Source organism: Macaca fascicularis, chromosome 2, assembly GCF_037993035.2.
Source record: "Macaca fascicularis isolate 582-1 chromosome 2, T2T-MFA8v1.1".
Classification (NCBI taxonomy): Eukaryota; Metazoa; Chordata; class Mammalia; order Primates; family Cercopithecidae; genus Macaca; species Macaca fascicularis.
The window spans coordinates 1,881,023-1,948,091 of NC_088376.1; the positions used below are offsets into that span (position 1 = coordinate 1,881,023).

The 67,069-nt window shown below is 44.1% G+C and overlaps 2 protein-coding genes across 2 annotated transcripts; both read right to left on the reverse strand.

Annotated features, from left to right (window-relative positions):
- Nucleotides 1-684: 684 nt before the first annotated feature.
- On the reverse strand, nt 685-36,579 carry RNF168 (ring finger protein 168). The gene is made up of 6 exons (XM_005545277.5): nt 35,679-36,579; nt 20,015-20,091; nt 19,119-19,298; nt 14,652-14,773; nt 5,508-5,589; nt 685-2,423 (listed from the first exon to the last, which is right to left on the reverse strand). The coding sequence occupies exons 1-6, from the start codon at nt 35,977-35,979 to the stop codon at nt 1,485-1,487; spliced, it is 1,701 nt and encodes a 566-aa protein (XP_005545334.3). The 5' UTR covers nt 35,980-36,579; the 3' UTR covers nt 685-1,484.
- Nucleotides 36,580-42,825: 6,246 nt separating this feature from the next.
- Nucleotides 42,826-49,075, reverse strand: SMCO1 (single-pass membrane protein with coiled-coil domains 1). The gene is made up of 3 exons (XM_005545279.5): nt 48,890-49,075; nt 44,647-44,796; nt 42,826-43,776 (listed from the first exon to the last, which is right to left on the reverse strand). The coding sequence occupies exons 1-3, from the start codon at nt 48,937-48,939 to the stop codon at nt 43,332-43,334; spliced, it is 645 nt and encodes a 214-aa protein (XP_005545336.3). The 5' UTR covers nt 48,940-49,075; the 3' UTR covers nt 42,826-43,331.
- Nucleotides 49,076-67,069: the final 17,994 nt, after the last annotated feature.

Sequence of the window (67,069 nt, forward strand, 5' to 3'; positions counted from 1 at the left end):
TCTGACCACCCAATCAGTTTCAATGATCCGGACTGTCAGTCACCCCATCCAGCCTCATCCTCATCCGGACCAGATTCTGACCACCCAGTTTCAATGATCCGGACTGTCGGTCACCCCTTCCAGCCTCATCCCAGCTCTTAACTCCTTCTGCGTAGTCCAGTTTCCTTTCTGGCAACTAATTCCCAAAAACCGTGATTTTCTGATTTAACACTGATTCGAATCCACTTTCAACCAAAGGAAACAGGCCAGGTACGGTGGCTCATGCCTATAATCCCAGCACTCTGGGAGGCCGAAGCAGGCGAATCACCTGAGGTCAGGAGTTCAAGACCAGCCTGGCCAACATGGTGAAATCCCATCTCTACTAAAAATACAAAAAAAAAAAAAAAAAAGCTGGGCAGGGTGGCACATGCCTGTGATCCCAGCTACTAGGGAGGCTGAGATAGGCGAATCACTTGAACCCGGGAGGCAGAGGTTGCAGTAAGCTGAGATCACGCCACTGCACTCCAGCCTGGGCCACAGAGCAAGACTCTATCTCAAAAGAAAAAAAAAGGAAAAAAAAAAAAAGAAATATCTGGGATTTCCCACATATGAGTATGAATCCAAATTTTGAAACTCCGTCAAACAAAACAAACCAACAAAAAACACCAAAGGAAATGCTACAATGCCGAAAACTGAATTAAACTGGAGATGGAAATTAGATTACTTTAGGAAAATACCTTTTGAGTACTCTGTAAAACATGGGACAATAGCAAGAAAATACATTTTAAACCCTGAATGGGTTCCTTAATTACTTAGAATAGTATAATATTGCTTTGATTACCAGTCATGACGAAAAGGTGAGCAAAGGCTATAAAACATGCATTTTTTGGAAAGACAGTGGCACTGGGAGACTTATTGGAGTTGGCCAAAGCTTAAGCTATCTATAAGAATTGTAAAACTTAATACATATCCATTATTAAGGAAACGACAGGGGACCCCTGCTTACCGCTGAGCCGTGCAGAAGCACATGTGTCTATGCAGCCCTCACAACCACACAGACCTTTATTAAGGACAACGAGTGTGCCCCGAGAGCAGCATGAGTAACATGTGGATAAAGATTCCATGATAGAGGCCGGGCGCGGTGGCTCAAGCCTGTAATCCCAGCACTTTGGGAGGCCGAGATGGGCGGATCACGAGGTCAGGAGATCGAGACCATCCTGGCTGACACGGTGAAACCTCGTCTCTACTAAAAAAATACAAAAAACTAGCCAGGCGAGGTGGCGGGCGCCTGTAGTCCCAGCTACTCGGGAGGCTGAGGCAGGAGAATGGCGTGAACCCGGGAGGCGGAGCTTGCAGTGAGCTGAGATCCGGCCACTGCACTCCAGCCTGGGCGGCAGAGCGAGACTCCGTCTCAAAAAAAAAAAAAAAAAAAAAAAGATTCCATGATAGAAAAGAGCTTCACAGTCCAGCTTTACTAGATCACAAAGCACTCCCTTTACCAGGCATTACTTTGTGCACCTCTGAAACATCTGAAAAATACTTTTCTGTGAAATGCTAGGCTGTAGGGAATGAGCACTTTTGGATACATTACACTGATCTCTAGAAGAATTTGGCATCTTTCTTCCATTCACTGAATGCTTCAACTGCATCTTTAAAGACAGGTGCCTATTTTCGTCCCTGGAGCCTCTCTGCGGTTTTGGATGCTCTGTATGAGTTTGCCTTTTGGAGTTCCTGTCTTTGGGATTCTTCCTCTGTCCATTTGGCACTCTGTCTGGAGGGGAGGACGGAGCGCGGAGGTGATACCCATCTGGGGATCCTTTCTGTCGGTTTGGCACCATCTGCTCTTTATCCACCTCCTTCTGAAGTTGTAACGCCAATAACCTGTCCTGTTCTTCTTGTTTATGTCTCTCAAACAGCAGATGCTCCAGATCTATCAGTTTCTGGGTAAAGTTTATTTCTGTTTCCTCTTGATCTGGGGAACATTCGGGGGACGTTTTTCTTCTTTTTGCAGGAAAGCATGGATCCTCAACTGCTTCAAAGGAAGATTCTTGGTTTTTTCTTTTGGAAATATCCTTACTGATCAGTAGGCCCAGCTCTTCGTTTTCTGCCTCACCCGTGTTGTCTCCATTTGTCTGGGTCACCCCTGATGTGGGGGCACACCCACTCTCTGTTCTGCCACAAGGCGTGACTGCAGCTTCTTTAGGGTCGGGAACTCTGGTTTTAGGTCCCTCGTGACTTAAGACACAGAACTCTTTATCATGATTGCCTGCTCTTGTTTTGACATTTCCTTCGTGGTACCATTCGGCACCACAGGCACATAACCATGGCATAGGGGGCTCTGCTGAAGAATCTGCACCTTGTTCTCCAGTTCCAAGGGGTATCTGTGGAGAAAGTGTCGGCATATCTTCCATTTCTGTGTCTTGCCCTGTTGGGCTTTTAGTGACCTGGGGAAAAATGTCAAATCGGAAGATGTAAGTCCAATTACACCGATACTGTAGCGGAACTGTCACTATGCACTATTATTACTAATAAGGTATATTTCTTTCTTTTCTTTTTTTTCCAGACAGAGTCTTGCTCTGTTGCCCAGGCTGGAGTGCAGTGGCGCAATCTCAGCTCACTGCAACCTCCACCTCCCAGGTTCAAGTGATTCTCCTGCCTCAGTCTCCCAAGTAGGTGTATATTTATTCTTCATAGAATTTTTATTTCATGGGCAAATTTCGATTAAGCTATTACTTCATTTTTACTCCCATGAAAACCTACAGATTAAAACCCATAGACTAGATTCCTTTTTTTCTTTTGAGACAGAGTCTGGCTCTGTTGCCCAGGCTGGAGTGCAGTGGCCAGATCTCAGCTCACTGCAAGCTCCGCCTCCCGGGTTCACGCCATTCTCCTGCCTCAGCCTCCCGAGTAGCTGGGAGTACGGGCGCCCGCCACCTTGCCCAGCTATTTTTTTTTTTGCATTTAAGTAGAGACAGAGTTTCACCGTGTTAGCCAGGATGGTCTCGATCTCCTGACCTCGTGATCCGCCCGTCTCGGCCTCCCAAAGTGCTGGGATTACAGGCTTGAGCCACCGCGCCCGGCCGCATAGACTAGATTCCAAATATGGCCAATAGCTGGTATCAGGACCTGACCTCCTTTCACCTCACAAAGGTGCGCCAGCACAGGGGTTTTTAACCCTTTTCTGTACTGTGGACCCTCCTTTTGGCATTTAGGTGAAGCTTACAGACCACTTCTGAGAATAATGTTTTTAACTAAAAAAGTAAGATATATAGTAGCTTTACAAAAGGAACAATTTAATATTGTAACACAATCATTAAAAGGTTTAAAAAAATGTGATGTAATAATGTGCATTAATCCACTAAATAATAAGATCTACCAGCCAGTCTAGTAACTCATAATATCTAATTATCTGTGTCATCCCTGAGGTAGTACATCCACTCTCTGTTTTGCCACAAGGCGTAACTGCAGTCTAGTATCAACGTAGAGATATGTATAAATGATATTTAAAGATATCTGTAACATGGCCGGGCACGGTGGCTCACGCCTGTAATCCCACCACTTCGGGAGGCTGAGGCGGGCAGCTCACCTGAGGTCAGGAGTTTGAGACCAGCCTGGCCAACATGATGAAACCCCGTCTCTACTAAAAATCCAGAAATGAGCCGGGCATGGGGGTGGGCGCCTGTAGTCCCGGCTGCTGGGGAAGCTGAGGATGCACTGAGCATGCACCGCACTCCAGCCTGGGCGAGAGATTCTCTCAAAAAAAAAATAAACAAAACAAAACCAACAAGCAAAAAAAAAAAAAAAAAAAAAAACCACCTAGTGTTTGGAAGACAAAGCTTGGGACTTCTATAAGTTACTTCTATAAGTAACTTGACTGGGTGTGTTTCTTACCAAGACCCCGGAAGCTACATCCACTGTTAGAAGGAATAACTGACCCTCACAGGGCACGCGGCCTCCAAGTAGTTCATACACTCACTTGTGTGGCCTTCTTCCAGGCTGTCACCTTGGAGCTCTGCTGCTGAGGCCTCCTGCTGGACACATGTGCCTGATGCTGCCTTACTAGCACATTTTTCCTCATCTTGTAATATTCTTTTTTTTTTTTTTTTGAGGTGGAGTCTCGCTCTGTCAGCCAGGCTGGCGTGCAATGGCATGATCTCGGCTCACTGCAGCCTCTGCCTCCCAGGTTCAAGCAATACTCCTACCTCAGCCTCCTGAGTAGCAGGGACTACAGGTGTGTGCCATACCTGGCTAATTTTTTTTTTTTTTTGTATTTTTAGTAGAGATGGGATTTCACCACATGGGCCAGGCTGGTCTCGAACTCCCAACTTTCCACCCACCTCAGCCTCCAAAGTGCTGGGATTATAGGCATGAGCCACTGTGCTTGGCCTCCCATCTTGTAATATTCTTTTTTTTTTTGAAACGGAGTTTCGCTCTTGTTGCCCAGGCTGGAGTGCAATGGCACTATCTCGGCTCACTGCAACCTCCACTTCCTGGGTTCAAGCAATTCTCCTGCCTCAGCCTCCTGAGTAGCTGGGATTACAGGCATGCACCACCATGCCTGGCTAATTTTGTATTTTTAGTAGAGATGGAGTTTCTCCATATTGGTCAGGCTGGTCTTGAACTCCCGACCTCAGGTGATCCACCTGCCTGAGTCTCCTAAAATGCTGGGATTACGGGCGCGAGCCACTGCATTCTGGCTCCATCTTGTAATATTCTAAGTGAAGCTGGTGCCAGGTATAAGTTATTAAGTTTTGTGAGTCTGGATCACGTAGGTCAAGGATCAGTAGTCTATGGCTCATGGGCCAAATCCAGCCTCCTGTTTTTGTAAACAGTTTTACTGGAATGCATTCAAGCTAATGTGTTTACGTATTATTTGTAGATGCTTTCACACTATACCAGCATAGCTGAGAAGCTATGACACAGACCATACTAACTGCAAAGGCGAAATTATTTACTCTCTAGCCCATCAGAGAAAAACTTTGCTTTTTAAGGCAGATTTGCTTTTTATAGTATGTTTATTTTAAAAATCGTAGTTTCGGCCGGGCGCGGTGGCTCAAGCCTGTAATCCCAGCACTTTGGGAGGCCGAGACGGGCGGATCACGAGGTCAGGAGATCGAGACCATCCTGGCTAACACGGTGAAACCCCGTCTCTACTAAAAAATACAAAAAACTAGCCGGGCGCGGTGGCGGGCGCCTGTAGTCCCAACTACTTGGGAGGCTGAGGCAGGAGAATGGCGTGAACCCGGGAGGCGGAGCTTGCAGTGAGCTGAGATCCGGCCACTGCACTCCAGCCTGGGCGGCAGAGCGAGACTCCATCTCAAAAAAAAAAAAAAAAAAAAAAAAAAAAAAAAAAAAATCGTGGTTTCCTTTAGAGAAAAGGTGCTTTTTCTCTAGGTGAACCTAAGAGGACTCAGAAAGGGTGTCTGACTAACTTAGTGGCTTTTGTTAAAAGGTAGAAAACTATGGATATCATAATCTACAGCATTAATAAACTAGCACAACTCAGAACATCTTCACTATCAACATACCTTAGATACGGAGTTTTTCCTGGCTTCTTGTACAGCTTCAGAGTGTGAGGCCGACCCAAACGGAGATTTAGGTGTCAAATACCTGAAAGAAAAGTTTACCAAAGTTTGGACGCTTTGAAAGGCAGATGGTATGTACCCAACATAATAAAGCTATTTATACTGAAGGTTGTCTGGTTTGCTGCTTGACTGATTTATCACAGTGTATTTCATTTCCACGCTTCAGGTATTTTGGCCTAATGCCAGGACAAAATTTAATGGTTCAGTATTGATATTTTAGTGAAAAACAGAAGAGGAAGTAAAAGTCAAATCTAAATATTTCTTTTCTCTCTCTCTTTTTTTTGAGATGGAGTCTCCCTCTGTCACCCAAGCTGGAGTGCAGTGGCATGATATCAGCACACCGCAACCTCCACCTCCCGGGTTTAAGTGATTTTCCTGCCTCAGCCTCCTGAGTAGCAGGGATTAGAGGCACATGTCACCACCGCTGGCTAATTTTTGTATTTTTAGTAGAGACGGGGTTTCACCACGTTAGTCAGGCTGGTCTCGAACTCCTGACCCTCAGGTGATCCGTCCACCTCGGCCTCCCAAAGTGCTGGGATTACAGCCGTGAGCCACTGCGTCTGGCGTAAATATTTCTTAATTCTTGAAAAAACTGAAAAAGGCAAATAGTATCAAAACAATGCAAGACTCTGTAGTCTTCAAAAAAGTAATGAAAATGATGCTTTAAGCCAGGAGAAAGGATATGACAGCTGCTTCTTTATGCCAGAAACGTTGGCTGTTCACTACACTTTAAATCTCTACTATTGGGAAAAAGCCCACAGTTAAATTCCTTACTATTCTGGTATAGAGATGTTATCATATATACTTTTATATCAATTCTCTTCTTTTTTTTTTTTCTGAGATGGAGTCTCGCTCTGCCACCCAGGCTGGAGTGCAGTGGTGCAATCTCAGCTGACTGCAACCTCCGCCTCCCAGGTTCAAGTGATTCTCCTGCCTCAGCCTCCCAGGTAGCTGGGATTACAGGCATGTGCCAGCACGCCCAGCTAATTTTTATAACTTTTAGTAGAGACTGGGTTTCACCACATTGGCCAGGCTGGTCTCGGAGTCCTGACCTCAGGTGATCCACCGGCTTCGGCCTCCCAAAGTGCTGGGATAACATGCTTGAGCCACTGTGCCTGGCCCTCAACTCTCTTCTTAGAAACACGTATCTTTATGTTCTTTTTTCTTTTTTTTTTTTTTTGAGAAGGAGTCTCGCTCTGTCGCTAGGCTGGAGTGCAGTCGAGTGATCTCGGCTCACTGCAACCTCCGCCTCCCGGGTTCAAGCGATTCTCCTGCCTCAGCCTCCTGAATAGCTGGGACTACGGGCATGCGCCACCACACCCAGCTAATTTTTGTATTTCTAGTAGAGACAGGGTTTCACCATGTAGGCCAGGATGGTCTCGATCTCTTGACCTCAGGTGATCCACCCACCTCGGCCTCCCAAAGTGCTGGGATTGCAGGTGTGAGCCACCACGCCTGGTCATATCTTTACATTTCTAAGAATCTTCAATATAACAGGCTGTTTGCCACTGAAAACATTAAGTTTTTAATATAATGGAAAATGTTATAAAAGAAGGGGGAATAGAATAGAAAAGGCAGGCTACAAGATGGTAGGTATAGTTTAAAAACTGTAAAATATCAAAACACTCACATAACTATGTTTAAAAATGGCAGAAATTTCCCAAAATGTTGGTTGTCTCCAACTGGTGGTAACTTTGGGTGATTTTCAAAGAGCAGCTAGCTATTACTTTTAGAATTAAAGAAAAAAAAAGTGACTATAAATAATACACAAATCCATAAGTTACACGGTGTCAAAAGCACCAACAAGTAGCATATGGAACAATAAAACCTAAACAAAGATCTCATATAAAGAACATTCATTTATTCAATTCAATTATTCATATAAATGAATATTCCTTGCGGGCAAACAAGAGTACCTAACCCATGTATTTAGTTACATCAATCTATATATTTACTCTGTAAACTTTGAAGAACAAGAACCAAATTTTCAGTTGAAAAGAAGCTTAGTCTCATTTAGTTTCTCAAGGCAGAAAAATCGATTCCTTCTGCCAATGGTGATGCTGGACCACTAGTTACCGAGTATACTAGTACCAAAGCATCACTGTTCTAATTGTTGTTTTGAAGTTCATAAGCAAAGAACAAAATGTTATTACTTATCCAACAGAATCGCTGAACATTCATTAACTCTCTTGGATATTCCTTATTTATAATAACCAAGTAATGTATGAATACATGCTCATCCTAAAAAATTAGCGGAACTGGCCGTGGTGGTTCATGCCTGTAATTCTAACACTTTGGGCGGCTGAGGTGGGAGGCTCGTTTGAGGCCAGGAGTCCGAAAACTGGACAACACAGCAAGACCCATCTCTACAAAAAATTAAAAAGAAAAATTAGCTGGGCATAATGGTGTGTGCCTATAGTACAGCTACTCCGGAAGCCGAGGTGGGACGATCGCTTGAGCCCAAGAGTTTGAGGCTCCAGTGAGCTATTTTCTTGCCACTACGGCCTGGGTGACAGGGAGACCCTGTCTCTTAAAACAGAAATATGGGAAATATATGTCATCAGCCCTTTCCCTTCCCATGTTTTAAGAACTTTTTTTTTCTTTTTACTTTGAATCTGAATTTTTGGGATCCATTTCCATTTGCTTCCTTTAACGTTTTATATTAAGTTTCGCCTAAAGCTGCCTCCTTACATATTTTAGGTTCAGCCCAAAGGTTTCTCTGTACATAGTGAACTACAGCCTAAATGGAGGTGTAAACAGCCTGTAACATACTCTTGGGTCAGTCACCAAGTTTTGGCCAAAGGGGGCCAACTGTTCAAATTAGGCAAATGCCAAGCTGTAGCCGCTCTGGCTGTTTGTGCACCTCACTTCTGCTTTCCGTGTATCCCCTTCCTTCTTCTGTCCGTAAATCTTCTTCCAACATGTGGCTCCACTGGAGTCTCTCTCAGCCCACTGTGGCTCGAGAGGCTGCCCAATTTGTGAATTGTCATTTGCTCAATTAAACTGTTAATTTGTCTAAGGTTTTCCTTTTAACATATGTAATCAATTTTTAAAAAAATATGACTTCTACGAAATACACACTATCTTTTTTATTTATTTTATTTTTTGGGGGACACAGCCTCGCTATGTCGCCCAGGCTGAAGTACAATGGCACGAGCCTCCTGGGTTTAAGCAACTCTCCTGCCTCAGTCTCCCAAGTAGCTGGGATTATAGGCATGCACCACCAGCGAATTTTTGTATTTTTAGTAGAGACAGGCTGGTCTCGAACTCCTGACCTCAGGTGATCCGCCCACCTAGGCTTCCCAAAGTGTTGGGATTACAGGCATGAGCACCTGGCCATTGTTTTATTTATTTATTTTTTTGAGACGGAGTCTCACTCTATTGCCCAGGCTGGAGTGCAGTGGCGCAATCTCAGCTCACTGGGTTTTAAGCAATTCTCTCTGCCTCAGCCTCCTGAGTAGCTGGGATTACAGGCACTCGCCACCATGCCTGGCTAATTTTTGTATTTTTAGTAGAGACGGGGTTTCACCATGTTGGTCAGGCTGGTCTTGAACTCCTGACCTCAGGTGATCCACCCACCTCGACCTCCCAAAGAGCTGGGATTACAGGCATGAGCCACCACACCTGTAAGGCAGGGTCTCGCTCTGTCACCAAGGCTGAAGTACAGTAGCACCATCACAGTCCACTGCAGCCTTGACCTCCCAGGTTTAAGTGATCCTGCCACCTCAGCCTCCCAAACAGCTGAGACCACAGGCATGCCACGCCCGGCTAATTCTTGTTATTTTTTGTAGAGACAGGGTTTCCTTTCCGCATGTTGCCCAGGCTGGTCTCAAACTCCTGGGCTCAAGTGATCCACCTGCTTTGGCCTCCCGAAGTGCTGGGATTGCAGGTATGAGCCAGCACACCCAGCCTCACACTCTTTTTTTTTTGAGATGGAGGCTCGCTCTGTTGCCCAGGATGGAGTGCAGTGGTGTGACCTTGGCTCATGCAACCTCTGCCTCCTGGGCTCAAGCAATTCTCCTGGCTCAGCCTCCCCAGTAGCTGGGATTACAGGTGCCCGCCACCACGCCTGGCTAATTTTTTTGTATTTTTAGTAGAGACGGGGTTTCACCATGTTGGCCAGGCTGGTTTTGAACTCCTGACCTCAAGCGATCCACCTGCCTCAGCCTCCCAAAGTGCTAGGATTACGTGCGTGAGCTACTGCACCCGGCCCGTGATTTGCTTTTTTTCACTAATGTCTTAAGATCTTTCCAAGTCTGCCTTATGACAACAAACAGTTTATGAGAGAACGGTCATATAACGTATGTAAGAATCACAGTACAGCACGGATGGGGAGGGGGACACTGACTGGAAAGGGAAAGGGCACGAGCACAGCTTTGTAAATATTCCCTGTCTTCATCTGGAGGGTGGTTTATACATACACAAAAATTCACCAGAAAGTATACTTAGGATTGGTGCCCCGTCTTTTTAAATTTAAACTATCTTACTTTTTCTTTTGTACCCTGTCTTATGGTGCTGAAGACTGGTGCACTTTAAAATATGTGTTTGCTGCTCTGTGGTCCATTAAAAACAAAACAAAACAAAACAAAAAACATGTTGTTCTTCTAAAAAATTTAAACATTTCGATTACCATGAAAGCCTATATGCTTATTACATGGTTGAAGGGAAAATAAATCATTGGTTCTAAAGGCTCCTATGGGGCCTCCTCATCTCCCACCTCACACTATCCTGAGTTTCTTATATCTTACTTTTTAAAACAGATTTACCACACTTTTGCATCTCTAAACACTTTACTGATTAGCACTGTATGATTCTGAGTGAGACTCTGTCTCAAAAAAAAAAAAAAAGAAAATCTGAAAAGTTGGAATTCTGACTCGAATTGCACTAACTCTATTGATCAGTTTGAGGAGATCTGACCATTTTGTAGTATTAGGCATCATCTTCTAACCCATGAATATTGTATATTTAATATAGTACAATGTTCTCCATGGGTCTTACAGATTTTTAGTTTTTTGGAGACATGGTCTTGTCTGTTGCCCAGACTGGAGAGCAGTGGTAAAATCATAGCTCCCTACAGCCACAACCTCAGGCTCAAGTGATCTCCTGCCTCAGCCATCTGAGTAGCTGGGACGACAGGTGCGTCATCATGCCTGGTTAATTTTTTTTTTTTTTTTTTTTTGAGACGGAGTCTCGCTGTGTCGCCCAGGCTGGAGTGCAGTGGCCGGATCTCAGCTCACTGCAAGCTCCGCCTCCCGGGTTCCCGCCATTCTCCTGCCTCAGCCTCCGGAGTAGCTGGGACTACAGGCGCTGCCACCACGCCCGGCTAGTTTTTTTTTTTTTTTTTTTTAGTAGCGACGGGGTTTCACCGTGTTAGCCAGGATGGTCTCGAACTCCTGACCTCGTGATCCGCCCGTCTCGGCCTCCCAAAGTGCTGGGATTACAGGCTTGAGCCACCGCGCCCGGCCCTGGTTAATTTTTTAAAATTTTTTAAGAGATGGGGTCTCCCTCTGGTGCCCAGGTTCGTCTTGAACTCCTGGGCCCAAGCAATCCTCTCGCCCAGTCTCCCGAAGTGCTGGGATTACAGGCATGAGCCATCATGCTTGGGTCAGATTTTAATACATTGATTTCTAAGTACTTTTATTTTCTGATACTACTATCAACAGAGTATTTTTAAAGTTACATTTTATAACTGACTTTTTGTATAGATTTTATATCTGGCAACCTTGCTAAACTCTTCCTTCTAAAAATGCACCTCTGACTTTTTGGGTTTTCTACATAGTTACACCGCCTCTGAAGAATGATAGCTGCTTTTCCCCTCCTTTCCAGACTCATATGTTTTATCTCCTTTTATTGTGTTACTGTGCGAACTAAAATCTCCAACATGAGTCTGAAAACAGGTGGAGAGTAGCAGGCCACCTTTGTGTTTTCCTGACCTTAAAAGGGGAATGGCTGGGCACGGTGGCTCACTCCTGTAATCCAGGCACTTTGGGAGGCCCAGGCAGGAGGATCGCTTGTACCCAGGAGTTTGAGGTTGCAGTGGGCCATGATCACACCACTGCACTCCAGCCTGGGTGATAGAGCATGCAAGACTCTGTCTCAAAAAAAAAAAAAGAAGGAAATAATTTCCATGTTCCCCTATTAAGTATGATATGTGATGGAAGATTTTGGTAGATATCCTTCAACAGGTTAAAAAAGTTTCCGTTACCACTTCGTTAAGAATTATCATCTTGGCCGGGCGTGGTGGCTCAAGCCTGTAATCCCAGCACTTTGGGAGGCCGAGACGGGTGGATCACGAGGTCAGGAGATCGAGACCATCCTGGCTAACACGGTGAAACCTCGTCTCTACTAAAAAAATACAAAAAACTAGCCGGGCGAGGTGGCGGGCGACTGTAGTCCCAGCTACTCGGGAGGCTGAGGCAGGAGAATGGCGTGAACCCGGGAGGCGGAGCTTGCAGTGAGCTGAGATCCGGCCACTGCACTCCAGCCTGGGCGACAGAGCGAGACTCTGTCTCAAAAAAAAAAAAAAAAAAAAAAAAAAAAAATTATCATCTCATGTATTTCATATTCATACAGCTAATGGAATAACTTGCATTGATTCCTTTTCTACCATTAAACCAGCAATGTATTCCTGGAATTGTCTTTTTAAATACATTTTCAGCTGCTGTCTTCTTTTCTGAGACATGATCCTGGCTCACTGCAGCTTCGACCTCCTGGGCTCAAGCAATTCTCCCACCTCAGCCTCCCAAGTGGCTGGGGTTATAGGCATGTGCCACTGCGTTTGGCTAATTTTTTTATTTTGTGTAGAGACAGTGTCTTACTATGTTGCCCAGTCTGGTCTTGAACTCCTGGCGTCAAGCAATCCTACTACCTCAGACCTCAGCCTCCCAAAGTGCTGGGATTATAGGCATGAGGCACTGCCCGGCTTCTTTCTTTCTTTTTTTTTTAAAGAGACAGGATCTTGCTATGTTGTCCAAGCTGGTCCCAAAGTCAAAATCCCTGGGCTTAAGCAATCCTCCTGCCTCAGCCTCCCAAGTAGCTGGGACTACAGGTACGTGCCACAACACCTGGCTGCCCTTTCTTCTTTCTTGATATGGCATGTAAAGCCTTCTAAATACCACTTTAGCCACATAGCAGTTTTCACGCATATTTTCAGTTCTGTATTTCCAACAAAATTTACTCTTCAATCAACAAGTTGTTTAGAAATTTTTCTTAGTTTTAAAACTACATAATCCTGTTATTCATTTTTTTTTTTTTTTTTTTTTTTTTTGAGACGGAGTCTCACTCTGTCGCCCAGGCTGGAGTGCAGTGGCGTGATCTCGGCTCACTGCAAGCTCCGCCTCCCGGGTTCACGCCATTCTCCTGCCTCAGCCTCCCGAGTAGCTGGGACTACAGGCGCCCGCCACCTCGCCCGGCTAGTTTTTTTTTTTTTTTGTATTTTTAGTAGGGACGGGGTTTTACCATGTTAGCCAGGATGGTCTCAATCTCCTGACCTCGTGATCCGCCCGCCTCAGCCTCCCAAAGTGCTGGGATTACAGACGTGAGCCACCGCGCCCGGCCCTGTTATTCATTTTTAAACTTTTGAATTGCGGTGGAATTCACATAAAATTGAACACCACATTTTGTTTACCCATGCATTTGTTAATGGACATTTGGGTTGTTCTACCTTTTGGTTATTTGAAAGATGTTGACACAAATATTCATGTACTAGCATTTGTCTGAATACCTGCTTTCAGTTCTTTTGGGTACATACCTAGGAGTGGAATTGCTGGGTCATGTGCTAATTCTGTTTAACTTTTTGAGGAATCACCAACTGTTTCTGCAGCCACACCACTTTACACTCCTACCAAGCAATGCGCAAGGATTCCAGTTTCTCCACATCTTTGTCCACACTTACTCTTTTCCCTTTCTGTGGATTATAGACATTCTAATGGGTATGAAATGCTATCTCACCGTGGTTTTGATATGCATTTCCTTAATAACTAATGATGTTAAACATATTTTCGTGTACTTATTGGCCATTTGTACATCATGGGAAAAACGTCTACTCAAGTCCCTTTGTCCAGTTTTTAATTATTTGTCTTCTGTTGTTGAGTTAGAAGAGTTTTCATATATTCTAGGAAACAGACTTTATCTGTTTTTAATATTGTTACAACTTTAATCCGTCAGTTTCTCAATTTTTGCTTTTAAATCCTTAGTTTTTTCTTGTATTTCTGGTAATTTTTTATTTTTAAGTATTTCAAAGTATATATTTAGATACATAAAGATTCATGAGTTATATAGCCTTAAGCAGAATATTGTATCCATATGAAATACCTCTGCATTTTAGTGGTTTTCTCTTCATTTTACTTTGCACATCGAGAACTGGCGACCCTGATATTGTCACATCTTTTTTTTTTTTTTTTAAATAGTACCTCCCTCATTTAACATTCCCTTCTCCTAAGCTTCCTCCCACCCCAAATTCAAAATTCCAACAAATCTTGGAAGGAGGTGAGTTACCTGCACATACTTCCTCAGTTAAACCAGAAGTCCTGACATTATTTTTCAAGTCTACATGGTGGTTTTTAAACTTTTCCAACTACGAATCACACGGGAAAGCTGATGTTCGCACAAAGCCGCCAACCCCACCGAGTACTTGACCCTGGAGTGTGGTGAAGCTCAGTCTCGCCACCCGGGACTACCTGGCTCATGCATTCGGTGTAACAGAGAAGAAATACGAAGACAAATTGTAAACTCCTTCAATGAAGATAAGCCTATCCGGGACCAGTTTTATTCATCTGAATTTAAACCAAGAGGAAGAGGAATCCGATGGTTCACTTTGAGAAAAGTGGAAATCCTGAGCCAGTAAGATAAAGTATAAATCTGCGCAATAACTGGCTGACTGAAAAGCCTGCCACATTTCACCTCTCTCTTCATGCTAGCCACGAGGAAGCTGTGTGAGTAGCTCTCTCCTTTTCACTTTACCTCAACCTCAGACTATCTTTATACAAAGTTCATGGACCAAACTTCGAGAATCAGTAGTCTATATGAACAGAAAACGCTGGCATATAGTAGGAGGTCAATAAGTAATTCAGAGCCACACTCACTTACTTCTGAATATTTCCAGGGTTTCTTTGTTTGTTCTTACTTTTCTTTTCAGACTTGGGTGTAACTGGATCAGATTTTCTGGAATTCAACGGAGAAGCCGAGATACTTCCCTCACAGTAATTGTTCTTCAACAATAGAAAAAGCGTAACAGACATTATGAGAGAGAACTTTATGATAAAATAAGCTATTAATTTGACAAATTCAGAAATCCAAACAGCATTTTTCAGAAATTATAGTTCCATTTAAATTCTATACATCCCTTGAAGAATACTGGCTATGCAAAAATCAGAATAAACTATGTTCATCTAAGTTGGTCTAAATTAATTACATTTTTACTGTATATCATCAAGCACAAAATAAGGCATAATACTAATCTCATCAGCTGATAATTCCTGTTGATTTTTCTTTCCTTTCTTTTCTTTTTTCAGACAGAGTCTCGCTCTGTCGCCCAGGCTGGAGTGCAGTGGCGCGATCTCAGCTCACTGCAAGCTCCACCTCCCGGGTTCCCGCCATTCTCCTGCCTCAGCCTCCCGAGTAGCTGGGACTACAGGCGCCCGCCACCTTGCCCGGCTAATTTTTTTTAGTAGAGACAGGGTTTCACCGTGTTAGCCAGGATGGTCTCGATCTCCTGACGTTGTGATCTGCCCGCCTCGGCCTCCTAAAGTGCTAGGATTACAGGCGTGAGCCACCATGCCCAGCCTTTTTTTTTTTTTTTTTTTAAAGACAAGGTCTCACTCTGCTGCCGAGGCTAGAGCGCAGTGCAGCAATCACGGCTCCTTGCAACCTTGACCTCCCATGTTTAAGTGATCCTCCTGCCTTCACCTCCCATGTAGCTAGGACTATAGGCATGAGCCACCATGCTTGGCTAGGTGGGTTTTTTTGTTTTGTTTTGAGACAGTCTTACTCTGTCATCCAGGCTGGAGTGCAGTGGAGTGATCATAGCTCATGTAGCCTCAACCTCCTGGGCTCAGACAATCCTCCCATCTTAGCTTCTCGAGTAGCTAGGACACAGGCATGTGCCACCATGCCCAGCTACTTTTTAAAAAATGTTTTGTAGAGATGAAGTCTCACTATGTTACCCAGGCTGGTCTCCAACTATTAGAAGCAAGTGATTCCCCCACCTCAGCCTTCCAAAGTGTTGGGATTGTAGGTCTGAGCCACTGCGCCCAGCCTGTTGATTTTTCTAATAAATAATTTTACATAATTACTTTTATCTATATGGACATATTCAAAGAGCTGTGGATATACCCGAAAGAAGAGTTCTATGTAATAATATTTTAGTTCTGGACTTTAAGGGCATATCAATAAAAATCATAAACATTTACTTGCTGTACCAGTCTCATAAGTTTCTTACCACCCTAATGGAAAAGTTCATATATGGTGATGATGAATATTTGGCCTTAAACCACCAAACTTTCATAAATAAATAGAAAATTATTCTAGGCTGGGTATGGTGGTTCATGCCTGTAATCCCAACACTTTGGGAGGCCGAAGTGGGTGGATCACATGAGGCCAGGAGTTCAAGACCAGCCTGGCCAACATGGCGAAACCCCATCTCCACTAAAAATACAAAAATTAACAGGGTGGGGTGGTGCCTGTTATCCCAGATACTCGGAAGGCTGAGGCAGGAGAATTGCTTGAACCAGGAGCTGAGGCTGCACCACTGCACTCCAGCCTGGGTGACAGAGTGAGAGGCTGTCTCAAAAAAATTAGTTAAAAAGAAATTATTCTACAATATCAATAAATCTACTCATAAAAAATAAGTTAAAAAATTATTCTACAGTATCAATGAATCTACTCATAAAAAATAAGTTAAAAAATTATTCTACAATATCAATGAATCTACTCTTATAATACCATGGGAAAACTAGATATATTTCTTCCCTATTCCAATTATTATTCCATTGGTCAATGACTTTTATTTAGTTTCCTGATTGTGATTTCTAAAGTGATTCTACTCAAAAGACACATAAAAAGGTGCATATAACCCAAAATTTGGGTATATTATTATGAATGGTATGCCTCTCAAAAAAGAAAAATATTCCCAATTCTGAGTATACTCATTTTGGTAAGTGTGTGTGTGTATATATATAAAAATATATATGTACATATACACATATATAAATATATGTGTATATATAAATATACGTATATATGCATATAAATATATGTATATATAAAAAACACATATATATTTTATTCTATTGTACTGTATTTCCCAGAGTAAGACCTGTCTCAAAAAACAATACAATAGAATAAATACAATAGACAATAGTCCTATTGTATTTCTCATGATTCGATGGTAAGTGTATGTTAAGATATCTGTTATTTGAAAGCTGAGGAATTGTTTTCGGAGGCTCTCAAACCTGAACGTTTCACGCTTCCCTAGATGCCTCTGAAGATAGAATTCCCTAGGTCCCATCCCTAGAGACTCTGATTTAATAGATTTGGAGTAAATAGGAGAGTTCGTATGTCAACAGCACTCCCAGGTTACTCTCCCAGGCTCGTTCAAACCACTAGGCTCCACTGTACCCTCTGATCTTAAAGTATGTGTTTTATCACACGCCCTTTAATTCATTGTTTTACATGCAGCAATTTAACTACAGGAAGCATAACATCCAAGTTTAATACATTATCTAAAAATTTAATGTGCTTTACTTTCAAAATGTGATTTACATCCATAAAATGGAATATTGTTCTACTCTTTAAAAGAATTAGATTGACTACATGTAGTAATATGAAAAATCTCTAAGATGTATCAAGTGGAAAAAATGCAAGCAGCAAAACAGTGTGATTGCTTTTATATAATCCTTTTTAGGTGAACAAAGAAAAAAAGCTGGCCGGGCGCGGTGGCTCAAGCCTGTAATCCCAGCACTTTGGGAGGCCGAGGCGGGCGGATCACAAGGTCAGGAGATCGAGACCACAGTGAAACCCCGTCTCTACTAAAAATACAAAAAATTAGCCGGGCACGGTGGCGGGCACCTGTAGTCCTAGCTACTCAGGAGGCTGAGGCAGGAGAATGGCGTGAACCCAGGAGGCGGAGCTTGCAGTGAGCCGAGATCGCGCCACTGCACTCCAGCCTGGGCAACAGCGTGAGACTCCGTCTCAAAAAAAAAAAAAGCTTTTTTTTTGAGACGTTCTTCCAGGTTGAAGTGCAGTGGCGAGATCAGCTCACTGTAACCTCAAACTCCTGGGCTCAAGGGATCCTCCTGCCTCAGCCCCTCCCAGTAGGTGGAGCTACAGGCACGTACCACCACACTCGGCTAACTATTTTATTTTTCTGTAGAAACAGAGTCTCACTTTGTTGCCCAGGCTGGTCTCAAACTCCTGGGCTCGAGCAATCCTCTCGCCTCAGCTTGTCAAAGTACTGGGATTACAGGCCTGAGCCATTGCACCCTGGCAAGAAAAAAGTTGTAAGAAACTGTTAATAGTGGTTACCTTTGGGGAAAGAGACTGATATAATTGGAAAAGGAACGGGAGTGGAGAGGTGAAAGAAGGTTTAAAAGGAAGCTTTCATTCTTCACTGAATAGCTTTCCTACATATAAAAAAGTTTTTAAACAATCTGCAGTGACTCACGCCATAAACCCAGCATTTTGGGAGGCTGAGGCAGGTGAATGGCTTGAGCCCAGGAGCTTGACATCAGTTTGGGAAACATGGCAAAACCGTGTCTCCATAAAAGATCAGCTAGGCATGGTGGCGCAAGCCTGTAGTCCCAGCTACTCGGGAGGCTGGAAGGGTCACCAGAGCCCGGTGGTCGAGGCTGCAGTGAGTCGTGATTATGCCACTGCACTCCAACGTGCATGACAGAGTAAGACCTGTCTCAGAAAACCAGAAACCCCAAAACCTGGATTAGAGCAAACATGTAACAATATGCAAAACAATTTTACTTTAGGTAAAGCAAAAATGTCATCAATAGCTTCTAATTATGGCAACGCCATCTCTTCTGTTCTTTGAAAACCACAGTCAGGTTGGGCGCGGTGGCTCAAGCCTGTAATCCCAGCACTTTGGGAGGCCGAGACGGGCAGATCACGAGGTCAGGAGATCGAGACCATCCTGGCTAACACGGTGAAACCCTGTCTCTACTAAAAAATACAAAAAACTAGCCGGGCGAGTTGGTGGGCGCCTGTAGTCCCAGCTACTCGGGAGGCTGAGGCAGGGGAATGGCGTAAACCCGGGAGGCGGAGCTTGCAGTGAGCTGAGATCCGGCCACTGCACTCCAGCCTGGGTGACAGAGCGAGACTCCGTCTCAAAAATAAAAAGAAAACCACAGTCAAAGCAATAGGAATGCTAATAGTTAGCTTTCCGTATCAGCAGGCTCCGAACACTCAAATTCAACCAGCCTGGGGTGGAAAAGACAGTCTTTGTGGGATGCAGACCTGGGAACACAAGGAGCTGATTCTTCCTCTGAGTGGGTTCTGCAGTGGGTGCCAAGGGATGACGGTACCTCAACGTTCTCTCCTACAACTTACAATATCAATGCTCAGCTTTCTTGCCAGTTCTTCATCACTTCTCAGTTGTTCTTCCATCGCTCTTCGCCTTTTTTCCGCCTGTCTTTTTTCCTCCTCTTCCTCCTCTGCCAACAATCTCTGTATGTATTCTTCACTGGCTTTGTTCTCTTCTTCCTCGCTGGCCCGTCGCTCTGCCTCCACCTTAAAAGTGATTAATAAAGAGCAATCCTTTTCTGAACGCTTTGGTATACTTGCAATATTTCATAATAAGAATAAAGTAGAAAAAGAACAAATTGGCAGAGATTTAAATGATCTCAAATGAAGTACAAATCTGGAGTAGATTCCTGCAAGATAGCTGTCCCATCTCAGCCTCCCAAAGCACTGAAATTACAGGTGTGCACCTCCACACCCAGCCTGAGATGTATTACAAGTGAGAATTACACACAAAATTTTGAAGACTAACAAAAAAAGAGAAAAAGCTCTATTTATGTAAAACTTTACATGTAATTAAAACATAATGCTTCACTGTAAACACTGCTTTTTAGGTACTTTTCCTATTTAGGAACTTCACAGTTAGCCCTTTAACCTTTCCTCATCTAAACCCATAATCTACCACCCTTTTTCTTTAAGCTCAAAACTTTAGAGAAATAAAAAAATGTCCTGGTATGGATTAAATTAGGAAAAAAAAAGAATTAAAAAATTTCCTTCATATGTAAATGCTTAGGGAACACTATCACATAAGAGCATTAATCATGTAGAAGTAAATTATGGCAAAAAACAAAGCCCTTATAAAATATATTAAAATTATCCATATTTCAAGATATACTAGTTATATAAGCACACAAAACTAAATTAAAATCTGAAACTAAAAACACAGCAGAGAAATATTCCAAAAAAAGAGAATATTTAGCACCTACCTTACTTATTTCCTCTTCATATTCTCTTCTCAATTCCCCAGGTTTACTTAACAGACGAACTGGCTGACAGTCATCAGCTATTTCATATCAAAAAATAAAATAACATTATAAGCAACACAATTTTATGGTAACTTTGGTCTTCCATTAAAACTAATACTAAAATGAAAAATTAAAATATACAACTATTAACAACTACAGCAATATCTCCTTTTGGAATTCCATTTTTAAAAGTTATTTTTTTTTTCTAGATTTATTTATTTTTTTTGAGACAGAGCCTTGCTCTGTTGCCCAGGCTGGAGTGCAGTGGCGCAATCTCGGCTCACTGCAATCTCCATCTCCCAGGTTCAAGCAATTCTCCTGCCTCAGTCTCCTCCTGAGTAGCTGGGATTATAGGCATGCGCCACCACACCTGGCTAATTTTTTGTATTTTTGGTAGAGACGGAGTTTCACCATGTTGGCCAGGCTGGTCTCAGAACTCCTTACCTCAAGTGATCCACCCGCCTCGGCCTCCCAAAGTGTTGTGACTACGGGCGTGAGTCACTGCGCCTGGCCTGGAATTCCATTTTATAAGGCCAGAGGTTTAGGGTTTTGGGTTTGAAATGGCACATGAATGCATATACTTAACCCTTCCTCTAAACTCCATTAAAATGACAGTAAAAGAATTTTTAAAAACTGTAATCCTACAACAGCAGAGATTAGCAGAGGAAGTTAACCAATTAAAAAAAATCTTTTTTTTTTTGGAGACAAGAGTCTTGCTCTGTTGCCCAGGCTGTGCAGTGGTGCAATCTCAGCTCACTGCAACCTCCGTCTCCCGGGTTCAAACAATTCTGGTGCCTCAGCCTCCTGAGTAGCTGGGATTACAGGCATGCCCCACCATGCCCAGCTAATTTTTGTATTTTTAATACAGACCGGTTTTCGCCATGTTGGCCAGGCTGGTTTCAAACTCCTAACCTCAGGCAATCTGCTCACCTCAGCCTCCCAAAGTGCTGGGACCACAGGCGTGAGCCACTGTGCCCGGCCCTACTTAAAATAACAAATTTCTAGAAAATGGAAAGGCAACGAAATAGAGATAATTGATACAGGAGAAATGAAGGAAAAAAAATCCTTGGAAGGGAAGACTACAGCTGAGGTAGAACTAGAAGGGAATCTGCCTCCTATTTGCCTAGAGAGAGGCTCAATAGAATCCAGAGTGAGGAAGAGTGGGACCAAAAACAGAACTCGGGGTTTATAAACCGTTAAATCAGAATCCTTGACTTACTGGCATTTCTCCCTGAATATGGGTGCAGGTGCACACACGCATATTTCTTTAAAGGAACAGATCTAGAGAGAGCCAGAGCAGCTAACGTAAGAGGTGGTGACCCAGAGCAAAGTCCTCTGCAATCGGGCAGTTAGGGATGGCAAAGCACAAAGGCCAGGTTTCCATCGGCTGGAACTCAACATCTGCCCATCACCAATACCCTTCTACGTACACAGAGCTTTTGTCCTGGGCCTCATTCTCAAGCCTAAAAGCTAACCCAAGGATCATCAGACTTGTGAAATACATCTGCAGGACTAGAGAAACAGTAAGCTATACAAAGAGAAAATCATCGCCCTGGAGTTGAAAGATAATTCCGGGTCAGAAAATAACCTAAGTGCGTGTATGTGTCCTCAGCAAATCTGACAAGAATGTTATTCTATAAAACAAGACACTGTTTTGTAAAGTGTAAAACGGGAACACCCAAAAAAGAGAACCCATCTGCCTGTTTCAAGGGGCAGCTGCTACTCAGCTCCAGCTGACTACGACTAGCAGGAAACTCAGGCGGGAAACTCCGGCCTGTCCATGCCATACTTTCGCTTTCTCAAGAAAATCCAGAGATGGCAGGGGTGGATGTTGAGAGATGACTTAATGGGTACAATGTACATTATCTGTGTAGTAGATACCCTAAAAAGCCCTGACCTCGCCACTATGCAATCTATACATGTAACAAAATTACCCTTGCACCCCATAAATGTATCCAAGTAAAAAGAGAAAAAAAAAAAAAGGAAAATTCAGCAATCCAGATGTTAATAAGAAATCCTCCAACTTAAATATTGGCATTGGATGGACCACAAAAAAACATACGCACAGGATTCTTACGGCCTGCAGGCCAGCAGTCTGAAAAATCTGCAATAGAGAAACTAAAAAAACAGTGATGTGACTCCAAAACAATTAGGGATGCAGTATGCTGAATTCTCATTTGTTCTGGTCACTAAGGAGGATCTATTCAAGACAATACAATGGTATATACAGGGGAGACATATATAAGGCTCCTTAAAAAGCAGGATACTCAGCTGGCTTAAACTGAGACCTAGATCAGCAATCCTCAAAGTAGAATCTATGAAACTCTGGACTTTTTTCAGGGAAACTGCAGAGTCACACTATTTTCATTTAAAAAATTAAGGTAAGCTGGGAGCGGTGCCTCACGCCTGTAATCCCAGCACTTTGGGAGGCTGAAGGTTGAGACAGGTGGATCAGGAGGTCAGGGGTTCGAGACCTGCTTGGCCAATATGGTAAAACCCCGTCTCTACTAAGAACACAAAAATTAGCCAGGTGTGGTGGCACGCACCTGTAGTCTCAGCTACTCAGGAGGCTGAGGCAGAAGAATCGCTTGAACCTGGGAGGTGGAGGTTGCAGTGAGCCGAGACTGTGCCACTGCACTCCAGCCTGGGTGACAGAGGGAGATTCCATCTCCAAAAAAAAAAAAAAAACACCCAAATAAAACAACTGACGGTAGACTGGGCACAGTGGCTCATGTCTGTAATCACAGCACTTTGGGAGGCCAAGTCAAGTGGATCACTTGAGGTCAGGAGTTAGAGACCAGCCTGACCAACATGGTGAAACCCTGTCTCTACCAAAAAGTACAAAATTAGCCGGGAGTGGTGGCGAGCGCTTGTAATCCCAACTACTCGGGAGGCTGAGACAGAAGAATTGCTTGAACCTGGGAGGCGGAGGTTGCAGTGAGTTGTGACTGTGCCACGGCACTCCAGCCTGGGCAACAGAGCAAGACCCGGTCTCAAAAATTCAATAAATAAATAAAAGGTGGGGGTGCTGTGGGGGCAAAAGGCCAGGTGTGGTGGTTTATGCCTATCAGCCCAGCACCTTGCAAAGCCAAGGTGGGAGAGTCACTTGAGCCCAGCAGTTTGAGGCTGCAGTGGGCTGTGATTGTGCCCGTACACTTCAGCCTGGGCAACGTAGTAAGACCTGGTCTTTACAAAAAAAAAAAAAAAAAAAAAAAAAGACGGGGGGCAAAGGACTTACACGGACATTTCTCCAAAGATTATATACAAATGACCAATAAGCACATGAAAAGATGTTCAACATCGACAGTCATTAGAGAAATACGAATCCTAACTACAGAGATCCCGCTTCATAGGACGGCCAACACTTGGTTTTTATAACAGTCATCCATTAAGATATATACACACACAATGGAGTATACAGCCAAAAAAGGAAACGGGATCGACACATGCTAGAACTCGATGGACCCTCGAGACACGATGCTGTGCCAAACAGCCAGACACCACAGGCCAGATACTGTACGGTTCCCCTCGTACGAGATACCGGGAGTAATGAAACCCGCAGAGGCAGAAAGAATGGAGGCTGCCAGCGGCTAGGGGAGGGGCGAATGGGGAATTATTGTTTAATGGGCAGTTTCCAGTGTGGAAGATGAGAAAGTTCAGAGATGAATGGTGGTGACAGCTGCACAAAAACGTGAATGTACTTCATGTCACGCATCTGTACATTTAAAATGGTTAACACGGCAGATTTTATGTTACGTATGTTTTACAATAAAACCGGAAAAAAAGTAAATCATTTTACACATTAGATACAATAAAATAGTAGCTAAGAGGCTGGGCACAGTGGCTCATGCCTGTAATCCCAGCACTTTGGAAGGCTGAGGCAGGAGGAACACTTGAGCTCAGGATATCAAGACCAGCCTGGTCAACAGAGCAAGACCCTATCTTTGTTAAAAAAAAATTTTTTTTTAAGTAGCTAATTTAGAAAAACAATAATGGAGGCAGATGTATTACATTAGAAAGCAAAGCATATCATTAAGCAGAATTAAACTAAGCATGTGTGGTACTGACACAGCTATTGATAAAGAGATAGTTAAAAACCAAAAAGCCCGGGCCAGGTGCCGTGGCTTACGCCTCTAATCTCAACACTTTGGGAAGTGGAGGCAGGCGGATCACTTGAGGTCAGGAGTTCAAAAGCAGCCTGGCCAACAAGGCAAATAAACCTATCTTTACTAAAAATACAAAAATTAGCTGGGCGTGGTGGTACATAGCCCACTGCAGCCTCCAACTCCTGGGCTGAAGCAATTGTCCTGCCCTGGCCTCCTGAAGCACTGACGTAACAGGTGTGAGCCACTGCGCCCAGTCCATGTGCTGTGTAGCTGGTAATCCCAGCTACTCACGAGGCTGAGACAGGAGAATCGCTTAAACCCGAGAGGCGGAGGTTGCAGTGAGCCGAGATCACGCCACTGCACTCCAGCCTAGGTGACAGAGTGAGACTGCATCTCAAAAAAAAAAAAAAAAAAAAAAAAAAAAAAAAAAATTAAATACATAGCCCCAAATTGCTCTGGAAAATAAGCATACGATTAGTGAAACAGTACATACATCAGTGTTACTGGATTATTACCAAGTAGTGTGGCTATAAGTGGCAATCAAGGGCAGGGGGAGTTAAGATGCCTTACCTCATACAATACTCAAATTCAAGGTGGATTAAAAAGTTTTTAACGGAAAAAACAAACTATAAATGACTAAGAAGAACATATGAGATAAATTCCAAAACAATTAAAACTTCCATGTGATGAAAGACATCATGAAGTTAAAAACAAACTAGAAGTTACTTGCAAATACATGAATCACCAGAGAATCAGTGTCCAGAATATAACCAGAACTTCCACAGATCAATTAAAAACCACAACAGGCAAAGGAAAGGCACACGCAGTTTACGGAAGATGCCCAATTACAGCAAGTGGAGAACTGCACTTTTGTTAAACCACGAGTGACGGATGTTTAAAGTTTATTTATTTCTACACAAACTGAATCTAAATGAATCAGTAAGTTACTCAACTGCAGACACAAGTTAAAATTGTCTTCATTCACCTTTTTCTTTTTTTTTGGAAACAAGATCTCACTCCTGCCCAGGCTGGAGTTCAGTGGCACAATCACAGCTCACTGCAGCCTCCAACTCCCGGGCTGAAGCAATTCTCCTGCCCTGGCCTCCTGAAGCGCTGGCATAACAGGTGTGAGCCATTGCACCCAGTCCATTTACTATTTCTTTGTCGACGGAGTTTTGCTCTTGTTGCCCAGGCTGGAGTGCAATGGCGTGATCTCAGGTAACTGCAACCTCCACCTCCCAGGTTCAAGCGATTCTCCTGCCTCAGCCTCCCAAGTAGCTGGGATTACAGGCCTGTCCTACCACACCTGGCTAATTTTTTTGTATTTTTGGTAGAGACAGGATTTTACCACGTTGGCCAGGCTGGTCTCGAACTCCTGACCTCATGTGATCCACCTGCCTTCCAAAGTGCTGGGATTACAGGCCTGAGCCACTGCGCCCGGTCTTGCATTTGCTATTTGTTTTTTTTTTTTGAGACGAAATCTCGCTCTGTCGCCCAGGCTGGAGTGCAGTGAGGCAATCTCGGCTCCCTGCAAGCTCTGCCTCCCGGGTTTACGCCATTCTCCTGCCTCAGCCTCCCGAGTAGCTGGGACTACAGGGCCCGCCACCACGCCCGGCTAGTTTTTTGTATTTTTTAGTAGAGACGGGGTTTCACCATGTTAGTCAGGATGGCCTTGATCTCCTGACCTCGTGATCTGCCCGTCTACGGCCTCCCAAAGTGCTGGGATTACAGGCGTGAGCCACTGTGCCTGGCCCTTTTTTTTTTTTTTTTTTTTTTTTGAGACAAGAGTCTCACTCTGTCACCCAGGCTGGAGTGCAGTGGCGCAATCTCAGCTCTTTGCAGCATCCACCTCCCAGACTCGAACAATGCTATTGCCTGAGCCTCCCATGTAGCTGAGACTGCAGGCGCCGCCACCACACCCGGCTAATTCTTGTACTTTTTGTAGAGAGGGGTTTTGCCATATTGGCCAGGCTGGTCTCAAACTCCCAGGCTAAGCAATTTGCCTGCCTTGAACTCCCAAAGTACTGAGATTACAGGTGTGAGCCCCTGCAACTGGCCTGCTTGCTATTTCTTAAACAATTCTTATTTTATGAGGAATTTGAATATCTCAGTTTGATACAAAGTGACTAGACAATTTCTGCCATCTGTGGGAGACAACTCTCGACACTCTTCAGTTCTGGTTAACTCTAAAATTTCTGCTGAAACCCACTTCAGTTAAACGTTCCTACTACACTCGATATTTTGCTTCTTCACAGCAAGTGTTCTTCCGAGGCAGCCGGGACCCATTTAAGGAAATATGTCCCCATGCTTTTTATTTTATTTTGAAGGAAAAATCCAAGTTAGTTAAAGACCCGAATGTATAATAGTGGATGAAAAATAAAAATAAATAAATAATAAACCTTAACTTGAACAGTTGAGCTGTTCATAAAACTGTCCTCCCATCACTGAACTAGACTGCTTGCAGCACCACGTAAATGGCAGTTCCCTTCTCCCAATTAAATCTGCATTCCTGGGCTGGGCACAGGGTGCAAAACATAAAGAGATAGTTAAAAAATAAAAAGCCCAAAACTGCTCTGGAAAATAAGCATATGATTTGTGAAGCAGTATGTACATCAGTGTGGCTGGATCATCACCAAGTAGTGTGGCTATAAATGGCAATCGGGACAAAGTGCTGACTCACGCCTGTGATCCCAGCATTCTGCGAGGATGAGGCAGGAGCGTGAACTTCTGCAGGAGTTTCACCACGTTGGCCAGACTGGTCTTGAACTCTTGACCTCAGATGATCCGCCCGCCTCTACGCCCCGTCTCTACACAGAATAAATACGTGAAGGACGGGTACGATGGCTCACGCCTGTAATCCCAGCACTTTGGGAGGTCGAGGCGGGTGGATCATCTGAGGTCAAGAGTTTGAGACCAGCCTGGCCAACGTGGTGAAACTCCTGCAGGAGGATGAACTCCTGAGCTCAAGAGTTCAAGACCAGCCTGGGTAACATAGTGAGACCCTATGTCTACAAAAAAATAAAAAAAATTAGCCTGGCATAGTGGTGTGTGCCTGTGGTCCCTGCTACTCAGGAGGCTGAGGTGGGAGGATTGCTTGAGCCCAGGAGGTGGAGGGTACAGTGAGCCGAGTTCGCTCCTCAGCATTCCAGCCTCGGCAACTGAGTGAGACCCTGTCTCGAAAATAAAATAACATAAATTTGCACTTTCTGTCTCAATATTTATTTTGAAAATTTTCAAATCTACAGAAATTGCAAAAATAGTATGATAAACCCCCATTTAACTTGCATTTAGATTCATGAAGTTTTTAAATTGCCACATTGTCTTTCGTGTGTATGTATTTTCTGAACCATCTGAAAGTTTCATGATCACTTCACCAAATCCTTAAGTGTACACCTCATAAGAGATGCTGTCCTTATAAGAGATGCTGTCCTTATCTCCTGATCTTGATATACAATGATCAAGTTCAACAAAATTAACAATGATATATTACCTATCATATCAATGATAAAAATTTCACCCACTATCCCCATAATGTCTTTAATAGCAACCTTTGTCTTAATCCATGTTCTAATCCAGGGTCATGCACTGCATTTAGCTGTCATTGTCTTTTAACCTCCCTTTAAACTAGAATGATTCCTAAGGCTTTGCCTCCATGATAGACATTTTTGAGGTACTAACAACTACGTTTTGTAGAATTTCAACTTGGATTTTTGTTTTCTCACAATGAGATTCAGGCTATGCCTTACGCTCATCCTATCAGGAGGCCGCAATGTTTGTCTGTACCATGGATAATGTTAACTGTGATCACTCCGTTACCGTGATAACAGGCTTCTCAACTGTATCCTTTACCCTTTGCAATTAATAAGCAATCTGTAAGGTGATATTTTCAGACTATATGAGTCTTCAGTTCTCCATCAAACTTTCAAGGAGGGGTTTTGGCATCCATTTGTGATTCTTGCCTGCATCAGTTTTTACAATGATAGTCGCAAACAGAAAGGAAATTTAGACATTCTAAGGCTGATTCTTCCCTACTATAGGATTCTTTTTTGAGAAATCCAAATGTAAAACACACCTGTCTCCATCACACTAATTCACTTTCAAATACTTCATTTTTCAAAGCTATTTCATATATGTGCTTTCTTACAACCTTCCTTCTATAAATTAAGAATACATAAAGTAAATGAGTAGATTCACTTTATGTGTTATGTGTTAACAAAGTTAATTTTATAAATTATCAATGAATAATACTGAACATTTAAAAAATTTTACTTAAAACAGTCTCAAAAGCCATAATATAATCAGGGATAAATATTAGTTTCTTAGGGCTGCCATAGAAAAGTACCACAAATTGAGTGACTTGAAAATACAGAAATTTATTGTCTCACAGTTCTGGCTAGAAGTTCAAAATAAAGGTGTCAGCAGGGCCATGACACTTTTGAAACTTGTAGGGGATCCTTCCTTGCCTCTTCCTTGCTTCTGACGGTGTGCTGATAACCTCAGACGTTCCTTGGCTTGTAAACACATCACTCCAGTCCTCCGGCCTCGCGTGGTGCTCTGTGTCTTTACATCATCTTCCCTCTGTGCGTGTCTGTCTCTGTGTCCAAATTTCTCCTTTTTATAAGGAAACCAGTCATAATGGATTAGGGCCCATTCTAATGACCTTATTTTAACTTCATTACTGAAAAAAACTGAAGGTGACCTACACAAATGGAGAAATACACTATTTCCATGGATACAAGGACTCTATTGTTTGGATGTCAATTCTCCCCAAATTGTTCTATTAAGTTCAATGCAACCCCAATCAAACTCCTAACAGGCTGTTAGTAGAAACAGGTAAGTTGATTTAAAAATTTAAATAGGTGGCTCAGGCCTGTAATTCCAGCATTTTAGGAGGCTGAGACGGGAGGACTGCTTAAGGTGAGCTGTTCAAGATCAGCCTGGGCAACACAGCAAAACCCTGTCTCTACAAAGAATAAATATACAGAGGAAGGGCACCATGGCTCACGCCTGTAATGGGAGGTCGAGGTGGGCGGATCATCTGAGGTCAAGAGTTCGAGACCAGCCTGGCCAATGTGGTGAAACTCCTGTCTCTATCAAAAATACAAAAATCAGCCGGGCATGGTGGTACATGCCTGTATTCGCAGCTACTCAGGAGGCTGAGGAAGGAGAACTACTTGAACCTGGGACGCAGAGGACGCAGTGAGCTGAGATCACGCCACTGCGCTCCAGACTAGGTGACAGAGCAAGGTTCTGTCTCAAAAAGAAAAAAAAAAGATTTACTCTAAATTCACAGTAATCAAGACAGTGTGACACTAATATTAGAATCAACAGATCAATGAAACAGAATAGACCCACATTATATTTTTTAAAAAGTCTTTTCAACAAAGGTACAGGAATAACTGACACCCATATGGGAAAAAGTTAACCTCAACCTCCTCTTAGACAATATTCAAAATTAATTTGAAATGGATCAAAGACCTAAACATAAAAGCTAAAACTGGCCGGGCGTAGTGGCTCACACCTGTAATCCCAGCACTTTGGGAGGCTGAGGCAGGCGGATCATGAGGTCAGGACTTCAAGACCACCCTGGTCAACATGGCGAAACCCCATCTCTACTAAAAATACAAAAATTAGCCTGGCATGGTGGTGCATGCCTGTAGTCCCAGCTACTCGGGAGGCTGAGGGAAGAGAATTGCTTAAACCCGGGAGGTGGAGGTTGCAGTGAACCAAGATAGCACCACTGTGCTCCAGCCTGGGCAACACAACAAAATTCTGTCTCAAAAAAAAAAAAAAAAGGTAGAACTATAAATCTTTTAGAAAAAAACATAGCAATATCTTAGCCTGAGGGCAGCAAAAGGTTTCTTAGGCCATAAAAAGCAGTAAACTATAAAAGGAAAAGTTTAGGGGACTTCATGAAAATTAAGAATTTCAGCTCATCGGCCGGGCGCGGTGGCTCAAGCCTGTAATCCCAGCACTTTGGGAGGCCGAGATGGGCGGATCACGAGGTCAGGAGATCGAGACCATCCTGGCTAAAACGGTGAAACCCTGTCTCTACTAAAAACACAAAAAATGAGCCAGGCATGGTGGCGGGCGCCTGTAGTCCCAGCTACTCGGGAGGCTGAGGCAGGAGAATGGCGGGAACCGGGGAGGCGGAGCTTGCAGTGAGCTGAGATCCGGCCACTGCACTCTAGCCTGGGCGACAGAGCGCGACTCCATCTCAAAAAAAAAAAGGAATTTCAGCTCATCAAAACAATTAAGAATACCTGGCAAAGTACCAGTATTCAAAATATATAAAGAATGTCTGCGACTGAATAATATAAACAATTTAGGGGCAAAAGAATTAAACAGACACTTTACAATGGAAGAGAGCAAAACTGCCAATAAGCACATGAAAAAGAACACTATCATTAGTCACTTGGAAATTGAAACTAAAACAGGATACTACTATCAATAATAAAAAACAACTGGAATGGTTAAATTTTAAAAGACAGATAACATAAAAAGTTGGTAAGATGTACAGAAACCAGAACTTGTATGCTCTTGGTGGGATTACAAAATGACACAACCACTTTCAAAAAAGATCTGGTAGTTTCTTCTTTTTTTTTTTTTTTTTTTGAGATGGAGTCTCGTTCTGTCACCAAGGCTAGAGTGCAGTGGCGCGATCTCGGCTCACTGCAACCTCCACCTCCTGGGTTCAAGCAATTCTCCGCCTCAGCCTCCCGAGTAGCTGGTATTACAGGTGCCTACCACCATGCCCAACTAATTTTTGTATTTTGAGTAGAGATGGGGTTTCGGCATCTTGGCCAGGCTGGTCTTGAACTCCTGACCTCGTGATCCACCTGCCTTGGCCTCCCAAAGTGCTGGGATTACAGGTGTGAGCCACTGTGCCTGGCTGGTAGTTTGTTAGAAAATCAAATGTGTACCTGCTCTACGCTGCGTAATTCCAGCTCCTCAGTATTTACCGAAAAAAACCCTGAAAACATCAGGCCACACATACTCACAAAAAAACTTGTACAAGAATCTTCTCAGCAACTTTATTCATAATATCCAAAACTGCAAGCATCTGAGGCACTATCAGTGGAGAATGGCCAATAATACACAGCATCATCAACAGCGGAATAATACTTAAAAAACGACTACCTAGGCCGGGTGCGGTGGCTCACACCTGTAATCCCAGCACTTTGGGAGGCCGAAGAGGGCGGATCACCTGAGGTCAGGAGTTTGAACCCAGCCTGGGCAACATGATGAAATCTCATCTCTACTAAAAATACAAAAATTAGCTGGGCGTGGTGGTGCGTGCCTGTAATCCCAGCTACTCAGGAGGCTGAGGCAGGAGAATCACCTGAACCCAGGAGACGGAAGTTGCAGTGAGCCAAGATCCTATCACTGCATTCCAGACTGGGTGATGAAGTGAGAGTATGTCTAAGAAAAAAAAAAAAAAATTGAACCTTATGATGAATAACCCCCAAAAAGATATGCTGAAGTCCTAACTCCCAGTAACTAAGAATGTGCTCTTATTGGACACAGGTTGTTGCAGATATAATGGAGTTCATACAAAGAGTAGAGGGCCTTTAATCCAATATAACTAGTATCCCAGTAAGAAAACAGACACACAGAGGAGACGGCCATGTAAAGACAGACACACTGGGAAGCTCCATGTGCCAGTGGAGGCAGAGACCGGAGTGACTCAGCTGCAAACCAGGAACACCATGGATTGCAGCCACACTGGAAGCTAAGGAGAAGGGCACGGAACAGATTCTCTCCTAGAGCCTTCAATGTACACGTCCCTGCTCCCTGCTGGCATCTTGGGTTTGGAGTTCTAGTCTTCAGAACTGAAAGAGAATAAACTTCTGCTAAGTTTGTGGTACTTTGTTACGGTAGCCCTAGGAAATAAAAAGAATTCCATTGGCCGGGCGCGGTGGCTCAAGCCTGTAATCCCAGCACTTTGGGAGGCCGAGATGGGCGGATCACGAGGTCAGGAGATCGAGACCATCCTGGCTAATATGGTGAAACCCCGTCTCTACTAAAAAATACAAAAAACTAGCCGGGCGAGGTGGTGGGCGCCTGTAGTCCCAGCTACTCGGGAGGCTGAGGCAGGAGAATGGCGTAAACCCGGGAGGCGGAGCTTGCAGTGAGCTGAGATCCGGCCACTGCACTCCAGCCTGGGCGACAAAGCGAGACTCCGTCTCAAAAAAAAAAAAAAAAAGAATTCCATTTATATGAAGTTCCAGAACAGAAAACACTCATCTATGGTGGATAAAAACTAAAACAGGCCGGATGCGGTGGCTCACACTTGTAATCCCAGCACTTTTGGAGGCCGAGGCAGGCGGATCACGAGGTCAAGAGATTGAGACCATCCTGACCAACACAGTAAAACCCCGTCTCTACTAACAATACAAAAATTAGCTGGCCATGGTGGCACATGCCTGTAATTCCAGCTACTTGGGAGGCTGAGGCAGGAGAATGCCCACAACGCAAAAAAACAACCTGATTAAATGACAGGCAAAGTTGTGGCTTTTTCTAGGTTTTGGGAGAAAAACAGAAACAAAAAGAATGAGCAAAGGATTTGAATAGATATTTCATATTTCTCCAAAGATGATATACAAATGGCCAATAAATGCATGCAAAGATGCTCGCCATCCTTAGTCATTGGGGACATGCAAATAAAAACTACAATGGGATAGTATTTCATACCCATTAGGATGGCCACTATCAAAACCCAGAAAATAGCAAGTGTTGGCAAGGGTGCAGAGAAACTGGACACCCATGCACGGTTGGTGGGAATGTAAAACGGCACAGTCACTGTGGAAAACAGTATGGTGGTTTCCAAAACCAATTACACATAGAATTACAATATGATCTAGAAATTCCGCTTCGAGGTATACACCCAAAAGAATAGAAAACAGGCCCCTGAACAGACATTTGTACACCCAAGTTCACACCAGCATTATTTCTAATAGCCAACAGTGGAAGCAACCGAAGCGTTCACTCACAGATGAATAGGTTTCTTTTAACGTAGCATATACACACACTGGAATACTATTCAGCCTCAAAAGGAAGGGAATCCTGTCACATGCGATATGGATGAACCTAGAAAACATTATGCTAGGTAAAACAGGCCAGACACAAAAGGACAAATACCTATGAAAATTCCACTTATAGGAGGTACCTAGAGCAGGTGGGTTCACAGAAATGGAAAGGAGAACGGTGGTTGCCAGGGATAGGGGGAGGGAGGAACAGTGAGCTTAATGGGTATGGAAATTCAGTTTGGGAGGATTAAAAAGTTCTGGAGATGGGACAGTGGTGACGGATGCACAGCAGTGTGAATGGAGGTGATGCCACTGAACCATACCATTACAAATGGTTAAAATTTTCCTCCCTTCTTTCTAGTCAAAAATAAAAGCATTTTTAAGTGGTTAAAATGGTAGTCTGGTTATATTTTACCACCATTTTTTAAAACACAGAGTTAAGATACCAGTTCACATGTACTAGGATGGCACAGAAAATAACAAGTGTTGGTGAGGGAGTGAAGAAATTGGAAACTTCATACTCTGCTAATGGAAATGTAAAATGGTACAGCCACTGTAGAAAACAAATGTGGCAGTTCCTCAAAAAGCTAAACATGGAATTACCATAGCATCCAGCAATTCCGCTCTTAGATATGTAGACAAAAGAACTGAAAACAGGTATTCAAACAAATATTTGTACACAGATGTCCGTATTGCCAGTATTCAAATAACGAAAAGGTGACAAAAACCAACGTCCATCCAATGGATAAACAAAATGTAACAAGTATATCCATAAAACAAATTATTATTCAGCCCGAAAAATGAAGTACTGATCCATGCCACACTGTGCATGAACCTCAGAAACACGCTAAGAGAAATAAGCTAGACACACAAGATCCTATATTGTATAAGTCTCTTATATGAAATACCTAGAATTGCCAGATTCATAGAGACAGAAAGTGGAATAGGTGCCAGGGGCTAGGGGGAAAGGTGAAATGGGTGGTCAGTGCTTCACGATTAGAGTTTATCTGGGGTGATGAAAAAGTTTTGGAAACAGTGGTGATGATTACATTGTGAATGTAATTAATTCTATTGAATTGTACTTAAAAATGGTTAAAATGTCAGTTTGTTATATATATTTTGGACAGTATTTTAAAAATTAATAATGCAATATATAAAAAACCATTAAATTGCACTTTTAAAAATTTTATTGAATTTATGTTACCCAGACTGGTCTCAACTCCTCGGTTCAAGCGATCCTCCCACCTCCGCCTCCCAAAGCGCTAGGATTACAGCTGTGAGCCACTGCACCCGGCCAAACTGCACACGTTTAGTAGGTGAACTGTTCGGTATGTGAGTATTTCAATAAAGCTGTTTTTCTTAAACTATTGTTTAAAAATGGTTAAAATGGCATTTTGGTTTTTTTACCACAATAAAATACATAAACGTTTAAAAGGCAGGTACACATATAACTGTGACCAAAAAAAATTAAAAAAAAAAAAAAAAAAGACCCGTAGACGAGAGCGCACAGACAGGAACCACTGCACGGCTTATTGCTCACACTAGCGGAGGAAAGAGTCAAGGGTTCAGTCTGGGGCTCCTGAGTCCACCGGGTGTAGGGGTTAGTGATAAAAAAGCGATTTTAGACTTGTTGCATGATTTTTTTTTTGGAGACGGAGTCTCGCTCTGTCGCCCAGGCTGGAGTGCAGTGGCGCGATCTCGGCTCACTGCAAGCTCCGCCTCCCGGGTTCACGCCATTCTCCTGCCTCAGCCTCCCGAGTAGCTGGGACTTCAGGCGCCGTCACCTCGCCCGGCTAATTTTTGTATTTTTAGTAGAGACGGGGTTTCTCCGTGTTGGCCAGGCTGGTCACGATCGGCTCGTTGCATGACTAGGAGAATAAAGAATTACGTGAATGGAGATGTACAGATAAGTAAATCAGAGGCCGGGCGCGGTGGCTCACTCCTGTAATCCCAACGCTTTGGGAGGCTGAGGCGGGCGGATCACCGGAGGTCAGGAGTTCGAGACCAGCCTGACCAACATGATGAAAACCCGTCTCTGCGAAAATACAAAAATTCCGGGTGCGATGGTGCGCGCCTGTAGTCCCAGCTACTCGGCAGGCTGGGGCAGGAGAGTCGCTTGAACCCGGGAGGCGGAGGCTGCAGTGAGCCGAGATCGCGCCACTGCCCTGTAGCCTGGGCGAGAGCGAGACCCTGTCTCAAAAAAAAAAAAAAAAAAAAAAAAGAAGGCTCTAGACGGGCAATTCTTTAATTTTTAAAACAACAAACACCCATCGAACACATCGCGGGCATCGTGACAAGGGACAAAATCTTGTCCTTGACTTTACAATCCATCGACATTTGGGGACCCATAAACCCCCAAACCTGAGAACTATTTAGACAAACATCAGTGGGGCTTTTTGGTTTGTTTGTACTTTTTAAATGGAGAAGCGATGATTCACCTTTTCAAAGATTTGCGGCTTTCGGCCAATAATCAGGCCGGGGTTTACTCACCCACTTCCTCGGACTCCTGCCCCGACGCTCTGAGCTTGCACTCCCGGGGATAGTGTTTCTGAATGACCTTCCACAGGTCCAGGTTGACGAGAGAATTCCTTCGGGTGTGGTACCGAGTCCACGAAGACACGCGGCGGCGACAGAAGGGGCAGCACAGACTCGCCTTCTCCACGGTCGCCTGGAAGCACGGTCTGCACAGCGTGTGGCTGCACGGCAGGGTCACGGGCTCCACGAGGATGTCCATGCAGATCCCGCACTGGCACTCGGACCGCGAGGGGACGGCGCCTTTGGGTAGAGCCATTTTAACACGTTAATAAAGTCGACTAAACGACGACACCTGCGCGAAAAACAATCCTATTTTCGGCCAACCACAGAGAAAGCAAAAGCACAGTTTTGTGTTTCAATATTGTGCCCAGAAGCGTATCAGAACTCGGAGAACAGGGGCATCCAACCCGTCTCGAAGCAAAAAGGCGCTCTCAGGGTCAGGCAAACAGGAACGCCCCGGAGGGCGGCGTCTTTGTCCATTTTCAAGGCAAACGTCCGGCAAGCAAACGACTGCAGGCTTTCGTCGGAGGAGCCGGGCTGCTCCGCGGCGTGAACACTGCGGCTGCGGCTCCCGGTGCAGCGAGGGGAGCGCGCCAAGTCCCCTCCTCCCCTCATCCGGAGAGGATGCTCCGCTCAGCTCGGGGCAGCCCGGCCCCGGGACGCGGCTCCGGGAGGAATCCCGAGCTCCGGCTGCTGCAGAACTTCCGCTTTGGCGCTGCTGCGGGGGCGACGCGCGACTCCCGGGTTCAGCTTCCCGGCGCCCGGCGCAGTTTCCCAGAGCTCCGCGCCCGGGTCCCTCTTGCGCAGCCAGAAGCCCTATTCGTTGCAGCGGCGCAGCAGCCACCGGGCAAGCGCCAGCAACGTCACAACCGCCCGCCAAAACCGCGCTTCCCACCCAGAAACCCGCCCAAGGTCGGACGCTCCCGGGGCGGGACTTCCGGCGTCTGCGCCCCGCCCGCCCTCCCAGCCGGAGAGGCCCAGCCCAGGCGTCGCCGCTCCTGCTGGTGCAGCCTGGGTGGAGCCTGACTTTCCCCGGAGATTTCTACCAGGCCTCAGACACCCCGGGTTTCTTGGTTTCTGGGTAGAAAAAGGGAAACTGCAAAACAAATTCAACAGCCAAACACGGCCGGGCGCGGTGGCTCACGCCTGTAATCCCAGCACTTTGGGAGGCCGAGGCGGGCGGATCACCTGAGGTCGGGAGTTTGAGACCAGCCTGGCCAACATGGCCAAATCCCGTCTCTACTAAAAATACAAAATCAGCCGGGCCTGGTGGTGCGCGCCTGTAGTCCAGGTTACCTGGGAGGCTGAGGCAGAAGAATCGCTTTAACCCAGGAGGCGGAGGTTGCACTGAGCCGAGATCGCGCCGCTGCACTCCAGCCTGGTCGACAGCGAGACTCTGGCTTAAAAAAAAAAAAAAAAAAAGGCTGGGCGCGGTGGGTCACGCCTGTAATCCCAGCACTTTGGGAGGCCGAGGCAGGCGGATCACAAGGCCAGGAGATCGAGACCATCCTGGCTAACACGGTGAAACACCGTCTCTACTTTAAAAAAAAAAAAAAAATATATATATATACATACACACACACAAAATAAAATAGCCGGGCGAGGTACACACACACAAAATAAAATAGCCGGGCGAGGTGGCGGGCGCCTGTAGTCCCAGCTACTTGGGAGGCGGAGGCAGGAGAATGGCGTGAACCCGGGAGGCGGAGCTTGCAGTGAGCCGAGATCGCGCCACTGCACTCCAGCCTGGGAGACAGCGAGACTCTGGCTTAAAAAAAAAAAGGCTGGGCGAGGTGGGTCACGCCTGTAATCCCAGCACTTTGGGAGGCTGAGGCGGGAGGATCACAAGGTGAGGAGATCGAGACCATCCTGGCTCACAGGGTGAAACACCGTGTCTACTTAAAAAAAAATATATATATATACACACACACACACACACACACACACACACACACACACACACACACACACACACACACACACATATATACACACACACACAAAATAAAATAGCCGGGCGAGGTGGCGGGCGCCTGTAGTCCGAGCTACTCGGGAGGCTGAGGCAGGAGAATGGCGGGAACCCGGGAGGCGGAGCTTGCAGTGAGCCAAGATCGCGCCACTCACTCCAGCCTGGGCGACAGAGTGAGACTTCCTCTCAAAAAACTTTAAAAAATTTTAAAAAGCCGAACAGTAATACTTGCCTCAGTACCCTTGTGAGTACGTTTTTGTTTCTATTGATTTGTAAGGTAGCCGCTTAGGTCGCTTTCCAAAATTCTTTAAAAAGCATCTCCAAGAAATATTGTGGTCAGAGAATCCAGAAACCTGGGACAATTTAACACCCACTTACGCTTCCTTCTGTATGGCCCAGACACTTAAAGTCTGCAGCCGGAGTAGGTTGCTTTAGAATTGCCTTCCCTTCTGAAAGGGCCTGAGGCCCTTTGGCTTGGGCAACAAACCTCAAGGCTATCTCAGTCCCAGAGCTTAGATGTTGTTCATGGGCATCATTTAGATAATATATAGTTTTTTAAGTTTCAACAATCAAAATTCTACAAAGGAGATTAACAAGAATATAATTTCACATTTTATGCATGTTGAAGTAAGTAACCACGCTGGGCCGGCCTGAGGCTTTTATGATTTGTTTTAGAGTTGGTGTGCTGGGCCCCGAGGTTTTTTCTGTTTTGTTTTAGAATTAGGCTTTTACATCGTTTGAACCCAGGAGGCGGAGGTTGCAATGAGCCAAGATCACCCCGAGCCAAGATCACCCCGATGCACTCCAGCCTGGGGGACAGAATGAGACTCGTCTCAAAAAAAAAAAAAAAAAAAGGTGAGACTCGTTTTGAAAAAAAAAAAAAAGCCAGACACGGTGGCTCATGCCTGTACTCCCAGCACTTTGGGAGGCTGAGGCAGGCGGATCACTTGAGACCAGGAGTTCAAGACCAGCCTAGCCAACATAGTGAAACCCCCGTCCTTACCAAAACTACAAAAATTAGCTGGGCATTGTGGCAAGTGCCTGTAATTCCAGTTACTCAGGAGACTGAGACAGGAGAATCGCTAAACCTGGGAGGCAGAGGCTGCAATGAGCCGAGATTGTGCCACTGCACTCCAGCCTGGGGGACAGAGCAAAATTCCACCTCAAAAAATACAAATAAATAAATAAATAAAAGAATTGGGGACTCACTGTTTTGTCCAGGCTGGACTACAACTCCAGAGTTCCAGGGATTCTTTTGCCTCAGCCTCTGGAGTAGCTGGGTCTAGAGCTTGCAACGCCATATCCAGCTCCAGACCTGTATTTTTTGACGGAATATTCAATCGGTGTGAAGGAAGAGAAAAGAAAATCACTGTGCATGAAATCAGACTTTAAGTTGTTTTGAGACTGCTGAGAGCATTCAGGCTGGGTAGAGGAATGGTTTCCAGGTTGAGAAAAACAAGGAGACATGGGTCCTTGGTAGAAATCTTTGGGAGCTTTTATTTCAATGTGGGTTCAGAAGCCTGTTACTGTCTGTGATAGCTCACACCTGTAATCTCAGCACTTTGGAAGACCAAGGTGGGAAGATCACTGGAGCCCAGGAGTTCAGGTCCAGCCTGGGCAACATAGTGAGACCTGTCTCTACAAAAAAATTAAAAAAATCACTGGATGTGCTGGCTTACGCTTGTACTCTCAGCTACTCTGGTGGCTGAGGTGGGAGGATCACTTGAGCCCAGGGGGTCAAGGCTGCAGTGAGCGGTGATCATACCACTGCACTCCAGCCTGGGTGACAGAGCAAGACCCTGTCTCAAAAAAAAGAAAAAAAAAAGAAACCTGGGACTGTCATCCAGTTGTCTACAGTATCAGTCCCTTAGCTTGGAATTTCAGGCTCGTTTTCTGTTCATTTGTTTTTTTGAGACAGCTCCTCATTCTGTCGCCCAGGTTGGATTGCGGTGGTGTAATCTCAGCTCACTGCAACCTCCACCTCCTGGGTTCAAGCGATTCTCATGCCTCAGCCTCCCAAGTAGCTGCAATTACAGGCGCATGCCGTGTAATACCACGTGCATTGTAATACCATGCCTGGCAAATTTTTGTATTCTTAGTAGAGATGGGGTTTCACCATGTTGGCCATGCTGGTCTCAAACTCCTGACCTCAGGTGATCCACCCACTTTGGCCTTCCAAAGTGCTGGGATTACAGGAGTGAGCCACTGCACCCAGCCTTCAGGCTTCCTAATATGTCCACAACGTGCTTTTCCCATGGAATCTCCCATTATTCTTTTAAACATGCAACTGTGATTTATTCTCTGTCATCCATACGTTTTGCTTTCATGACATTGCTTTCTCGGTTCATCCTAAATGGGTTACTTTATGGCTGTGCCTACTTCAAACATCAATTTGGTGGCTCACACCTATAATCCCAGCACTTTGGGAGGCAAAGGCGGGCAGAACACGAGGTCAGGAGTTCCAGACCAGCCTGGCCAATATGGTGAGGCTCCATCTCTACTAAAAATACAAAAATTAGCTGGGCGTGGTAGCAGTTGCCTGTAATCCCAGCTACTCGGGAGGCTGAAGCAGAAGAATTGCTTGAACCCGGGAGGCAGAGGTTGCAGTGAGCCCAGATCACACCACTGCACTCCAGCCTGGGTTGACAGAGCACGACTCCATCTCAAAAAAAAAAAAAAATTCACTTCTTCCAGAGTGCACTTTTTTTTTTTTTGTTTTTTTTTTTTTTTTTGTTGAGACAGAGTCTTGCTTTGTCGCCCAGCCTGGAGTGCAGTGGCTGGATCTCAGCTCACTGCAAGCTCCGCCTCCCGGGTTCACGCCATTCTCCTGCCTCAGCCTCTTGAGTAGCTGGGACTACAGGCGCCCGCCACCTCGCCCGGCTAGGTTTTTGTATTTTTTAGTAGAGACAGGGTTTCACCATGTTAGCCAGGATGGTCTCGATCTCCTGACCTTGTGATCCGCCCGTCTCGGCCTCCCAAAGTGCTGGGATTACAGGCTTGAGCCACCGCGCCCGGCCCTCAGAGTGCACTTTTATGTACAATTTAATGCACTTCCCACCACCAGTGATGCCCCTTTTCTAAATTCACCCAATCATATATTGCCCAGTGATACTGATTTTTATTGCAGTTTTACTATTGAACTCCTAGATTTTGATTTCTATCTTCAGGTGCTTCTGTCTTGTGTAATGGATATATTTCATGTACTTCCTCAGATTTCCTTTGCCTTGTTTGTTTTCTGTACCCATAATCATTTGCTCTGCTTGTGGCTCACCAGTTGCATTTCTGGAATCTCTGGCTTCTCCTGCCACTTCTGAACAATGCAGGAGCTGACTTCTCAGTGGCTGCTAGGGCCTGGGTAATGCATGCTGGGAGTATGGGGGGGGTCACTCCCCATGGAGTAACTTTTGCCAGCTGAAACCAATGGACTGAGTAAGCACAATACTTAAATTCCCTTTTCTCCTTCCTTCCGAGGATGCGAGGATGGTTTCTCCAGTGTGTCTGGAGACAGGCAAGACTGAGTGAGTGTACCTGCTGACAAAGCTGCTGTGTCTCTTCTGGCTCATTTTCAAGGCGGGGCCAGCAAGGTAACACATCACCATGTATTACTTCACATCCTCCTCTACCTAACTTCCTTCCAGCTTTATTCACTCTGGCTGTCCTGAATTTGTGCCTCCCAAATAAAGCACTGGCACTTAATCTTTACCTCGAGGGCAGGATCCACATTTTTAATGTTTCTGTTATCCACAGCACCTAGTACATGGCATTTGGTATTCAATAAATATTATAAATAAATGGTCAAGATGTAAGAATCCCCTTTCTGGTATAAATAACTGTGGTACTTCATTAGAGAACAAATACACATTAAGATACAATTTATAGTATCTCATGATGTATATTTTAGGTGTTTTGTGTTTTGATTTATGAAAATAGAGATGAGGTCTCACTATTGTTACAGCTCTTTTACTCCTGAATTTGATGAGTTCTGAGTTCTTGTCCCATGACTGAGAAGAATGAGGTACACAGACACTGGAGAGTGAGTAAGGCAGAGTAGAATTTACTGAGTGACAGAAAGCCTCTTGACAGTGAGAGGGTACCCGATGGTGGGTTGCTGGCCACGAGCCTGAGTCTATGGGTTTTTGTGGGCTAGAAATGGACAAGTGCATGCTGATTGATCTGTGGCTATGCTTGAAAAAGCACCATTCAGAAATAGGCACGATAGTATAGAGGACCAATTGGGGAAGGGTAGGTATGTGTAAAATAGGTGAAGGATAAGGACCAATCAGAAGAGAGGGTACCAGATGAGAATGGGAGCTCTCAGTCTGGTTCATGGATCTATCCGGAACTCATAGCTTGGTTTTCAGGCTTTAAACTGTCCTTGGCTTGTGTGGGGAAAAGAAAGAGATCAGCCTGTTACTGTGTCTATATAGAAAGAAGTAGACATAAGAGACTCCATTTTGTTCTGTATTTGAGATGCTGTTAATCTGTGACCCTACCCCCAACCTTGTCCTTGCAAGAGACATGTGCTGTGGTAACTCAAGGTTTAATGGATTTTGGGCGTGCAGGGTGTGTCTTTGTTCCTAGAAAAGCTAGGTATTGTCCAAGGTTTATCCCCATGTGCTAGGATGAAACAATGTTGCTAAAAGGTTTATCTCAAGGCACAGGATTTTCCTTTAAACTTATTCATGTCACAGAGATCCTTGTTCTTATGTCTTACTGCTAATTTCCTCCCTAAAAACGATCCTATTGTCCTGCCACTCCCTTATCTTTAAGATGATAAAGATAATTATCTATAAATACTAAGGGAACTCAGAGGCCGGTGCCGGCGTGGGTCCTCTGTAAGCTGAGCGCCGGTCCCCTGGGCCCCCGCTTTTCTTTCTCTATACTTTGTCTCTGTGTCTTATTTCTTTTCTCAAGTCTCTCGTTCCACCTAACGAGAAACACCCACAGGTGTGGAGGGGCAGGCCACCCCTTCAGCTTGAAGGTTGAGTTTCACCAGGGACCCATCCCTGTCTGCCTAGGAATTTACCTGCCTCCTATTGCTATCACTATGTTTCCCAAGCTGGTTTCAAACCCCTGAGCTCAAGTGATCCTCCTACCTTGACCTCCTAAGATGCTTGGATTAGAGGCATGAGCCACCATGTCCAGCCTTATTTATTTTTTAAATAGGTAATACACATTCACATGGTTCAAAATTGAAAATGTACAAAATGGATTAACAGTGAAAAGACCTCCTCTTATCTTTGACCCCTAGCCTCTTAACTTTCTTTCCTGACAACTAATGTTATCACTTTCTTGTGTATCTCTGCAGAAGTTTATGGATATATAAACTAATATGCATTATATATATGCATATATATATATTTGATTTTGCACCTTTTTTCCACTTAGCAATATATATTGGAAATAAACATTTGAAAAGAACAATACATTTGGTGATAACTTCATATCATTACACAAAGAGCTTCTTCATTCTTTTGTATGGCTACACAGAAAGCATCTATTGTATCCATTTGCCATAATTTATTTCACATCCCCTCACTCTTTGCTATAAAAATAAGGCTGTAATACATTGTGCATACTTTTGGCCATTTCCAAGATGAATTACTGGAGGTGGAATCACCGGGTCATAGGGTAGCAGGTTAGGTTTTGACGGATGGTATCGACTCTTTGAGGGGCGACTTTTGCTCTTCAGGGGTCCTGACTGCTTTCCCCTTCTCAATTACCTGCACAGCCCTCAGCAAACTGTCCTGCAGAGCCTGGTTCTCTACCATGTGAGTGATCAGGAGCGTGATGTCCCTGAGGCACATCTGCCTCGCTTTGTCAGTATAGTGTTCTGCCTTGTTACCGTGTGCAATAAAGAAGGTACAAAGTGCTGTGACGTCTCCTTCTTGCAGCCCGCACTCCTCCAGAACGGAATCCCATACAACTCTAATGCGCTCGTTCTTAACTTTTCGTCTGAGTACAGAGGCTAAGGTTGGAAGACCTCTCACCAGGTCTGGCAGCTTCTCAAGCACACGAGTATGTAAGCAGGTAAGTACTTCAATGACGTAGCTGTATAAAATATTCAATTCCATTGAAGTGAACCTACAAAAAATATGGAGAGCTTCTTAAGCAGTCAAAAATATATAGAAACAGAAAATGAATTCTTTTAGGATTAACTCAATATGAACCCACTAGGAGAACCAGCTGTTGTAATTTAGAAAATATTTACTTTAGAATTTAAATTCAAATTCAAATACTTACCTTTTTTTTTTTTTGTTTTAAAGAGATGGGGTCTCACTTCGTTGCCCAGGCTGTTCTCGAACTCCTGAGCTCAAGTGATCCTGTTGCCTCGGCTTCCCAGAGTGCTGGGATTAAAGGCATGAGCCATCATGCCCTGCCAATACTTACTTTAGAATTAATGCAGATAGGCTGGGCACAGTGGCTCACTCCTGTAATCCCAGCACTTTGGGAGGCTGAGATGGGTGGATCACCTGAGGTCAGGAGTTTGAGACTAGCCTGGCCAACATGGTGAAATCCGTCTCTACTGAAAATACAAAACTTAGCTGAGTGTTGTGATGCACGCTTGTAATGGTAGCTAATCAGGAGGCTGAGGTAGGAGAATGGCTTGAACCCGGGAGGTGGAGGTTCCAGTGAGCTGAGATTGCCCCACTGCACTCCAACCTGGGTGACAGAGCAAGACTCCGTCTCAAAAAAAAAAAAAAGATAGAAAAAGAAAAAGAAATTAATGCAAATAAGGCTTTGGCAAGCAAGAGACCCTGTGATGAGATATGTACCATAGTTCCTGGCATATAAAGAGATGCGCAAATTAATCTTTTTTAAAAAACATAACCTAAGAAAATGTAATTGCTTTACAATCCATTGTGGGAAAGATACTAAAAAATTCAATTTTGGAATGACCACTGGAAGCTCTCAAAGCCACAGAATCCCACTGATTTCTCAACTGATACTCACTCGAGTGCCCGAACTGCTGTCCACATCTCATCTTGGGCTGCTTGGCTTGCCAGAGTCTTACTATGATGCTCGAATTTCTGCATCAGGTTATCCTTGGTGAAGTCTAGTTCTCTGAACTGTGCTTCTAACGCTTGGAGTTTGTGGTCTACTCTATAGGATAACAGAATCAAGGGTTAGTTTAGGTTACAGGACAAAACTAAGGTTTTGCTTTAAGCTGAGGCTCTAGTACATTATTTACAACCACTACCAAATTTGGATAACTTTTTTTTAACTTTTACTTTAAACTATGAAGGGAAAATGGGTAGCTATTTGAATTTGAAAGTTTCAACAAAAAAGGTTCCATTTGCCATTCTCTCTAGCCACCATCCTTGTCCTTTCATCCCATATATTGCAAACCTTTGAACTATCTAATTACTTGAATTGCCTGTCATGTCTTGTTTTTGTATTATACCTTACGCTTTATTTGTTTATGTATGTATGTATTTATTTTATAATACAGAGTCTCACTCTGTTACCCAAACTGGAGTGCCGTGGCACAATCACTATCTCCCAGGCTCAAGTGATCTTCCCACCTCAGCCTCCTGAGTAGCTAGGACTATAGTTGTGTGCCACCATACCTGGCTAATTTTTAAAAAATATTTTTTTGTAGAGACCAGGAATTGCTATGTTTGGCTGGTCTTGAACACCTGGGCTCCAGTGATCCACCTGTCTTGGCCTCCCAAAGTACTGGGATTACAGGCATGAGCCACCATGCCCGGGCTATATCTTATGCATTAAAGAATATTTTATGTAAGCATTACTTTGGTGTTCACAGCAACCACAAAAAGTAAAGCAGTCATTTTTACTATTTTACTATTAAAGAAATTGAGTCTCAAGAGGATTGAGACCTAATGTCATAAAGTTAGCTAGTGCTGAGACCAGTATATAATATGGTGACTTTTTCTACCCTCTTCTAGTTGTCCAACTCTTATCCTTTCTTCCAGAATCAGCTCAAATCCACTGCCTTGTTAAATTCCCCTTCTACCTGGTGATCTCCTTGCCCGCCTACTTCTCGCTTACAAGTAATGCCTCTGTGAACCCATCTCCCCACCTCCTGCTTTACTATTAGGGTTAGCCTTTCATTAACTAAACTGTAAGTTCTTAGAGGGAAGGAATCAGAGACTATTTCTTAGATACCTTTATGCCTGTCTCCCAATACCCAGCAAAGGTCTTACACTGTAATAAAAGTTTTCCTGTATGATTGGCATCTTTGATGTGAATGAAATGATGAGTTTTGTAACTCAAAATGAAGATTTGAGTAGCTCTGAACAGCCGTGACCATCAGAGGGTGCTGTGGCACCAGCATTATGTCTAATTAATCACAGAGACTGGAGGACACACCTCACTTGTCTGAGCCACCTAGATTGTCATTATGAGGGAAGTGATGAGTCAACACACACGCTACTTCTCTGAGCTTCCGTGTCCCCAGTGACCCGAATACCTTTGTGACTGCCCAGCATTCTATGCTTGATCATCTTTTATTCTTGGTTCTGAATTTCTCTCAAGGCTAATTCTCCTTCAGGTATTACATCTCTCCTAAGCTTTAAACCTGTATTTTCTTTTCTTTTCTTTTTTTTTTTTTGAGATGGAGTCTCGCTCTATCACCCAGGCTGGAGTGCAGTGGCACAATCTTGGCTCACTGCAACCTCTGTCTCCCGGATTCAAGCAATTCTCCTGCCTCAGTCTCCCAAGTAGCTGGGACTACAGGCGCCACCACACCCGGCTAATTTTTGTATTTTCTTTTTTTTTTTTTTTTTTTTGAGACGGAGTCTCGCTGTGTCTCCCAGGCTGGAGTGCAGTGGCGTGATCTCGGCTCACTGCAAGCTCCGCCTCCCGGGTTCACGCCATTCTCCCGCCTCAGCCTCCCAAGTAGCTGAGACTACAGGCGCCCGCCACCACACCCGGCTAGTTTTTTGTATTTTTAGTAGAGACGGGGTTTCACCATGTTAGCCAGGATAGTCTCGATCTCCTGACCTCGTGATCCACCCGCCTCGGCCTCCCAAAGTGCTGGGATTACAGGCTTGAGCCACCGCGCCCGGCCTAATTTTTGTATTTTCAGTAGAGATGGGGTTTTGCCATGTTGGCCAGGCTGGTCTCAAACTCCTGACCTCAGGTGATCCGCCCGCCCAGCCTCCCAAAGTGCTGGGATTACAGGCATGAGCCACCATGCCCGGCCTAGACCTGTATTTTCAATATGTTTTGTGCATCTCCACAAAGATGGAAATGTCAAACTCAACTCTCCTAAGCTTAACCTACTAATACCTCCCCCATCTTCAGAAATTACTGTGAAGAAATGTCAACTGCTTTACACATAGATAAAACTCAGTATAAAATGTTCATTTTGTAGGAATAAAAGCCTGTGTGACCTAATATGCCTGCAATTTCTGTCTACAAGGCAAAACCATGTGATTTGAGCTGGGTGCAGTGGCTCACACCTGTAATCCCAGCACTTTGGGAGGTCAAGGCGGGAGGATCACTTTAGTCCAGGAGTTTGAGACCAGCTTGGGCAACATAGTGAGTCCTCATCTCTACAAAAAATAAAAAATTAGCCTAGTGTGGTGGTGTGTGCACTTGTGGTCCCAGCTACTGGGGAGGCTGAGGTATGAGAATTGCTTGAGCCCAGGAGGCCAAGGCTGCAGTGAGCTGTGATGATGCCACTGCACTCAGCTTGGGCAACACAGTGAGACCCTGTGTCAAAAAAAAAGTCATTTGGCATATACTATTTGTATTAACTTCTAGACCTTTAAGACTATATTGCTTATAGGTCATCTGTAGTTTGAATCTTAGAAAGTAATTCTAGCTTGTCAATCAGTATAAAAATGTACAGTTGCAGTTCTTCGGAATCCTCTCACCAAAGGACAGTCCCAGGCCATTCCACAAAAATCTAAACCAACATGCAAATCTGAGCGCAGGCTGTTTTGTTTTGTTTTGTTTGACTACAGTTCCCTAGTCCCGTTAATGACCTCACCATCCAACCAATTCCTTGAACTAGAAATCTCAGAATAATTCTCAACTTTTCTTCTTTCCCCAATTTATGTCTCTCTAACCCATTCCTGCCTCTCCATCTCCACTAAATGAGTTTCTCATCATCTTTCACTAGGACTCAAGATTACAGTAGCCTAACTGGACCCCTGTTTTCCATTTCCCATCCATCCTCCAGACACATTCTTCTAAAACACAATTCCGATTCTGTACCTCAGCTGATTACAAATGGTTGACGTTATCCTGGCTTGCCCAGTGGTCTACTCAGAGGCAAATTGGATCTCTTCGGCAGGAAAGCCAAGGACCTTTGCCCTTTGCTCCTGTCTTCCGCCAGTCCCCTCACCCATCCTAGTCACCAACACATGAGACATCTCTTGTCATTGCTCGGATACATCATGTGGTTCCAGGCTTACATATGGCACATACCCACTGTTTCCTCAGCCTAGAATTCCTTCCCATATTTTTCTCCCTCATAAGCTCCTACTTGCACTTTAAGATCCAGCTTAAATGACCCTATATGAAGAGTTCCTTTCTCTAGTGTCAAGGGCAAAATTGGTTGATCCTCCCTTCATATTTGCACAGATCTTTAGGAACATCACCGTTGAAAGGTCAGTCACATTAAATTGTAAATATTTTTCAAACTTTTCTCTTTCCTACAGGTTGTGAGCTCCTTTTACCTTTTTTTGTAAATCGAATTTAGCGCATGCATACATTCAATGGCGTTACTGCACCTGGGAGCAGACTTTTCTTTATTGTTAATTTACATAGGTTTGGGCCTGGAAGACTTAAACCACTGTCATAGAGATGGAATTCTTTTTTTGGACGGAGTCTCACTCTGTTGCCAGGCTGGAGTGCAGTGGCGCGATCTCAGCTCACTGCAACCTCTGCCTCCCGGGTTCAAGTGATTCTCCTGCTTCAGCCTCCCGAGTAGCTGGGACTACAGGTGCCCGCCACCATGCCCGCCTAATTTTTGTATTTTTAGTAGAGGCAGGGTTTCACCATGTTAGCCAGTATGGTCTTGATCTCTTGACTTTGTGATCTGCCCACCTCAGCCTCCCAGTGTGCTGGGATTATAGGCGTGAGCCACGGCGCCAACCATAGAGACAGAATTCTAATGAGCACGTCTGTAGTTCTTTGTTTATTTCTATTCTTCATTCTTCTCTTACCGATCTTCCCAGAATAGCAGACCCATGCTTGCTCCCTCCCTATAGCCCTCAGCAACCTTTTCATTGCCTCCTTCAAGGATATCAGGGTTGTGGTTTCATTGTTCATCTTCTTAAGGCAAAAGGAAAGAAAACAAAAACAAAGCAAAACAAAAAAGCAATAAATGTTTGAATCCAGAATTTTCTGCTGTCTTCCTCTCAGCAACAGGCAGCAGTATCATGAGCACTCAATCTACACTCTGCCTGAAAGGTCACTCAGTACAAGAAGCTTTTAATAGCTTGCACATCCAAATATAGTTTCAAAGAACTGATCCTGTGAACACAGGTGTCCTGGAATGCACTACCACATTCGCGTTTGAAAACTGAACCATAGTACATCAACATAGAGCAACAACCATGTATAATTATGACTCTGTGTACATGACTGTAATATATATACAGATACATTAATGTAACATACAGGATTAAGTTACATGGAAATGTTACTGTCATATTTTAACAGCTTCATTATTCAATTACAACCTAAATTAGGTTTAAAGAGTGCCCCAGATCTTTTATGATGATGGTATCAAAGCAAAAAACCTAACCATCATTAGAAACTACTAAATGCTTGTTATGGCTGGGCATGGCGGCTCACTCCTGTAATCCCAGCCCTTTGGGAAGCCAAGGTGGAAGGATTGCTTGAGCCCAGGAGTTCAAGACCAGCCTGGGCCACAGAGCGAGACTATCTCCACAAAAAATACAAAATTAGCCAGGAGTGGTGGTGCACACCTGTAGTCCCAGCTACTCAAGAGGCTGAAGTGGCAGGACTGCTTGAGCCCAGGAGTTTGAAGCTGCAGTGAGCTATGATCATGCCACTGCACTCCAGCCTGGGCAAGAGAATATATATATACATTAGAGAGAGAAAGAGAGACAGACACAGAGAGAGAGAGCTTCTAGTATTAGATTAGGAATTGAATATAAATACGGAAATAAAATAGGACTCCTGTTTTCATGAGATTTAAAATCTAATTGGGAAGATAGAATATATCCTTAAATAGAAAATGTATATGGGATGTGTGCTAAGTACATAGAGACCATAAAAATAATAGAAGATGGGAGACTAAGTCACTGAAATCATGGGTCGTTGGGGAAATGCTCACACCGAAATTAGTACTTGCCTTGGCCTTAAAGGTCAAGGTCTTTGATTATCAGAGAAGAGCGTTAAGGGTGTTACAAACTGGAGACACTGGTGAGCAAAATCACAGAGGTGGCAAGGTAAATCATGTGTTCAGGAAACAATGAGTAGGTATGTTTTGAGCAAAAGATTCATATAAGAAAAAGAAAATAACCACACCATTTAAACTGGTAAGAGCGATGTCACGTATTTGTTCTTTCATTGAATACTTTATTCACTTATTCAATATTTACTGAACATCACAGATATTAACCGAATGGATAAAACCTACGAATGGATGAGCAGCATTATTCCAGGCACTGGTAATATAGTGATAAGTAAGGCGAAATCCTTGTCCTCAAGGGGCATGCTCACAGGGAGACAGCACATAAGGATTACAAGAGAGGGGATGCTTCTAGCTAGCCTGGTAAGTAGTTTGGACAAATGTGAGCCATTGGTTCTAGAAGATTAATCCAGGGCCGGGCGCAGTGGCTCACACCTGTAATCCCAACACTTTGGGAGGCCAAGGTGGGCAGATCACTTGAGGTCAGGAATTCAAGAACAGCCTGGCCAACATGGCACAACCCCATCTCTACTAAAAATACAAAATTTAGCTGGGCATGGTGGCACACACCTGTAGTCCCAGCTACTTGGGAGTCTGAGATAGGAGAATCACTTGAACCCAGGAGGTAGGGGTTGCAGTGAGTGGAGACAGCAATTGTGCCACTGCACTCCAGCCTGGGTGACACGGCAAGACTCCATCTCAAAAAAGAAAAAAAAAGAAAAAAGAAAAAAAAGAAAAGATGAGCCCGGGCGCGGTGGCTCACGCCTGTAATCCTAGCACTTTGGGAGGCCGAGGCGGGTGGATTACAAGGTCAGGAGATCGAGACCATCCTGGCTAACATGGTGAAACCCCGTCTCTACTAAAAATACAAAAAATTAGCCGGGCGTGGTGGCGGGCGCCTGTAGTCCCAGCTACTGGGAGGCTGAGGCAGGAGAATGGCGTGAACCCGGGAGGCGGAGCTTGCAGTGAGCCGAGATCGCGCCACCGCACTCCAGCCTGGGAGACAAAGTGAGACTCCTTCTCAAAAAAAAAAAAGAAAAGATGAATCTAGCAGTGATATTGTAGTATAATATGAAATATATTTGGTCTTTGTCCCCATTTCAGTCACAAAGCTCCTAAAACCCTGGGAATTTCCTGAGTGATAGGAGTGTCCTTTGTTATTCATAATGAGCCCCTTTTGATCACATGTGAGTTTATGCTAATGAGGTGATTTAGGGTGGTGCAACTAGATTAGCCTCCAGATGGGACTGGTCACTAGAAAGACCAAGTTATTATAGGTTGGAACTTTCAGAGCCACTCACCAACCTCTAGGAATTGGAATGAGTGAGCTGGAGATTAAGTTCCATAGAAACTCTTGGACAATGAGGTTTGATGAGCTCCTGTGGTGTCACAGAGAGGGTGTGGAAGTTCTACAGCACCCTCCCCCATACCTTCCTCTATGCATCTCTAACAGCACCCCCCATATCTTCACCTATACATATCTAACAGCATCTCCCCATCCCTTCCCCTATGCGTCTCTAAAACTGCCTGTTCATCTGTGTGGCATTCACATAGCCACACCTAGTCAAACCAATCCCCTGGGCTCTATGCGAATCAGACACCACCTCCTTGAGCCCTCCTGACATAACCAACTGTTTCTGCTAAAGGAGGTTATTCCATTTGAAGCCCTTCTCCCTCTGTTTGGGGGAGCTGTTCTCTTCCTTCTTGCCTATTAAACTTTCCACTCCTTAATCCACTCTATGTGTGTCTTTGTTGCTAATTTTTTTGGCATGTGACAAAGGACCCTGGGTATTTCTCCAGACAATGCAGCTGTATTACCACATTCAGCTAGTTTTTGTATTTTTAGTAGAGACGGGGTTTTGCCATGTTGATCAGGCTGGTCTCTAACTCCTGACCTCAAGTGATCCACCTGCCTCAGCCTCCCAAAGTGCTGGAGACAAAGGAGCCTGGCACAAGACAAAATACCCTGGGTATTTCCCTAGATAATGGAGCCATATCATTTTTGGGGGCTCATCCGGAATCCCAAGGTACAACATTCAATGGAGCGGTGAGTAGAGGAGTGGACTCAAAATCTGTCCTTTCATTCTGAGGCTCTTGGTCTCCATTTAAAAATCAAATCAAATCAATAACAAGCATCCATCAGCCAGTTAAAGACACGTTTAGTGTGGCTGCCATTCTTAGAGACTTGGATGTTAGGCTTACTGGGGAGAACATGGAGACTCCCCCGCAATACCCATGGGTCATTGGGCACGTTGGTCATGCTTCCAACCAGCTTCCTTTCATAAGGAAACCTAACCATGCCATGAGGCCAGGAAAAGTTCTGAAGCAATTGAGAATTTCTGGAGATGCACACCCTTGTATTATTCAAATGCTTCTGGACTGGACTCAACCTCCAATAGCCTGCCCACGTGTTGGTAAAGGATCCCCAGCTAGCTTCTTTTTCTGTCTGTGATCACTATGTCCTTTATTTTCTCTGTATGTCAAATGTGATGGAAGTTTTGCAGCCCAGGGAAGTAATCCTGTTAGGGAAGATCAGGAAACGCTGCAGTAACCATGGATATAGCTCAGGATCTTGCCATCTTCTAGGAACAGAGGGCCTCCTCTTTCCCCCACAGTGAGGTCACTCACTATTGCTCCTCTCACGAGCGCATGGTATTTCTAAGCCAACAGGGCCACCTCATGGGAATAGAAATCCCCTCCATAGGACACATTGTTGGTCCACTGTAGCTTCCCAATTTTTCCATTTTGCAGCTTTCTTTATGCTGCTTCTGTGAATGGGAAAATTCTATCCCAACAATTAGGAGTAAAATGTCCTCTGCAGCCAAATTTTAGTCCTGATACTGTCCCATCAGCAGGAAAATCACCATTAGGTCCTTTAGTCCCTTTAAGGCACCTATTCTGGCTCCAATTAAAACAGTACTTAGGCCGGGCGCGGTGGCTCAAGCCTGTAATCCCAGCACTTTGGGAGGCCGAGATGGGCGGATCACGAGGTCAGGAGATCGAGACCATCCTGGCTAACACGGTGAAACCCCGTCTCTACTAAGAAATACAAAAAATAGCCGGGCGAGGTGGCAGCGCCTGTAGTCCCAGCTACTCGGGAGGCTGAGGCCGGAGAATGGCGTGAACCCGGGAGGCGGAGCTTGCAGTGAGCTGAGATCCGGCCACTGCACTCCAGCCTGGGCTACAGAGCGAGACTCTGTTTCAAAAAAAAAAAAAAAAAAAAAAACAGTACTTAATTAGTAAGGGGATTTTTAAGTCCAGAAGTTAACCCAAACCATTTTCTAAGGGTAAATGCTTTAGCACGGGCCATAATAGCAGCCAATCTAGCACATTCCCTCTGTTAAAGGAGCCTTGCCTTATACATGTTTTTTTCCCAAGATCCATTTTCCAGGGAGGCACACAGATCACACAAGTCTAGGAAATAAAAGGGGAACAACACACAGAGAACTAGGACAGAGCGGGTATGCATGACTAATCTCATATTCTAGTTTCTCTGGTTCCATGGCTTGGAGGGTCACGCCTCCAACCGTGGGCGGCACATTTAACAAGGTGTCGGGACCCAGGAACCAAGGAGGGAAAACAGTCAGGGGGACGCTCCCACTGTCTTCCTTCTCCACGCTGGGTCACACACTGAAAGGAAGGAGACTAAAAGGATGACTTTTTCTCACTTCTTTTTCTAGATAGGAAACAGACCATCTATAACCTGCACTCCTCTGGAGTGCATTCTAAAGAGCTAGGACTCCTTCAACCCTGAGACTTTGAAGAAAAAGTGCCTCATATTCTATTGCACAAAGGCATGGTCTTCTTACCATCCTGGGGACAGACAAACCAACTGGAGGGGGCCTTGCTTTTAATATTATCCAACAATTAGATCTTTTCTGTAGACAGAAGGGCAAATGGTCTGAGGTCCCCTACGTATAGGTTTCCCTTGCCCTGCAAGACAACCCAGATCTTTACCAGCTTTGTACAATGGACCCAGTTCTTTTAGCAGCCATGGCAGGCAAACCCATAGGGAATAATTCCCCAGAGCTAAAGCAGATTCTAGAGGAGCAATCTAAGACAGCTATTGAATGTCCCAACTCTTCTAATCTCCCTCATCCAGAACTCCCTCCAATCATGCCATCCGCTCCTCCAGCTCCACCATCTTCAGTATCACCCACTTTACCCACTTCACTCTTAGCTCTGCAGGAAATGCCTGATGGAAATGGTGCTATGAAGGTTCATGTTCCCTTCTCATTACAGGATCTTAAGCAAATAAAGGGAGAGAGGCTGATTTTCTGATGACCCCCATAGGTATATAGAAACTTTCCAAAATTTAAATCAGGTGTTTGACCTCACGTGTTGCTCCTAAGTCAGATTCTCACTGCAGCTGAAAAGCAGGCAGTTCTTCAGGCAGCAGAAAAATATGGAGATGTGTAGGTGAAGGATTACCTATGTGCTGAGGCAAGAGACTGAAGGCACAAACAGTTTCAGTATAATAAAGAAAATAGTTAGAATAAGAATACTTATAATACAAATTAGATATAGAGATGATCATGGACATTATCAATCATTAGTATAAACATTATTAATCATTAGCTTTTTTTTTTTTTTTTTTTTTTTTTTGTTGAGATGGAGTCTTGCTCTGTCACCCAGGCTGGAGTGCTGTGGCTGGATCTCAGCTCACTGCAAGCTCCGCCTCCCGGGTTTACGCCATTCTCCTGCCTCAGCCTCCCAAGTAGCTGGGACTACAGGCGCCCGCCACCTCGCCTGGCTAGTTTTTTGTATTTTTTTAGTAGAGACAGGGTTTCACTGTGTTCGCCAGGATGGTCTCGATCTCCTGACCTTGTGATCCGCCCGTCTCGGCCTCCCAAAGTGCTGGGATTACAGGCTTGAGCCACCGCGCCCAGCCTCATTAGCTTTTAATATTACTCTTTGTTGTATTACTAATATAACCAAGGAATAACCGGCGGGTATAGGGTCAGGTGCTAAAAGGACATTGTGAGAAGTGACCTAGAAGGCAAGAGGTGAGCCTTCTGTCACATCCGCATAAGGGCCATTTGAGGGCTCCCTGGTCAAGCGGTAACACCAGTGCCTGGGAAGACACCCATTACTTAGCAGACTGCGAAAGGGAGTCTCCCTTTCCTTGGAGAAGTCAGGGAACACTCTGCTCCACCACCTTCTTGTGGGAGGCTGGATATTATTCAGGCCTGCCCGCCAGTCATCCGGAGGCCTTAACCCCTCCCTGTGGTGCTGTGCTTCAGTGGTCACACTCCTTGTCCACTTTCATGTTCCTCCCGTACTCCTGGTTCCCCTTTGAAGTTAGTAGTAGATAGCAGTAGAAGAAATAGTGAAAGACGTAAAACCTTTGATCTTTCTTATAGGTGCATAGAAGAAAATGCTGATGTATGCTGCCTTCCCTCTCTGCTTCAGCTACCTAAAAGGGAAGGGCCCCCTGTCCCATGATCACATGACTTGCTTGACCTTATCAATCACTTGGACAACTCACCCTCTTTACCCTGCCCCCTTGTCTTGTATACAGTAAATATCAGCATGCTCAGCTATTTGGGGCCACTACTGGTCTCCACGTCTTGGTGGTAGTGGTCCCCCCGGCCCAGCTGTTTTCTCTTTATCTCTTTGTCTTGTGTCTTTATTTCTTACAATCTCTCATCTCCGCACACAGGGAGAACACTCACTAAGCTCCGTAGGGTTGGACCCTACAGAGATGAGCAACATGTCTCCTACAGCAGACCAAAGAGATAAAAAGGAAATAGGGAAGGTGAAGAAAAAAATGGAAACTCCATTCCCACTAGGAAGAGAAGCACTTCCGGTAGACAACCCTCATGGGAACCACAATAGCTCAGTAGATGAATGGAAAAGGAAGCACTTTGACTGTGCATATTAGAGGCCTACAAAAAACCAGAGCCAAACTTCTTAATTACTCTAAACTATCCATGATAGACCAAAAACCAGATGAGAATCCCACAGCCTTTATGGAAAGGCTGAGAGAGACACTAACAAAACACACCTCTTTATCCCCTGATTTAGCTCAGGGACAGCTCATCCCGAAGGACAAGTTTATCACACAGGCATCTGCAGATATTTGAAGGAAACTACAGAAGCAATCTATAGGACCAAACAGCACCCGCGAAAACCTCCTGAGAATAGCCACTTTGGTCTTTGATAATAGGGATCAGGAGGAGACCCAAGAAAAAGAGAGGAAGCACAAGACAAGGACAGAGGCCCTAGTGGCAGCATTGCAAGCTTGCAAAGTCCAGGATCCCTAAGGTGCATCCACTAGCTGTTATTGATGTGGCAAGTTGGGGCATTTTAAGAAGGAATGCCCAAACAACAAGAAGCCAGCTCAACCCTGTCGTCTGTGATGGAAACCACTGGAGATCAAACTGCTCCCAGAGATGGAGGTCACTGCATTCAGAACCAGTCTCACTGATGGTCCAGCAGGACTGATGAGTCCCACAGCTCAACACCCGGCTCCAATAGCTCAAACTGCCATTACAGCACAGGAGCTCCAGGTGATTCTGGAAATTGAAGGAAGGAAGGTAGATCTCCTTCTGTATACTGGAGCCAGACTCTCTCTTCGCCTCTCTAATGTAGGCCTCCCCTCTTCCCATAGCACGACTGTAAGGAGCGTCTCAGGAAAGACTCTAATCCGACTTTTTTTTTTTTTTTTTGAGACGGAGTCTCACTTTGTCACGCAGGCTGGAGTGCAGTGATGCGATCTCAGCTCACTGCAAGCTCCGCCTCCTGGGTTCACGCCATTCTCCTGCCTCAGCCTCCCGAGTAGCTGGTACTACAGGCGCCCGCCACCACGCCCGGCTAATTTTTTGTATTTTTAGTAGAGACGGGGTTTCACTGTGTTAGCCAGGACCTGTTGGGTATCTTTAGAAATCAAATTGCTGAGCCATAGGATGTGCTTATAGTCAGGTTTATACATATTGCCAATTAGTTTTGCAAGATGATTGTGCCACTTTCATTTCCATGTGCAGCGTATGAGAGTTCCAGTTGCTCCACAGTTTCAGCAACACTGGTATTGTCAGTGTTTAAAATAGCCATTCTGGTGACTGTGTTTTAATTTTCACTCTCTGGTTTCCAATGAAGTCAATCACATTTTCATATGTTTATTGTTCTTTTGGATATCCCCTGGCCTGTTCCTATCTTCTGCTTATTTTTCTATTGGACTGCCTATTTTACTAATTTATTGATCAGTTGATTGAGTTATTGTTCCGAATTAGAGTCCTTTGTCAGTTATACTTACTGCACATATTTTCGTCCACTCTGTGGCTTTCTTTTCTTTTCTTTTTTTTTTTTTTTTTTGAGATGGAGTCTCACTCTGCCCCAGGCTGGAGTGCAGTGGCGCAATCTTGGTTCACTGCAACCTCTGCCTCCCAGGTTCAAGCAATTCTCCTACCTCAGCCTCCTGAGTAGCTGGGACTATAGGCGCACACCACCAAGCCCAGCTAATTTTTGTATTTCTAGTAGAGATGGGGTTTCACCATGTTGGCCAGGATGGTTTCGATCTCTTGACCTCGTGATTCGCCCACCTTGGCCTCCCAAAGTGCTGGGATTACACACTTTAGCCACTGCACCCAGCCCACTCTGTGGTTTTCTTTTCATCATCTTGATGGTGTGTTTTCATGAACTAATGTTCTTAATTTTAATGTAGTCCAATTTATCATGTTTTCATTTTGATGTCCTATATATGAAATTTTTCCTACCCCAACTTCATGAAAATATTTTTTTCCTTTTAGAAGCTTCACTACTTTACCTATTACATTTATATCTGTAATATGCCTAAAATTTAGATTTTTGGATTAATGTGAAGAAAGGGTCAAGATTCTTTTCTTCTCCATATGGATATACAACTGACTCAATCCTATTTATTTATTTATTTATTTATTTTTATTTTTATTTTTTTGAGATGGAGTCTTGCTTTGTCACCCAGGCTGGAGTGCAGTGGCCGGATCTCAGCTCACTGCAAGCTCCGCCTCCCAGGTTCACGCCATTCTCCTGCCTCAGCCTCCCGAGTAGCTGGGACTACAGGCGCCCGCCACCTCGCCTGGCTAGTTTTTTGTATTTTTAGTAGAGATGGGGTTTCATTGGGTTAGCCAGGATGGTCTCGATCTCCTGACCCTGTGATCCGCCTGTCTCGGCCTCCCAAAGTGCTGGGATTACAGGCTTGAGCCACCGCGCCTGGCCTAATCCCATTTATTATAAAGACTTTCCTCACTGCTCTGCAGTGGACTTTTGTCATTAATCAGGTTTCCATACATGTAAGCATCTATTTCTATCCTCTACCCTGTTCCATTGGTCTGCTTATTAATTCTTGTGCCCAAACCACACTCAATCTTAATTATTTTGGCTTCATTAAAAAGACTTAATAATATACAGTGTGAGTCCTCCAGCTAAGCTCTTCAAGATTATCTGGGGTATTCTGAGCCATTTGCATTTTCATATAAAATTTTCAATAAGCTTGCTAATTTTTAGAACACTACAAGCTGGGATATTGAGTAGAATTACATTGACATCTTCATAATATTTAGCCTTCTAATTCATGAATATGATATATATCTCTATTTAGGGTCTCTTTAATTTTTCTTGGTCATGTTTTGTAATTTCCTCTGTAGAGTTTTTGCATATTTTCCATTAGATTTATTGCTAGGTATTTGATGTTTCTTGATGCTGTTGTAAGTAGTATTTAATTTTTTCTTATTGCTGTTATAAAGAAATACCACCATTTTTTCTACATTTACCTTTTTATTCAGCAACCTTACTAAATGTATTTTTCACTTTAGTAGTTCATCTATAGATGCTTTTCTTTTCTTTCTTTTTCTTTTCCTTTTTTCTTTTTTTTTTTTTTTTTTTGAGATGAAGTCTAGCTCTGTCACCCAGGCTGGAGTGCAGTGGCATGATCTCAGCTCACTGCAACCTCCACCTCCCGGATTCAAGCGATTCTCCTGCCTCAGCCTCCTGAGTAGCTGGTACTACAGGCGCATGCTACCACACCCAACTAATTTTTGTATTTTTAGTAGAGACGGGGTTTCACCATGTTGGCCAGGCTGGTCTCAAACTCCTGACCTCAGGTGATTCACCCACCTTTTCCTCCCAAAGTGCTGGAATTACAGGCATGAGTCACCACATCCGCCCTGTAGATGCTTTTCATGTTTTGCAAACACAATCATGTTGTCTGCGAATGAGAGTTTTAGTTCTTCCTTTCTAATTCTTATGTCTTTCATTTCTTTTTCTTGTCTTGTAATGTCTACACCTTCAACAGAATGTTGAATAGAATTAACAATGGGAATTTCATCCTATTCTTGAACTCCTGACCTCAGGTAATCTGCCTGCCTCAGCCTCCCAAAGTGCTGGGATTACAGGCTTCATTCTATTCTCTTGTTACCAACATCATGAAAAAAGTTTAAGTGTTTTGTCATGTTTCTAAATTATTCATGTCTCAAAAAAGAAAATACAATGAAAATTTTAAATGTTTCATTGAAAAACAATGAAAATGTGACATATAAAACAATAAGGAAGTAGCTAAAACTGTACTTAGAAGAAATTTTAGTCTCAAATGCATACATGCAAAATAAAAGCTGAACATATCAGTGAGATAAGTGTTCATCTCACGGTGTTAGAAAAAGAGCAAATTAAACCTAAAGATATTAGAATGAAGGAAATAATAAAGATGAGAGCAGGAATTAATGAAATAGAAAGAAATAATAGAATTATCAAAGGCAAATATGGGTTCTTTGACCCCTGTGGACTATTGATGGGAATGTAAATTAGGATGGCCATTATGAAAAACAGTATGGAGGTTTCTGAAAAACTTAAAAACAGGACTGCCATATGATCCAGCAATGATATATACTAGGTGTATATCTGGAGGAAATGAACTCAGTGTGTCAAAGGGACACCTGCACTCCCACACTCATCGCAGCATTATTCATAATAGCCAAGATAAGGAATCAACTGAAGGAGCCACCAGCAAATGAAGTTTTAAAATGTGGTATGCTAGGCATGGTGGCTCATGCCTATAATCCTAGCATTTTGGAAGGCTGAGGCAGGAGGATCACTTGTGCCCAGGAGTTTGAAACCAGGCTAGGCAACATAGTGAGACCTCATCTCTACAAAATTAAAAAAAAAAATTAAGTTGAAAAACAATATGCCGAAAAAATGTGCTACATGCTCATCATGGATGACATTAAAAAATAAGTAAATAAGCAATGTGGTATATCTACACAATGGAATGCTATTCAGCCTTTAAAAAGAAGGAAATTCTGTCATTTGCAACAAGATGGAAGATCCTGGAGGACATTATGTTATGAGAAATAAGTCAGACATAGAAAGACAAGTACTGCATGATCTCACTTATATGAGGAATTGAAAAAAGTGAAACTTACAGAAGCAGAGACAGAGTAGAATGTTGGTTGCCAGGGCTGGTTAGGGGGCCAGGGAGATGGGAGATGTTGGCCAAAGGGTACAAACTTTCAATATAACATGAATAAGTTCTGGGGATCTAATACACAGCACAGTGATTATAGTTAATTTTATTGTATTGTATACTTGAAATTTGCTAAGAGAATAGTTCTTAAGTGTGTTCATTATTGGGGGAACCACTTCCCAATATTTCAACATAGGTTCTTTTCTATTTTCCCTAAGTGTTGGCTGGTCTGAGAAATAAAGAGAGTACAAAACAGAGAAATTTTACAGTTGGGCCTCCAGGGGTGACATCACATGTCGGCAGTTTCCATAATACCCACCTGAGCTGCAAAACCAGCAAGTTTTTATTAGGGATTTCAAAAGGGGAGGGGAGTACGAATAGGGAGTGGGTCACAGAGATCACATGCTTCAAATGGCAATAAAATATCACAAGGGCAGAAGGGCAGAGCAAGGTCACAAGGCCAGGGTGAAATTAGAATTACTGATGAGGTTTCATGTCCCGCTGGGCACGCATTGTCATTGATAAACATCTTAACAGGAAACAGGGTTCAAGAGCAGAGAACCAGTCTGACTAGAATTCGCCAGGCTGGAATTTCCTAATCCTAGCAAGCCTGGGGACACCACAGGGGACTAGGGCATTATTTCATCCTTTACCTTCAACCGCATAAGGCAGACACCCCCAGAGCGGCTGTCCATGGCTCCCCCTGGGAGTGCATTCCCTTCCCAGTGTTATTCCTTACTGGGAAAAGAATTCACTGATATTTCACCTACTTGTTTTCTGCAGTAAGAAAAATATGACTCTGTTCTGCCCAGCCCCGCATGCAGTCAGACCTTATGGTTATCTCCCTTGTTCCCTGAAAATCGCTGTTATTCTGTTCTTTTTCAGGGTGCCCAGATTTCATATTGTTCAAACATACATGTTTTACAAACAATTTGTGCAGTTAACACAATCATCACAGGGTCCTGAGGCAACATACATCCTCAGCTTACGAAGATGACAGGATTAAGATATTAAAGTAAAAACAGGCATAGGAAATTGTAACAGTGTTGATTGGGGAAGTGATAAATGTCCATAAAATCTTCACAATTTATGCTCAGAGATTTCAGTAAAGACAGGCATAAGAAATTATAAAAGTATTCATTTGGGCCGGGCGCGGTGGCTCAAGCCTGTAATCCCAGCACTTTGGGAGGCCGAGACGGGTGGATCACGAGGTCAGGAGATCGAGACCATCCTGGCTAACACGGTGAAACCCCGTCTCCACTAAAAAATACAAAAAACTAGCCGGGCGAAGTGGCGGGCGCCTGTAGTCCCAGCTACTCGGGAGGCTGAGGCGGGAGAATGGCGTGAACCTGGGAGGCGGAGCTTGCAGTGAGCTGAGATCCGGCCACGGCACTCCAGCCTGGGCGACAGAGCGAGACTCCGTCTCAAAAAAAAAAAAAAAAAAAAAAAAAAAAAAAAAAAAAAAAAGTATTCATTTGGGGAACTAATAAATGTCCATGAAATCTTCACAATTTATGTTCTTCCGCCGTGGCTTCAGTCGGTCCCTCCATTCAGGGTCCCTGACTTCCCGCAACAGTTCATCAAAAAAAAAAAAAAAAATGGTAAGAAGCTGTGGGTGTGGTAGCGTGTGCCTGTGGTATCAACTACTTGGGAGGCTGAGGCAGGAGGATCACTTGAGTTTGGCATGGGCAACATGCCAAGACCACATATCTAAAGAAATAAAACGTCTTTTCTGGTTCCACTTGAGGGTTGAATTTTTTGAAAAAGCAGATTTTTTTTGTGAGATAACGTATATGTTAGCAAGCTTGATTTGGCCACTCCACAATGTAAACATATTTAAAAACATCATGTTATGTACCATAAATATATATTTTTTGTCATTAAAAAATAAATTTAGGCAGGGCTTGGCAGGTCAAGCCTATAATCCCAGAGCTTTGGGAGGCTAAGGTTGGAGGATCACCTGAGGCCAAGAGTTTGAGACCAGTCTGGGCAACATAGGGAGATCCCATCTCTACAAAAAATTAAAAATTAGCCAGGTGAGGCAGTGTGCACCTGTAGTCCCAGCTACCCAAGAGGCTGAAGTAGGAGGATCACCTGAGCCCAGGAGTTTGAGGCTGCAGCGAGCTATGATTGTGCCACTGCACTTCAGCCTTGGCAACTGGGTGAGACCATCTCTCTAAATAAATAAATAAATAGGCCGGGCGCGGTGGCTCAAGCCTGTAATCCCAGCACTTTGGGAGGCGGAGACGGGCAGATCACGAGGTCAGGAGATCGAGACCATCCTGGCTAACCCGGTGAAACCCGGTCTCTACTAAAAAGTACAAAAAACCAGCCGGGCGAGGTGGCGGGCGCCTGTAGTCCCAGCTACTCGGGAGGCTGAGGCAGGAGAATGGCATAAACCCGGGAGGCAGAGCTTGTAGTGAGCTGAGATCTGGCCACTGCACTCCAGCCTGGGCGACAGAGCGAGACTCCGTCTCAAAAAATAAATAAATAAATAAATAAATAAAAATAAAATAAAATAAATAAATAAATAAATAAATAATTTTTAGATGGTTCTTTGAAGAGGTTATTGATACTGAAAAACTCTTGACAAGATTAATAATTAAGAGAAATCACAGATAACCAATAACAGGATTGAAGAAGGGGACATCATTATACATGTAAACAGATGACAAAAAGCTAAGAGTATATTATAGGCTGGGTGCAGTGGCTCATGCCTATAATCCCAGCACTTTGGGAGGATGAGGTGGGCAGATCACGAGGTCAGGAGATCGATACCATCCTGGCTAATACAGTGAAACCCAGTCTCTACTAAAAATACAAAGAATTAGCCAGGTGTGGTGGCAGGCACCTGTAATCCCAGCTACTCAGGAGGCTAAGGCAGGAGAATCACTTGAACCCAGGAGGCAGAGGTTGCAGTGAGCCAAGATCATGCCACTGCATTCCAGCCTAGGCGACACAGTGAGACTCCATCTCAAAAAAAAAAAAAAAAAAAAAGCTAAGCTGACATTACAAACAAATTCATGGCAATAAATTCAAAAATCTATCTAAACGTTCAGGTTGTTGCATACATCAATAGTTTGATTCTTTTAATTCTGAGTAGTATTCCATAGTATGGATGTACTATAATTTGTTTAACCATTTACCTGTGGAAGGAATCTGGGCTGATTCCAGTTTTGAGCTATCTCAAATAAAGCTGCTGTAAATATCTGAGTCCAATATTTTTCTGGAATAAATGCCCAGGAGTGCAATTGCTGGATAATATGGGTAATACGGTAGTAGCATGGTTAGTTTTGTAAGAAACTGCCAAACTGTTTTCCAGAGTAGCTGTACCACTATGCGTTCTCACCACCAATGTAGGAGTGACTCAGTTTCTCCACATACCAGAATTTAGTATTGTGACTATTTTTTTATATTAACCATTCTGATAAGTGCACAGATTTCATTTTAAAAAATATTTCATACAGATTTTTTTAGTATTCTGGAAGGACAAGGTGATTTGCAACATGCTAAACGATACTGTAAACTCATTCTGTAATTGGTATTTAATCAGTTTTTTGACAGATAGGATCCAGACATCTAGATAGTTTTAATTTTATTTTTATTTTTAAATTAATTTTTTTTGAGACAGGGTCTTGCTCTGTCACCCAGGCTGGAGCACAGTGGATGATCTTGGCTCATTGCAACCTCCGCTTCCTGGTTCAAGCATTTGTCCTCCCTCAGCCTCCTGAGTAGCTGGGATTACAGGAGCCAGCCACCATGCCTGGCTAATTTTTTTTACTTTTAGTAGAGACAATGGGGTTTCACCATGCTGGCCAGGCTGGTCGCGAACTCCTGACCTCTAGTGATCCACCAGGCTCAGCCTCCCAAAGTGTTGGGATTACAGGCAGGAAGCCACTGTGTCCGGCCTAGATCATTTTTAAATCAACAAAGGTGAATCTGATTTACAACCAGGGTTATGAACCACTAGTCTCAGAAGACATAAGCTTTGAGGGAAGTGGCCATAGTCAATGATGGGAAGAGACAATGGAAATACACAGTGGGATAGTAGAGATGAAGGATGTTTCATAAACATAAACAAGGATGCCATGACCCTGGGAAATAACATTTTTTAGAAAATAATTTTTAAACTTTTGAAAAAAATTTTTTTTTTTTTTTTTGAGACAGAGTCTTGCCCGTAGCCCAGGCTGGCATGCAGTGGCGTGATCTTGGCTTGTTGCAAACTCTGCCTCCTGGGTTCAAGCGATTATTGTCCTGCCTCAGCCTCCTAAGTAGCTGGGACTACAGGCGTGAGCCACCACGCCGGGCTAATTTTTGTATTTTTAGAAGAGACAGGGTGTCACCATATTGGCCAGGCTGGTGTTGAACTCCTGGTCTCAAGTGATCCGCCCGCCTCGTCCTCCCAAAGTGCTGGGATTACAGGCATGAGCCACCGTGCTCAGCCCTGGAAATTTAAAATAGATTAATTGTAAAGACATCTACTTGGGCAAAAAAATTTTAAATTTGAATACTGAAATAATAATGGTTCCTTAGAGCCATAAAGGGTTTATTAACAAGAAATATAGTTGATAAAAGATATGTATGATTGCTCAACTTACATAGAAAAGAAAAAAATTAAAAAAGTTCAGGTAGTGACTAGTCAATTGATTATTGAGGATATCAAAATCTCTGGGTGGGGTACAGTGGCCCACGCCTGTAATCCTAGCACTTTGGGAGGCCAAAGTGGGTGGATCACTTGAGGTCAGGAGTTCGAGACCAGCCTGGTCAACATGGTAAAACTCCGTCTCTACTAAAAATACAACAATCAGCTGGGCGTGGTGGAAAGCGCCTGTAATCCCAGCTACTGGGGAGGCTGAGGTGGGAGAATTGCTTGAACCCGGGAGGCCGAGGTTGCAGTGAGCCAAGATCACACCGCTGCACTCCAGCCTGGGTGACAGGGCAAGACTCCCTCTCAAAAAAAAAATCTATCTATGTATCTATGTATGTATCTATCTATCTGTGTATCTATGTATGTATGTATCTATCTATGTATCTATTATCTATCTATCTATGTATCTATTATCTATTATCTGTCTGTCTGTCTATCTCTCTCTCTATCTGCCCACCTAGGAAAATTGTGGATTGTGTCGCTAGGGGGCGCTGAACCTCCACAGAGCAATGCAGGACAATTTAAAATTCTCAGAACCCTACACCTAACACCTCTCTGTAGAAGATAAGCAACGCCAATGAGAAAATTAGCGTGTGTTATTTTAAAAAGAGCAAGTCTAAGAGGAAGACATTGAAGAGAAGGAGAAAGAGAAGTTCTGCCCGGTGCCGCCTCTGCCTTACTCTGGTGAGAGGAAGGCAAACGGCCTTTTCCAGCCAGCCGCTGCCTCTCCAGTGCGGCTCTGCCGCGCGGGCAAGAACCCTGACCAATACCGGAAGCCACGCGCTACCTGGAGAACTGGCGGCAGTGACACCCGATGGCCAGTCAGAGCCGGTCAGGGCGGATGAGGTCTGAGTAGTCAAACGTGCTCGCCCTCTTGTGCTCCCCACCTGGATTTATGGCATCAGGATCCACCCAGCCACTGAGGCCAGAAACCCGGGCTCCGTTTTCCACTCCAGTATCTCCTACTGATAATTTCACTAGCTTTGCTACCCAGCTGCCTTAGAATTTGTACTGAAACATCCTTGTGCTCCATCAGAATAACTGCTTCCCCAGCAAACGGTTCTAGCCTTTCTACTTACTCCATATTTCCCAGTATCACCATTGACCGAGTCCTGGTCTCGAAATGCTGCAGCCCCTCAGGAGAATTTTTAGGACACTATCTACAAGTCTGTGAACTCAAGCTTGAGTATTGTGTCTCCTCCTCCTCCTTCCTCCTCCTCCTCCTCCTCTTTCCCCTTCCTCCTCTTCCTTCTTCTTCCTCCTCTTCCTCCTCCTCCTCCTCCTTCTCCCACAGGGTCTCCTTGTCTTGTCCAGGTTGGAATACAGTGGCACAGTCATAGCTCACTGCAGCCTTGAACTCCTGGGCTCAAGCGATCCTCCGGTCTCAGCCTCTCAGAGTGCTGGGACTACAGGTGTGAGACAGCATACTGGGCTGATTATTGTATATTTCTTTCTTTTTTTTTTTTGAGACACAGTCTCATTCTGTCACCCAGGCTGGAACACAGTGGTGTGATCTCGGCTCGCAGCAATCTCAACCTCCTGGACTCCAGTGATCCTCCCACCTCAGCCTCTTGAGTAGCTGGAATTACATGACTGCCTAATGTTTGTATTTTTGTAGAGATAGGGTTTTGCCATGTTGTCCAGGTTGGTCTCGAACTCCTGGACTCAAGTGATCTGCCTGTCTTGGTCTCCCAAAGTGCTAGGATTACAGGAGTGAGCTACCATGTCCAGGCTATGAGTACTGTATACTTCTAAAAGAAAAAACTATTACGCTTTCAAGATTGATTACAAATTATTATACTAAAATTGTTTTTAGCATAATGCTGCTCAAATATGTCCAAACCCAATATCAGGTGTAAATTTTTTTTTTTTTTTGAGATGGAGTCTTGCCTTGTCGCCCAGGCTGGAGTGCAGTGGCATGATCTTGGCTCACTGC

What these genes read in the sequence shown, in the direction of transcription:
- RNF168 (XM_005545277.5), bottom strand. Translation starts at nt 35,979, where the DNA reads ATGGCTCTACCCAAAGGCGCCGTCCCCTCGCGGTCCGAGTGCCAGTGC. An exon ending in AACCCTGGAAATATTCAGAA is followed by an intron (nt 5,590 to 14,651) that starts GTAAGTGAGTGT and finishes CTTTTCTTTCAG; the next exon opens with GTATTTGACACCTAAATCTC. An exon ending in GGAAAAACTCCGTATCTAAG is followed by an intron (nt 2,424 to 5,507) that starts GTATGTTGATAG and finishes ATTTTTCCCCAG; the next exon opens with GTCACTAAAAGCCCAACAGG.
- SMCO1 (XM_005545279.5), bottom strand. Translation starts at nt 48,939, where the DNA reads ATGAACAATGAAACCACAACCCTGATATCCTTGAAGGAGGCAATGAAA. An exon ending in TTGAAGGAGGCAATGAAAAG is followed by an intron (nt 44,797 to 48,889) that starts GTTGCTGAGGGC and finishes GTTATCCTATAG; the next exon opens with AGTAGACCACAAACTCCAAG. An exon ending in ACAGCAGTTCGGGCACTCGA is followed by an intron (nt 43,777 to 44,646) that starts GTGAGTATCAGT and finishes TATTTTTTGTAG; the next exon opens with GTTCACTTCAATGGAATTGA.